The 72,089-nt window shown below is 31.8% G+C and overlaps 2 protein-coding genes across 6 annotated transcripts; both read right to left on the bottom strand.

Annotated features, from left to right (window-relative positions):
• Positions 1-24,634: 24,634 nt before the first annotated feature.
• On the bottom strand, positions 24,635-25,478 carry LOC129311963 (E3 ubiquitin-protein ligase RHA2A-like). Its single transcript, XM_054954482.1, has one exon. The coding sequence runs from the start codon at positions 25,388-25,390 to the stop codon at positions 24,896-24,898; it is 495 nt and encodes a 164-aa protein (XP_054810457.1). The 5' UTR covers positions 25,391-25,478; the 3' UTR covers positions 24,635-24,895.
• Positions 25,479-44,069: 18,591 nt separating this feature from the next.
• LOC129311241 (2-oxoglutarate and iron-dependent oxygenase domain-containing protein CP2-like) lies at positions 44,070-66,230 on the bottom strand. Of its 5 annotated transcripts, XM_054953384.1 has the most exons (11): positions 65,729-66,230; positions 64,762-64,809; positions 64,280-64,456; positions 64,035-64,185; positions 63,847-63,933; positions 63,062-63,186; positions 62,353-62,471; positions 61,956-62,067; positions 53,924-54,059; positions 49,533-50,843; positions 44,070-44,207 (listed from the first exon to the last, which is right to left on the bottom strand). In XM_054953384.1, exons 1-11 carry the CDS (start codon positions 66,032-66,034, stop codon positions 44,161-44,163), a joined length of 2,619 nt encoding a protein of 872 aa, XP_054809359.1. In that variant the 5' UTR covers positions 66,035-66,230; the 3' UTR covers positions 44,070-44,160. The 5 variants fall into 5 exon arrangements, with proteins under 5 accessions (XP_054809359.1, XP_054809361.1, XP_054809360.1 ...); XM_054953386.1 differs by lacking the exons at positions 44,070-44,207; positions 49,533-50,843 and adding an exon at positions 52,377-52,438; XM_054953385.1 differs by lacking the exons at positions 44,070-44,207; positions 49,533-50,843 and adding an exon at positions 53,262-53,350.
• Between the last annotated feature and the right edge of the window lie 5,859 nt (positions 66,231-72,089).

The raw sequence follows: 72,089 nt of genomic DNA, 5'->3' as shown, positions 1-72,089 counted from the left end.
CGATCTCTACCAATTCAATAATGATCAACTCATCACATCTCTCATCTATCATAGACTCTCTCCTTCCATCTTGCCCTCTCCCCCTTTCTTATTGGGTTGTTGCGCTTAAGCTTTAGGTTTCTTTGTGCCTTAATGATTATTTTGTTTCATTTTGCCTTTGATGTTTGAATATTTTGCTAATTTAATGTTTTCGTTTCTTCAACCTTTGATTTCTTCAAATTCTAAATGCTTTGCAATAGTGGCTTGCTGAATATCTCCCTTTTTGAATGCTTTGCATTATTTGAATGTTTTGTTGATTTTATGCATTTAAAGTCTATAACTTGAATAGGTCAACCGAACCAAACTGTTATAATTTGGTCTGATTAACCATTTTGGTTTGATTCGATCCAATCTTTTTATGCAATTCGGTTGATTGATTTTGAAAAATTTGGCACCAAGCCAATCAAAACGAATTGATGCTTACCCCAACCCCTGGTCTCTGAGTCTCTCATATTCTTGCAACTTCTTCATGGGATTCTATCACATAATATTATAATCAATTATGTGAAAGAATAGTTAAGAAAAATGTGTAATGAGTTATATTATATTCCCTCCATTTCAATTTATAACAAATTTTTAAAACTGATTTAATTTTCCAAAATATTAAATACTTTAACAAAAATAATATTTTATTAATTATACTTGTTTTAATATTGTCTTTTTTGTTATATTCTTTTGCTTTTTATTTAATATTTCACAAATAAGGTTATATTAAATGAAAGGAATTTTCTTAAAAATTTATATTTGCATTTTAAAGAAGTAAGGTTGTAAAGTGTAATTAATGAATTTTATTATTATTAGTATATATAATTTATCAAAAAATATTTTATAAATTAGAACGGAAAGAATATATTAATGATATATTTTTAGAATAATTTGTAATAATTTTATTTATTACAAATGATTTGAACATAAATCAGACTTCTTCTCTGCCTCGTCTTGTACTGGTGAGAATGTAGGTTGTGCAAATTAAACAGGTGGTGAAAGCGCAACAAACAGAAGAAAAGTTGACCACATTGGTTAGTTGTAGAATGGTGCACCTGCAAAAGCACACAACTAAAGTGTCTTTTTCTTCAACAATTGCACTCACAAACAAACATTATTAATTGTATTGCCTTTTGACATTAATCATGCCCAATCACATGACCATCGCCACTATCTTTATATGACTATGTCTATTGCAAACTTTGTTTGTGTTAAAATATAAATTTTGCTCCAAACCTAATTATTAGGCTAAAAATACAATTTATGACCCAAGTCACGTTTCAAGCTTCTAGAAAGAGAAAAGTTGTAGGAAGACTTGGTCAGCCAACATGTCACTTTAGAAATGAACGAAATTGAGGAAACTTGGAGAAAATTATAACTAATGGCTTTAAAAAAAGGAGCATGGAGTCATAAAAAAAAAAAAACTATCACCTTTTACCTATAAAAGAAGGAAGCCACAACCTAACAAATCTCCAACATCTTTCCAATTTCAATCAAATCAACAATATTCAAATAAATTCAACACTTAGGTTGATCAAATCTGACACTTTTTCCCTCAGTAAATTAGATATAGTTCCCTCAGAGTAACATGCATTCAGTAAAGAGCAATAAGTTTTTCACATCCAATGAAGCGATAGCTCCTACCAAAATGGTAGCATCACTATTGCAACATTTTTCTTTTATTAATTCATCTTATTTTTTCTATCATTTCTTTAACATTGTTATTAATGTCATGTCTGCTCTCACTATGTAATTATTCCATTTTTCTCCTTCTTTATTTCCTCATTTTCTTTATTTTTAACCACTTGCGCTTTCGGAAAATTGTAGCAAAAGATTTCAGAAATTCACTATTTGGTTTAGAAATTAGGTATATTATACTGCACCGATTGAGGCCAAGCTTTTCTGGCATGCTTGCGCAAACAGTATTTATTAATTTTCTTTTCAAATATACTCTTTATAATCACAATCATCTAGGATAAGTACGGTATCCTTCTATTTTAAAATATTTGCCACTTTGAAATTTTACTTTTCTTAAAAAAATAATTGCTGAATTTTAATAAGTATTAGTTATTTTTGTACAATTTTTCTATTTAGTAATAACAATAGTCATTCTCATATGTCTAACTATCTTATATATTCACCACATGTATTAGTGGCCTTAACTTCACTATATGCAACCTAAGCTAAGCTTTCTTAAACTATACACATTATATGACAGATGTTTTTGAAACACATATAATAAATTTGACATTAGAAGTAGAGGTTTAAGATTTTAATGTAGAGTGTCTTAAAATGTTATGATAATTTTTAGTAAAATAAATATTTTCGAGTAATTTCAACCACTTTTCTTTGCTAATTGTTGAATATGAGTTAATGTACTTTTAAAACTTCTCCATTGAATATATCATAAATTATAGGTTTACCAAACTTTGAATAAGACATGGGCACATATATATAGCTATGTATAGAAGCCCTTGTTCCAATGCCATGCAACTAATAAGGTCTCGCCGGTCCAAATTCTTAATAATCTTTTTTAGCTATAGAAACTCAATGTAGTAAAATTATTAATTATTAATTATACATTTTATAAGCTTTTAAATGGATAACTAGTCAACAAATTCAAAGTCAATTATTATAAAAAAATACCAGCATATGTTTTAAAAAGTTAGGGAGAATCTCATCTATGGCCCTAAAGAGAGAAAAAATTGCAGTTAGGGCCTAATATATTCTAAAATTATTTTGCACGCCTAAGGATCCTTTTTGCAAATATGTATTAGGGAGAAAAGATACAATTGGCCTTAGTGAGAAAAAGGCAATAAGTGCAAGTTTAGATTTTTATAATTACATGTTCATGAATTTAGAACTCTAAATTTACATAGTAACAAGTAATTGTCCATTGAAACTAAAATTTTTATTAGAGTTGATATGTTTGTATTGGCTAACTTGATAAATTTACAACTTAAACTTTGAATATTCACAAGAACATGTTTATTCATTTATAAGTCGAAGTTCAAAATTCATGAATTTATATATTTAAAACTAAGATTTATTGTTATCGTTAGTTTATATTTTACAATTACATGTTCACTAATTTATAATTTTAGGTTCATATATTAACAAATAATTTTCATTGATAGTGAAATTCTTTCATCATAACATTAATTTCATATTTTTACAATTAGATATTCATAAAATCTCAATTTTAGGTTCACATATAGTATGTAATTATCTATTGATAGTACACTTAAAGTTATTTCTTTTTCACTAAGGCAATTTTATTTTATTTTCCTTAAAACTTATTAGTAAAACGGGCTTTTAGGCTTGTAGAATAATTTTAAAATATATTGGGCCCTAATTATAATTTTTTCCTTTGAGGGTCCTACATGAGATTGTTCCTAAAAAATATATCGGCAAAATAATATAAGAATCGAAAGAAGCTTTTAAAGTTGCAAAGAAATACCCTTCCAATTTTATTTATAAGACTTTGTAGTTTCTAAAATTTTTTAGTTTGTTTTATTAAATACAAGACACTTCTGGGAGTTTGGATAAATTGAATTTACTTCTTTATATTCATGGCAAAACTTATATTGTAGCAAACTAATATGAATTGGATTTAGTAAAAAGAACTAGTCTTTTATAATATGATGAATTAAGATTCATATTTTTGCTAGAAGAAATACCGACATTTAGTATCTGACCATATCTGAAATAGGATTGCTTCCACTAGAAAAATACTTGCGAACAATATATATATATATATATATATATATCACAGAAGCACATTGGGCTTACATGTATATGACTCAATCTGAGAACAAATAAAATTGAAAAATAATACACATGATCAAGAAAATATCAATCTAGACTAACCAATCAAAACTGTAATCACACACCAATACATTAATATCTCTCACACTCTTCCTCAAGTTGAAATTGAAAAGATTCAAGGTATCAAACTTGACTAACATTTTCTCATGATTGGTTTTTCTGAAAGCTTTCCGCTGAAGATTTTCTTGTTCTCCAAATGAAATGTGCTTCAAAGTAATTAAACCTTCTTGTAGCTTTCTCCTTATAAAGTGGCAATCAATCTCTATTGTGCTTTATTTTTTCATGAAACACAGGGCTGGAAGCAATTTGAATTGCTACCTTGCCATCGCACAAACACTGTAACATGTGTTATATATCTAATTTTCAAATCTTTTAATAACAAAGCCGTTAACGATATGATTTTTGAAACTACACTTCTTATTAAAGCCATGTAAACAATGCTTTGTTTTTTTGACTTCCAAGCTATTAGTGCTCCAACCAGTTTTACAAGGTATCCAATTACAGACCTTTAGGATTCAAAGCATGTACCCCAATCTAAATCACAGTAGCTTCCTAACTTTGTCCCTCCTATAATATGTAAAAAATATCCCTCCACCTAGGTCTTTTTTGAGGTATTTCACAATGTTCATTGTAACCCTAGATTTTCTTGGGTTGCTTATAAACTGACTCACTGCTTGTATCACATAACTGATGTTAGGACAAGTTACAATTACATATAAGAGTTTCATAATTAATCTCTTTTATCTAGTTGGATTTCACGTGTAATGTCTCTCTTACATTACCAAAACACCTGACAAACAGTCAACCTATTATGGTAATTAGGGGTTGATTAACCACAATGATAGTTTATTATGATAGAAAGGAATAAAGTCATATTTGATATAAAAACTTTGAAAGATTCGGATCCCAAATTAAAATAAATGTTTTCAAGATTGTTTGAACTCAAATATTATAAAAATCATAGTATTAATACAATCAGAAGCATGAAAAACAAACCACACAACAAGTTGACATATCAAAACAAGGGCAAAAAAATCATTTTACACTAAACTAGTATGTTTGCCGCATCGCAGTACGCATCCGCCATGGTCAATGACACAAAGAACATTTGCTGCAGTGAAATGCATCATGCGCTGTGATCGGTACTCCCTGTGACATGTGCCAAGAGTATAATTGAGCTCATTAGTCATCCAAAAATACCCTTCACTCAATTAACATGCCAATTTACAAGTTGACCCTTCATTATCTAATAAATCTGGAATTACAATTTCTGGGATGTTACACCATGGTGTTTCATCTCTCTCTCCCCCTTTCTAACTTCACTCCACAATTTTAATCCTTGATTTATTGGCACATTTCTTGGTTTAGTAGCACTTAACCCAACACTTGCAATCAAATTTAAAAGATGCTTCCGTGATTTAATGCTAATTATTTGTCACATCCAGCTATCTCTATTTGAAGGAAATGCCTAGTATACATAGATCTTTCGTTTTAAAATTCTTCTGCAAATATTCTTTTGGATCTCTAATTTTTGTTTTTTGTGTTCCAGTGATGACTAAATCATCAACATAGGCTAATACTATCACCACATTATCCCCTTGTTGTTTAGTGAAAAGAGAGTAGTCATGTTTGCTTTGTGTAAACCTCTAATTAACACATAACATCTTGGTATTCCATTATCCAGTAGCTTGTTTAACTCCATAAACCCATAAGTCCTTAGATTATATTATAATGAATTTGGATTGGGTGAGTGGCCTAAAAATACTTACTCAATGAGTGTTTTAATTATAGTTATTAGATTTTATCACTATTTAAAATTATCAAGATATATTTCCTTTCAAAGATTCAAAATAATCACTATGTCTAGAACACTTCTTACTTATATGACAAAAATTTGAGTAATCCTCTTCAAAAATTTGAGATTTAATACTTTCTGAGTATTATATGATAAATTTTTTATAGCTATTCAATTACATTAAATTATTATTGTTGTACTACATGAGATGCTCATTAAATGAGTGGACTTTAACCAATCACTGAAATCAAATTTGATTATAACTAGGGTCAGATACCATGTTGGGATTGTGGGTAAAATTGACTATTACTTCCTTATTAATGTATGGAAAAACTAGAAAACAAGAGCACACTGGGCTTACTTATGCATGCATAGCCTGGTCTATGTAAAACAAATAAAACAGAAAACAAACAAGCCTTAAGAATGTGATTGTTTTGTAAGCAGTATTACCAGTGGATCTCTACATTGGCAGGGTCGGGCGGGTTTCATCACCCAACCTAATGCAATAATTCAGGCATTGGGCCGTCCAAAAGTTCAGGCTAGGTTTGGCCCAATCCGAAACTAATTTTTAAAAATAAGAAAATAATTTGTTATTTTGAATCAACAAAAATATAATTAAAATTATTTATATTTCTTATAAAACTAATTCTAGAATTAAAATTAATAATTTTTAAAGTGTTATATGCTCGACAATCATTTATGATTTTTACCTGATATAAACTTCTAAAGCGAGAAAAATCAGTTTAAAATTTTTAAAAAGTTTATAAAAATTTAAAATTATAAAAAATATATATAATAATCATAAAAATAATATAATAATAAAAAATCCTAGAAAATGATAATAAAAATAATGAATTTTTACACGAAATTATATATACAATTAAAAAAATGTAATATAATCAGTAAGTATAACTTTTATTGTACACATGACATGTGTCCTTCTATTAGAACAGTCTCATCTCATGTATTATATTTTATATAATGCACATAATTTTGTTGAATTTTAGTTTTGATGATAGTAAAAGTTAGAAAATATTTTGTTTTATGGATTAAATTCTCTAGAAAAGATGAAGAGTATATATGCTTACTTTTGTAAAATTTTTTACGAAAGCCTTTTCCTGTAAGTAATACCAGTACTAGTCTCTCAATTCTCTATCTATTGCACTTAGAATGTGTGTGATTACTAGAATTTCTTTGTCACTACTGGTACTGTTGTCTTAACCTTGAAATTTTCCTGACTGTCCTTAGTACCGGAAGTATTTTCTCAATCGACACCTAGAAGTATTTTTTCAATACCTGAACTACTTTGGTTTTAGTACCCTTACTAGTAGGTTATTACCAATATTGAGATACTTAAATTAGTTTTCATCTATTTTGATTAATATCGGAACTAATGCATTGTTACTAATATTGAGGTGATCAGATAGAATTTCAGTATTATTGAAACAATATCGATACTAATAAGTTAATATCGGTACTATCCAAGGCTTTATACTGGTACTGGTGTATTTCTACCCTTATTTTCAAGTATCATATGATATACCCATACTAAATACTGCTCCTGGTACTCCTTGTCATTCTTTCAAATTACTACAGGTACTAAAAGGTTAATTAATTAGTACCCAAACTTATGAACTATTTTCAAAAAGCTGCACAATGAGAATACCATACCAATTGGTTACTTCTGGTATAATATCCAAATTTTAATTTGAGGGTTAGATTAATTAATTAAGAGATTTAAATAGTTAATTATAATATTTAGAGGTTAATTATAGAATTTGGATGGCCTGTTGGGCCAATTGGACCTCATATGAGGTTTAAAATAGGATTTAGAGAATTATTAGGCTATTATAGGCCCAAATTAATGGGCTTAAGTTACGTTGCCCGTTTTAGGCCATTCACCATGATAGATGATGCAATGTACTGCAATGAATGTTGTGAGATTTTAAATCTCAAATTTGTTACATGAAAGAGTAGTTTAAAGGAGAGTTTGAGCGAGAATTCAAGAGATAAGAGTGATGCTATGCTAGGGTTTTATATTGGAGGCATTTTAGAGCGTTTTGAAGCTTCTAAATCATTAGATAAGTCTCTTTTTTCCTTCTTCTATCTCTCTGTGTCTTTTTCTGGTTTTGGTGATTGGAATAGATGGTATTTAAACTTAGGGCCAAGTTCTAGCCATTCCTATGACTCTAATGAAGTCTATGGGTATTAATAAATGCTTTTAATCTTGGTCATGGTGGTTAATAGCATTAAATGCAATTTATGAGGGATTTAAGATCAACCCTCATACTAAGTAAGTTAGTTTAAGTTAATGAAGTTGGTAACCATTATTCATTAAACTTAATGAGAGTTTAAATAACTCAATGGAAGTAAGTTTTGGGGTTAGTTATATTTAATCATACTTAGTGAAGGTATTAAACCTTTATCATGATTAAGGGTTTATTAATGATGATTAGTCATTAATATTATTTTTAGATTATTGATTGTTGTGACTGTTTTTGGAGCCTATGTTGGTGGAAAGCTCTCTTAGGAAATCCAAAGTTACACTCTTGGGATGATAAACCTAAAAGTTGAGGTAACTAAAAATTTAAGTATAGTATATCATTATGCTTGTTAGTTATGATTTTATTAGTATTAGTTATGGTTTGGCATTAGCAGTGAAAGCATGAAGAAATATTTGTTGCCTTTACTCTTGATGTTTAAGATATGAAGTGTGTCTCTTGATGTTGAGTTTTTGTTGGTGAACACATATGTATGCTTGTTACTTGATTATGCGATTATGAAGTGTTGGGCTTGTATTGGCCATGTATAGGTTATGTAATCATGAGGTTATACGGTGTTTCAGTTATGATGATGTATGTGTTGGGAATAGCATGCAAGTTCTTGGGTTTGTGAAAGCATTGAGTTAATGATATATACATGTGAGAATGCCTTTGCATATGTGTAAATAGACTTACATGATTATGATGGGTGGGAGTTTATCTTAGAGTAGTAGAGGATATTATAGGAAAATCTATGTGATGTAGCTTTCATTGAGTTCGCTAATAATAGTTGGCAAATTATTTTATATATATGCTTACTATTGCGATCAACATTCAGAATGATAGTGTGGGTCGGGCACTTATGATATCTCAAAATTGAAGTAGGGGGAATCCTTAGTTTGGGAATGAGTGTAAAAATCTTTGGCCAAGTAACCTTTCACAATAGGAGAGCGGAGCTAATCTAGTTACACATGTTAGATCTATTTAAATTAGTAGTCTATAGATTTGGTCAGATGATATTAAAAATGGTATAAGGTGGTTGCATTGAGATTATGAAATGTTGATACATTTTAATAAGTACATGATTTTCCTTCTTGATATTTGAGCTTGCTTGTGTTGATGCCACACTATTATATGCTTTAATTAAATTGCTTGGTTACTAAGATTATGAAATATCACTCTCATTTGTTTACATCTTTCCAAGAGATGATAAGATGAAAGGCAACGAGAAGCCTTTGAGACCAAGAACTATAGATCCATGTAGTAATGTTTTTAGTCATCTTTGTTTTGTAATGAATTTATATATTTGTCAATTCTAGGTCGTGTTGAGAAGATTATAGATCATTTGCATATAAGCCCTATTTGTTGACTTGAGCATTTTTGTGTTAGGTCTTCATGTTTTTGAGCAAAGGCCCATCTTGCAAATGTGTTGTTAATGAATGAATGATTTTCATTTTAGCTATGTTTATACAATGCTATATTATGTTTGTATATGCTCGGATTCTTAGTTTGTATGTGGTGAGAATGATAGCTTAGAGGGGAGACACTTGTATGATACTTGAAGCAAAAAAGATTATTTAGCATCTAGTGTTCTAGGATTCTTTTTTTTTTTTATCGGAGTGAGATGAAACTAAGGGCCATTAGATAGTTTAGCAACTTATATGAGTGTGGGCACTTGGATCTTCTTAATTAGAGGTTTAAACAATTAATTAGGTGATTCAAAAGTTTAATTTTCTTGTTGTCTAATCTATGCTAACTAAGGTTATGCACCGTGATGGATGTGGCCATTGGCTATAGCACAATGGTCCCTATATCACATGCCAAGGTAGACTTGTTATTTTGTAATTGACAATGGTGAATTGAGTTGTCAATCGCGGTGGAAGGTGGTCTAACCATAACAGATGTACTAGTTATGCTATGTGACATTTTTGTCCCTGTCTTTACCTGTTCTCATTGGTAAATCTTTCACCATGTTTCTACAAACTTTCATACTCTCATAATGACTGTTTTTCAAGGTTTTTATTTTGATGTGCACTTCTAAATAATTTCAAGATCCCATTATTTCTAAACGCTTACAAAGACTAATGCCTTAATTTATTTCTAGCCAAGGTTGATTCTTAGTCTATTTATTTGTTAATTATCAAATTAGTGAATGGTTAATATTGATAACCCAAAAACATTGCACCAATCATGGTAGATGGCATGGTTTTTTTTAATAAAGAAGGAGAGTAGTTTCTCTATATTTTTTAGGGTATATTTTAACTTCTCAATTATGCCATATATCATGATTAGTGGGCTATTTTCTTTTTTAAAAAAAAATAAAAAATCACTCTCTCAAATAATTCTGCAAACCATCGTTAGATAAATAATAATTATTTAAATAAATTAATTATTTAACCTAATTTCGGGGCCTTTTCTCACTTGACCCTTTTCATTAAGGGTGTAACTCAATCTAACATCTTATACTCACATTGGATGGATTCTTTCTCTAGTTCATACTAAGTGCTTTACCATGACTCATGTAAAACAACTCTTATTAATTTGCTCTTGCATTGATATTGTGCCTAAGATGTTCTAGATTTACTTATATACATATTTTTCATTGCTAATCTAATTTCTCTTGAGTCAACTTAAAACTTAGATGGCTTTTGTTGTATGTATAGTGTCTACATTTATAAAATCAACAAAATGATATTATAAGAGAAATGTCTTAAACACCAGTATAGGCGTGTGTATTTCAAGTAATCTTCTTTTTGCCCATATATCATTTTGATAGGAAACAATCACTTTTGAAGCAAATCACCTTTATAATGCATCTATCATAATTATAAATTGTAGGGTTAAATAGCATTTTTACCCCATAGTTATTTACTTAGGACCTTTTGATATCTTGAACTTACATGGGATGCAATTTTCTCCTTCAACATATGAAAATGGTATGCTAGACATACTACCATTAAAAAATTAACTTTGATTGTTAGTTGATCAAAAAATTAATGTAAGTAAAAAAATAACATTTATATGCTGTTATTTATATGTAAATTAGGGAAATTGATTTATATTAATTTTTTTATAAGGTGCTTATGTATGATTTTATAGGTCATTTTCTATAATTTTTTAGGTTCTTTTCAATAATTTTTATGTCAATTAATAGTCAAAGTTAATTTCTTTAATGGCAAGGTGCTCAACACACAATTTTTAAATAATAAAGGAAAAATTACACCACATAAAAGTTTAGGGTATCAGATGTTCCTGAGCGGATGGTTAAGTGGAAAAAATTTCCTCTAACCCTAAGATATATGCTAAGATTGCAAACATTGTGACATATCTCCATAAAAATGTCAAAATTAAAAAAATCAATGAAAGGATTTTTCCTTTATAGGACTTAAAAGGAAATGAAGTAGTGATATATTTACTAGCTTACTAATTGCCATATTTTAAGAGTATGTGGTATGGATTGCATGCTACAATGTCACTTTTATAGTGTAAGAGCGTATATCATTTTGAATTTTTTATTAACATAGTATAGACTTAAGTCTTGACACACAAATATTTAAATCTAAATTCTTTTACTCAACACATCTCGTGAGAAATCAATGTTGAAAAATTTGATGTCTGCTTACATGTATCATAGATGTGGAAATTCATGATTCAATCCACATATATTCATGGACCTCATCTTGACTTACTCTACTTTCATGTTGAACAACATATAGTTTGTGTTTTTTTTTCTATTATATCAACACTTTTTATTGCCTAACAAGTGTATACAAATGTCCCATCTTTGCCTACTCCTCTTGAGTGCTAAAGGTAGTTACTCATATGAGAAAGTCAACATTGTCAACTTGTGTGACGCCTTAGACATAGTATATTTTCACATACACACACATGACAATAATTAAAAATACTCTTAATTAAGATGATCAAATATATTAGTATATCAAGTTTGTTTCTTCACATTCTACACATCTTAAAGGAATATGTTATTATACACTTTGTGGATGTGTATTGTACATCAACAACTTTTTATACTATATACTCCCTTACAAAATTTTACTCGATATCTACATGTTTTGTTTTGTTGTGATACTTGGAAATTTTGGTATAGATTATGGTTGCAATGTTGTCATAATAAAGCACTACCATACTTGTACTTTCATTTCCAATTTTAAGATATGTGTTTTAAAAATCTTTTCAACTATATAGCCTTTTATACTATAATAGTTCATGCTACCAATTAACTTTTATAGAGTATAGGGTAATGCATGTATGCTTTTTGCCACTCCCACTCCAACCTATAACCTCATTATTCAACAAGAAAGTACAACTTGAATTAAATATCTCATCTTTATCTCTGTCCAAATTTGCATTGGAATATGTGTATATTGCTTCCTTAATAATTTAGTACATAATCAACTATGCCTTTTAAGTAACTTAAAATTCTCTTGATGACTTTCCAGTGTTTCTCATTGGGGTTAGACTAGTAGGGACTCAAGTCCTAATCTTGTAATAACTCCCACGTATATGTATCTAGTTATAGATAATGTACAGAACAGAAAAATGGTACAAGCCTAGGAAAACCTTTTTGCTTGATGCCAATGAAAGTTTCTGGAGTACAAAAATGTACATTTGGTATTGATAAATCCATACTTGAGCCACACATTGATCTAGGATTATGCAAGCTAACTAAGGATGGATTCACAATAGATGGCAAAGTTATTTTCAGAGAGAAGGAGAGTACCAGCAGAGTTTTTTGTTTTTTGAGCATATATTGTAACTTCTTAGATATCCCATATATCATGATCAAATAATGGGTAGTTATTTGTTTTTGAAAAAAAAAAAAAAACTGGTCTCCAAATAATTTTGATAATTTATATAATTATTTAACTCAATTTTGACCTTTGCTCACTTGGCCCAATTGATTAAGGGTGCAACTTAATTCAACATTAATAAATCGATCTCCCAATTTTCACAATTAAGCTTATGGAATAAAGCCTCAACAATTTATTATTTATTTACAACTAATTTTTTTTAGAATAAAACTTTCAAGGTTTACGATTGAGTCAATATGTCTAACTGTCTAGGGGAATTTTCATCCATTTGTTTGATTATCCTTTTTCCTTCATTGTAATTTCATAATTTTACAGTCCTTTAGTGTTATATTTTCTATGGTCCTTCTACATCATTTTCTTTTACTAGTTTGATAGGGGCACGTTATCATTCTTATTGGTTTTAACTTTTTAAGTATCGCTTGAAAGATCTTGGATTGGGTAGATAATTAAATTAGTTTGGTATTCATTTGGAATTATATTATCAATATATCACAATAAAAATGTTATAGGCCTGAAGTTTTATTATTCACAACATGTTAACCTTGCCTTGGCAAAAAAAAAAAAAAAAAACTTAATAGTATGTCTCATTTTAAACTAATACAAATGCCCGAGCTTACGATTTAGGAAGCACACTGCACACAACACCCTCTAATTCAACTTTTAATTTAAGAGATGGCCTATGATAAAACTATATTTACTCACTTTTGATATTATATTACAATGTAATACAATATATTTAAATTAAAATTGTTAAAAAATTATAAATTCCTTTAAAATTAAGTTTGCGTGATTACTTATCCTTATCATTCAATAAAAAATTATATAAAATTATTAACATTTGATTGCGACATTTCAAATAATATACACACACACAGACACGGCTCTCTGCTTCAACTTCTGTCATCATTACTTGTTAAACTTGAAAACTTCACGTTAAAATTAGGCTTATATACATCTTCAAATATATATATATATATATATATAGATAAGAAATATAAACTAATTAGATAGACTTGATTAGCCTTGTGATGTAGTAATCATTAGATATTTTTAACTTATAACCCTAACTTATATAAAATAATTAGATCAAATTTACTTCTATATACATCTAATAGGAGAAATCCGCTCTTTAATATAAAATTGGGGTTTTAACGGGGGAGGGGCAAAAAAACTCTAATAGGTGGTTCCATCGCATGAATCATATTTTAATGCAATGCAAATGCACAAAAAGTGGCTATCCCAGGTTAATAGAGTTGTGAGATTTAACTTATTGGGATATCTATATTTTGATATAAAATTTATGGGAAGTTATACTATTTATTACTCATAAATTATACAGTTATTAAGAATATTCTAAAGACATATTACTATTTATTATGTCATTATTAAGAGATATTATTTGTCATTATTAAGAGATATAATTTGATAAAATATTATTGTAAATAGTCATTATTAAGTTATTTTTTCCTCCTTGTATATATTGTAATCATCACAATAGAAATAGACATGACATTTTTCAATCTTTTCTAGTCTCTCTCTTATCTCTAATAGATTTCATATATGACTTATCTCGAACTCTATACAAAGTATATGATAGCATGACACAAAGTAGAGATGGTTGGGATAATCTTTGTATTTATGAAATTTATAAGTTTGATGAAAACTCTTTGATTAACCAGTGATAAGAACTTGTGAGTTGTAGAAACGTGAAAGCAAAGAAGCGTGAGATAAGTATGAATGATGATGGGATAGTTAAAAATAGATAAAATTAAAAGGCTAAAGGGAAAACTTACCCCAAAACATTTTCTCCATGTATGCCTGTTTCCTTACCTTTTTGTTAAAATAACATGGTATTGAAAACCAGACCGGACCGGCCGGGTCAACCCGAAAACTGGTGAACCGGTCCCCTGTCCGGTCTGGGTTTGCACTTAACCCTGGTGAGGGAGTGAACCGGTGTAACTCGGTCAACCGGGTTCAACCCGGTATAACCCGGATAACCCGGTGGGTTGACTGGGTTAACCGGGTTAATATTTTTTCAGACTTTTACCCCAAAACAACGTCGTTTTTGATTTTTTTTTCATTTTTAATTTTTCAGAGCTCTGAGTTCGGAAAAAAATAATAAAAAAAAGTAAAATTGAAGTTAAAAAATAAAAAATTAGAGAAAGAGCATGCTAAGTCCAAAAATATAGTATTTTATTATTGTTAGACTTTTGAGTGGTTGGATTTGGTTGAATGTTTTTATAATTAATGTCTTTTTATTTAAATTGTATTATTTTAATCATGACCGGTTTGCCACCGGTTCAACCCCCGGTTCAACCCTGATTGAACCACTAACTCGTGACCCAGTGCCATGACCGGTTTAATGACCGGTCCGGTTTTACGTACCTTGTAAAATAATATCACTTTTAAACTTTAAAAAATAATACAATGTCACTTTATTCTAATTTCAGAATATTGTTGATCGTTAAATCACCTATAGTTTGACCAATAAATTTACATGTGGCAAAGTAAGGATGTGACCCACACTCCACCTGTCACCTCCTCCTCCTCCGTTTCCATTTCTCATGTCCCCGCGTTGATCATGGTGGTTCTACCATGACTGGTCAACCTCTCTACAGTGATTACTACCTAGGCAGCAGCGGCAAGTGAATGATGGGGTGGTTTCTCTGTATCATATGAAACAGTGGTTGCGAGTAAAAAAAAAATCCACATGAATTCCACCTTTTGTACCACTTAGCATATGTATCTTGCCATGTGTGATTTTATTGGTCAACACAGCTTATTTAATGATCAACTTGCATATAGGTTAACAGTGGGGTGATATTACACTCTTTAAGAGTTGACGGATAATGTTATTACAACAAAAAGTTCAAGATGTCAAGCATAGTTAGCCAAAAAGTTTTCAAGAATTTTTTTTTGCTAGGAGCTAGCGGCCATTGTTTTTAAATTAATAAAGATGCAAGAGTATTCATGAAATTTTTTAATGAGAGCATCGTTTCCTGAGCCATCCACATGGCTTAAAGTCCATGAACTTAAAGATCAAAAATATCCAACAACTCTTCTTGCCTCGACACCTCCAACAACTCATCTTGCAACTCAACATTAAGCTGCTCCATATATGGGTTTTAGTAGCGTGATTTCATCAGCGATGCAGTTGATGGCAAATGAAAAATTCTTTCTATGGGTTTGCTTAAAGAGGAAGGTGGGTTTGGGTTGAAGGATTTGAAGGTGATGATGAATGATTCTATGTTGTGTAAGGTAGGTAGGAAGTGTGCAACAGAAAATTAGTGCAATTTTGGACTGATAAATGGTTGAAGAATTAAGGAAAAAATTTTCTTTGATGTGCACAACTTTTGGTATTGTGTCATTTGACACTTGATAGTACTCAATTTTTTTACGTCTTATTTCACTTTCAAAACAATTTCGTACAAGAGACTAATAGTTAATTACCTTTTGGATTGACATCGTTTACAGTAGTTCATTCTCTAAATTTCTCTAAATTGAAAAGTGTCCCAATCCTCTAAACCCGCCTGGAGACAAATATATCCTTTGTTAGCGACCTTCCTTTGACGGCAACTTCTAAAATCAGCATGCAAGATTTTAGGACTACAAAAAATATCAAATCAATTCTAATATTTGGTCAAAATTTTGAAAGTGGCCTACATACAAAAAAAAAAATCAAATGTTTTGTTAGGGAAGCTACATGGAATTGTCTGTAGACCAATTTCATAACTGATGAAAGACATACACCATCACAAAGAACTTGCACCTTTGGTTATAACTCTCTTGATTCATCAATTCATATTTTATAAGATTGCAAGGAAGCATGAGAGGTTTGGCTAAAACTAGTCAAACCTTTTAAACTAAATACTTTCTTCTCTTTTTTGATGTAAGATTGAATAGCTTGTAATGTAAGGAATGAGATAGAGAACCTAAACACAAGAAAAATTCCTTGATAGAAGCTATTTATATATGTCTACTGGAATATATGGAAAGTAAAATGCAAGATGATTTATTTTGAAGAGGACAATCATGACAAATATATTGCCTTTTCTAGCACCTAATAAATAATCAATGAAATAAGTGCCTGTTTGTTTATGCTTCAAAATTGATTTTTTTCGAGCGCAATCGATTATTAGAAGAAAATTACCTAAACACCATAAAATAAAATAATTAATTTTTTTGATTAAAATTGATCTTTTTTGAAGCTAGCGATTTGAGCTTTTGGAAAAAGTTGATCAAAAAATGTTAGGGAAAATTGCAAAGAAAAGATAAAAAAATTATAAAAAAAGCACAAAATTTAATAAAAATAAAACCAAACTTCTTCTCTTCTCTTTTTTTTTTCTTAGTAAATTTAAACTTTGGATCTTTAAAAAAGTTATTAGCATAAGTTTTTGTTAATCATCATTCTCCACTTAGCACTTACTATAAAACTAATTCAAATAAAATATTAATTAAAAAATTTAATTTAATTTAATTTAAAATTTAAGGTCATTATAAAGATTGTTGCAAAGGTCTACAGAGAGAAAATGATTTTGTGTCATTTGTTACATTACTTTATTTTTTATGTTGCTAAAATTTTAAGACAATGCTTCACATCTTTGTTAGATAAAACTCATATCCATGATGTCATTAGAGATCAATTTGTATATTATCATCTTCATTAGTTATTGTAAAATTAATGTTTGGTATTTAAGAATTAAATCTTTCTCTTTTATTAAATTTATTTTAACTAAGATATATTAAATTACTTATTTACGTAAATTTAAATGTTAATATTAATATAATTTAAATTTTTAAATTAATTAGATATGTAATTTAAATGATATATTTTACTTCTTAAATAAAATATAACAACTTTAATAATATTAGTTACAAATTTATTAATCATTTAATTTTGAAAGACAATGTCCTTTATAATAATTTATACAACTAAAATTGATTATGAATAAATTATCTAAACATCTTTAATTATGTTAAAATTAATTTGAGAAAAACTATAACCAAACAGATTGTCTTATAACATAATTAATTATGATTAAAATCTACCATCTAATCAATTATTTTCATAATGTATTATACTCAACTAAAATCCAAACGGGCACTAAAGCTTCAATCAAGAATGATTATTGTAAATAACGGCAAACTTAGATTTGAAGCTAAATGAAATTCTCTGAAAGTAGGGTAGGTTAGACTTGATATTGATAGTTCAATAAGTTCCAAATATGCTCCATACTTGATGACTATTAAAAATAGAAGACAAAAAAAAAATAGTTGGAGAATAATAACTTTCTAGTAAATAAACATATATTTGACAATTATAAGTAAATAACCATCAAATATATAATATTTGTATATTTGACCCTTCTTTACATGTAATTTTTAAATATAAGCTTGATATACTTGATAGTTTTCTACAACCAAGCATCAATTATATTATGTTAAAAATAATATTTTTTAAAAAATTTTATATTTGATGTTTGTTATGAAAAAAACTGTCAAATATTGAAGCCATGTACTTGATAGTTATCTCTTAACAAGCATCAAATATATAATACTTGATGGTTGTTACAAAATAACTATCAATAGAGTTGAGAATAAAGGTCGAACCTCAAGGGTTGGGCCTGAAGGTCTTGTTTAAATAAGGGTTCATGCTTTGAAAATTTATTTATTTTTTGAATAACCAACTTGAGGGTTTGTTTTTAATAAGCCCTGTGAAAAAAGGCTCAGGCCCAAACAGCCCTTTAAACCTTGATAAGCTAGATTATCTTACATACATTCATACATATATTTGACTGATAATGATACAACTTGGCTAATATTTATTGTACGTGATGAAGAAGAAATTGTAAAGATAATTGACATTAAATCTCCACCTTCATCTTCAACAAGTAAAACTACATATGAGGGATCTAATATTTTATTTTTAGATGATGATGAGGAGAATTTAGATTTACATTGATGAAAAATTTAATTTTCATCTTAAATTTAAAATTTTAAATCTTTGTTAAATTTTATGTTGAATCTTATGTGAGACATTAATTTATTTTATGTTCAATTTTAGAATATTCTATTTAAATTAAAATGTTAGATTTTTTTTTGGAAGGAGGGCTTAAAGGCCCGAGCCTCAAAATTAGGTCAAATTTTGGATAACTGAGCTTTAAGGCTGGGCCCATAAGGGTTGAATCTATCTTGATACTCACTTCTAGCCATCAAATATCATGTTTTGAAATCAGTTTCAAGAGCCAAATTGTTCTTGAAACTTATTCTAACACAATTTGAAAATGTATTTTTGGCTATCTAACCACAATTTCGCTTTGTTTTGAGGTTGGATTTGTGATTTTTTTAGCTATTTGCTCATTGTAAAGCTCATTCTTCTCTTCATCTTTCCTCTCATAGCCTCCCTTATTCATTTTCGGTGTGCTTTCATCCCTTGAGGTTGGTTCTTTGATTTTTCCATCATTTATCCTTCTTTTGAGTTTATAGATTATAGTTTTTGTTTTATTTATGGCAAACAATTGTTTGAAATTTAATTTTTGCTGATCCATGACTGTTCCTCATTAGTATGGGTATTCTTGATTTTGTTGTTAACTGATTTTAGGTATTTTAGGTTTTGATTTTATGAGTTAAGAAATTTCACTAATAAATTTTTAGTTAATTTAAATATTTTCATTGTTAATTGTCGGATGCATTCTTTTCTATTGGTGTTTGCTATTGTTATGTGGCCTGAGTTGATGCTATTCATGCTATGTATTCTTGAATGTAGTTAAATATGTATCGTTTTGCTTATGTGTTGACTAGAGTTGAATATTTAAGATTAAAATTTAGAATGAAGAGAGGACATAAGACTCAGGAAATGTCCAATTTTAAATTGTTATATTGTTAAAAAATTTTAATATGTAAGACTTGTTTGAGTTGTTATATGATTGTTGTTGCTGTTATTGTATTTGTTAGATTAATGAAAAGGGTATAAAGACTGCAAAATTCTCATTTTTAAGTCGTTATACTACTAATTTTTTTTCAATAGCTAATATTAAACATTAGCTAGTTACTAGTTTTAAACAAGATTAAAAGGAAATGTGCAAATATATGGTTAGTAACTCATTGAATGATTGATGCTTTGTATCTAACTCACCCAATTTGTAAGAGTAGTCAAAGTCATTAATCACATTTCTTTCTTGATCTTTTTAAGAATTATGGATAAAGAATGAATGTTTGCTAATCATTTATCCAAAGAACATTAGAATGGGGTGGCGGACTTCATTAAGTTTGCAATTAAACATGCAGAGGACCTTGTTAGGATTGTTTGCCCATGATTAAAGTGTGGCCTTGTGAAGCAGGTTAGTCCAGATACTTGTGAAGAACACTTAGTGATTAATGGGATGGATTAAATTTACAAGTATTGGATAATGCATAGTGAGATAATGGATGATATTGGTTGTAGCCAGGAACATAGTGAAAGCTGTGTATTACCTCCAAATATTTTGACATATGTACATTTGAGGAAGATTGTCTTGAATAGATGGCCAAAGTGATTAAAGAGGACCTTGAGGATGTCCAGAAATGTTTGAGAAGTTGGAAAGTGATGTGAAGACACTGGTGTATGTTAGCTGTAGTGAATCAAAGTTGTTAACATTGTTAAAATTATACAACATAATGGCAAAACATGGATGGTGTGATGCAAGCTTCACTGAGTTGCTTAGATATTTAAAAGTAAAATTACTTCCCAAAAAGAATGAGCTTCCTTTCCAAACATATGATGCAAAACAAGTATTGCGATCAATTGGGATGAGTTATGAAAAGACACATGCATGTCCTAATAATTTCCTTTTATTTTGGAATGAATATGCATCATTAATTGAGTGTTCGAAGTGTAATGCCTTACGCTACAAGCAGAACAGATTGAGTCCAGTGAAAACACTATGGTATTTTCTAATTGTGCCTAGATTTATATGCATGTATAGCAGTGCAGAAGTATCAAAATACTTGGTGCAAAAAACCCCTTTTACAAGGTGCCTAGTGCTCTTTGAAAAAATAGTTCAGGGATAAAATTGCCTCACTTAGCAATATAGGGTATCTAGTGCTCCTTAAGAAAAAGTTTAAGGGTAAAAATGTATCTTGATCCTTAAAATTTTTTATTCAATTCCTAAGAAAACTAGGGAAAGGCTACCACGATAGAAAGGAAATTTTTTGAATATCATTGGGAGGGCTACTCTTATTCTTAAAAAGATTTCTAAATGAAGTGTGTAGTAAGTTTCCTGTGGGAAGATTACAAATTAAAAAAAAATTGCATCTTATTCTTGAAAGAAGTTGTTATCTAGGAAAGTGTACTCTAGAGATTTAGGCATGAAGGATCTTAGAAAGCATAATGAAACTTATATATTATGAAGCTGTGTTGGTAGATTATTACACAATATCAAAAGTTATGGGACCAAGCCCTCAGAGAAAAATACAAGTGTGGGAATGGAGTGATTCCAATTGTGACAAAAAAAAAAAAAAGAATTCCTCTTTAACTTGGAGAAGTATTTATCCTGCTTGGGAGAAATTCAAAGATGATCTGGGCATCAAAAAGATCCTGACGAGAAGCACTTTGTTATGGGTTGATGTGTGGTCTAATTTGAACAAAAAGCATCCTTGTTGTGGTTCCCAATTTGCTAGGGCTTATTTATCTTGATGATAAGGTGACCGATTACATTCTTTCATCAAGAGATTGGGATATGTCTAAATTGAATACTTTATTTCCTGCAAATGTGGTTAATGCTCTGACTCATATAAGCTTAGATTTAGCACGAGTAAGAAAGTTTTTTTTTATATAGAAACACTTAAAGGATGGTCAATTTTCTATCATGTTTGCATATGATATTTTAATTGCAGGCGCACCAAGACAATCAACCTTCAATTAAAGATCTATATGGTGATTAGAGGTCCTTGAAAAGATGAAATTCTTCCTATGGTTGATGGCACATGAAGTTGTCCATACATATTTTCATCAAAGGAGGGGATTCATGTAGTCAAGTATATGCCCTCAATGATGTGCTAATGTAGAGGATGAGATTCACCTACTTAAAGATTGCAAGGAGGCCGAGAGCAAGTGGAGATAGCTTGTATATATCTCAAAGATATTGGATTGAATTCAATAAGGAAAACCTGTTACAATGGCTAAACTAGAATTTGAGCAACAATCTAGGCAATCAACAAACGCACCAAGTAAGCTGGAAGATCCTTTTTACATACACATGTTGGGATATTTGGACGTCAAGATGCAGTGCCATTTTCAATAATGAAGAGTGCAACCAATGAACTAATGTTGAAAGTACAATTTTATTTAGAGTAATCTAGGATAGAAAAATGCTGAGCTTTGCTACTTACTTAAGGCAGGGTGTGCCAACTAGTGTTTATCAAGACGCCGATGATGATGAAGAACTTGTGAGATTAGAGGTAGCGGGGCATATGGTTGTAAAAGGTAACAAAATCAATGCTATTGTATTGAGAAGATAGATGAATGATGTTAAGATGGGTGTTTTCACCAAGGCGAGAAATTCTCCAAGCAAATTTGCAATCTTGCATCCTATTTGTGAAGGACTTTAAAGATGTTGAAATGAAGGTTATAAAAAAATTGAGATAAATTTTCATTGTGCTGATAGTTATAATCTTCTTAGTAGGAACTCTTTGACACTATTATCGAATAGCACCAAAATTAATAAAAATTAGATTTTATAGTAAAGTACAGTCGTCTTCCTAACAGTTAATATAGTAACTATTTAAATTATGATTATAAAAAGATAAATAATGAGGGGTTTTTATGATGAAATTAAAACTAAATTAGAACTAAATAAATAGAGAAAATTCAATTAAGAAAATTATCAAATACAAGCAGTACAATCAATCACAACATAATCTCCTAAATTTAATCTTCCTTATCCACAAAATAAATTAATTTTATTTAACTTCATTATTCTGGTTTCATTATATATTTCTCAATTTATCATTCAAGAATTAAACAATAAATTAAGTTATAGATTAACTGAAATCTCTTTCAACCCATAACCTAACAACTATTCTAAATTAGCCACATCAGAAACAAAGCATGGATAATGACCCAAGCCAGACTAAATTACTCTTACGATACTATATCAATTGATTATAGCAAGCAAAACCTCAGATCAAATTTATAACTCAAATCATGCAATAAAATTACTTTAATCAACAATAGTAATTAAAGTATAAGATTCAGAGGTAGAGAGAAGAAGAGTAAATTAAAATAAAGCTAAAATAAAATCTTCCTTAAATATTAAAAACTTTAATTAAAATTTAAGATCGTGATTTGTGATTGATCATAATAAAAATTTGGCTCTTCATAAAACTAAAAATCAAACAGTATAAGATGAGAAAGTAACAAGCCATCGATGAAAAATTGAAGGAAAAAAAAAGATGAAGAGCGATCTGTCACGGCCTTGGAACTCCCTTCCCTTGAACCGTGCCGGCCTTAGCTTGATCCCTCTCTTGATCTTTGCTAAGTCAGTCGAATCCCACAAGTAGACAAAGAGGCTAAGAGAGCTAGATGCACAAGTAGAGAGTAGAGAGTTTGAGTGAATGAACTTTGAGAGCTTTTACACTATGCTTGAGTGAGTTACAAATGAGGGGTGAGGGGGTATTTATAGGCCTCCCCCTTTCTCTAGAAAATTCTCACCTCCTTAATGGGCGATTGGGATTGATTCGATTTAACGGTGTACATTTTATCTCTAGATAATTCTATAGAAATATCTACAAGGAATATCTTGATATTTACAAGGAGACTACTAGAATGTACAAGAGTAAGATATTCCTAAAATGATCTGGATGTTTTAAGTGCTTTCTACACTACTTTAGAGATATCTAGGTCTTTCGAGGTCATACCAACATATTCTAGAAGAGACCCCGAGGTTTTTTGATTGTCCTGATTATCTTAATCTCATGAGAATTCTATCTTTATCACATATCGCTCTTGTGTGCGCCTCTACCATTCACTCCCAATTTTTATTGTCTTTCGTAAAAGTCGTGCCACCGGTGCGTGCTATTTCCTTCCTTCAAAATATATAATATATAACATATAAGGTGATGTGCGCGTCTCCTTCTATAAATAAAACGCGTCTCCTTCTATAAATAAAACTTAATAATTTAATAAAATAATAAAACTTTTTTAAATAATCTTAATTAAAAAATATACTAAAAAATCCAAAAGAAATATCAATAAAAGTTTAAAGATTTTTTTCTTACTTGATCTTCAAGCATGCCTCTATTCTTCTCATCCAAAATATTCTCTATTAATATTTTTCAAATTGAATTTCAAAAATCTGCACAAATAAGATAAAATTAAATGGCAATTATACAAAAATATTAAAGATATCATTTATATTTTAAAACTACAGATTTAGCTAGTTAAAATTTTAAAACTGCATATTGGCTAATAAAATCAAATAATATTTAATTAAATTTAATTAGCCTCAAATAAATATCTAAAAGTCTAAATGAAAAGGATAAAAATATATAAAATTATTATTTATCACTCTTCTCGTGATCCTCCGCTTCATAAGCTTATCTTGGATGTTACAAAGCTTTTTTTCAAAGATTGGAATGCCTCTGTTTAATTATTCTTGTAATGACTTTAGTTTCTTTGTTAATGATGTTATTAGGTTAGGTTTATGTAGTTCTAATTTTTTTAGAATCTCTTCCCATCAATTCACTAAAAATTCAGGTAGATTGTGACAGGTAGTGACCCCAGCTAGGTTTGTATTTTCTATACAATTTTTTTTTTTTGGCTTTGATAGAACTTTCATCCAAAAAATTGCATTGTTCTTCGTGCAACGTAATATCCAGCCTTCATTCATCAACTAAATTAAAGGGTCTAACATATATTTACAACACCTGAAAAAAGACGCTCAAGCGTAGCCCTTTGAAAACACTTTTTTTTTTTTTTTTACATTATATAAATAATCTATTAAATTATAAAAAATAAAAATTATCATCCACGCTGTAAAATCCCAAAAGAAATAAAAAAGGAAAAAGGGGAAATTTTGGGACCATCGAAGACTGGAAGCTGGGTTTATCATCGAGCAGCACTATTATCATCTTCATCGACAAGAGACATAACTGTGTGGATACGAAACGACGTCGTATCACTCCAAAGAAAACCAGGATAAGACTTGGCTACCAACTCGCCGCTCTGTGAGGGCCACGCGCTCATCAGAGACGAGCGTCGATCGACAGAGAGGGCAGTTAAACTTGAGCTGGTGAAGCCAAGCATCGAAGCAGCGTCTATGGAAGGCGTGGTGGCAAGGCAGCCTCCGAACCTGGTCGCCCTCCTTGTACTTGCTCCGGCACACCACACACATGGAGGAGGCCGCAATCTCGTGGTCGTCGTCGGGAACATCATAGTTCGCATGGAGCTGGTCGGAAAGTACAACAAGGCTGGCGAAACCAGATCCGACGGTGGCGAGGAGGGCATCGTCGACGATGGGCGGTCTGTGGGCATGGAATCTGTCGAAGCCGAGAGAGTGGAGGAAGGCGAGAAGGATGGAGCGGAGATAATTGAAGCCGGCGGCGAGGTGGAGGAGAAGGAGGAGGGGAATGGAATCGGAAGAGACGTCGTGGAGGTGGTTCTGCAATCCCATCTTGTTGAGATTGTGAGTATATGGCGAGAGAAGAAGCGATCGTGGAAAGGGGCTATAAAGGTGGGTGGGTGAGAGAGAGAGAGAAGGAAAGTGTAGTGTAAATAAAGAGAAGGATGAATTACGTGGCTGTGATGTATGAAATAAGTAATAATGGAGGTGTGCGTGTGAGGTAAGCTCATTACCAGAATCACTCGATCTACCAATTATGATAATGACTACATTTTATTTAATTAATCTTATTTTAGTTGATAAGGACACAGTTCATATATGGGCTTGAATTTTGCTTTTAACCTCAAAATCTCACTGGTCCTGGTAATTTTGTCAAAAAATTTAGTAATGTATATAATAAATATATAAATGCGTTTTGTAAGATGAGACGAGCAGTGTTACAGTTTTATATTTAATCACAAACGTATGCTTATCACTTATATCAAAATAATTTAAATTTAATCTGTGATCATATTATGTAAGACTATTACACATCTAATAAGCGACCCCATGAATTTTTTTGAAAATAAATTTATATGTAAATGTATACTATCAACTGGTAATTAACTTTTAATTGCAAAAAGTTAGATGAGTTGAATCTTCCAAGTTCATCTAGATAGGGCATGTCTTTTAAGTTTTAAAAATACTTATGGAAATATTCACAAATTATTTACGAATAAAATCGCTGCATCAATGTAGTGACACATCTAGAACATAACTCCTGGGAGGAGTAGATGAAAAGATTCATGGAACTGGGGGGCTAACATTAGATTTTTCATTTTTTTTCCAAGTAAAAAAGGAAAAAAAATTATCAAAAATATTCACATGGGGACAAGCACCCCCAGTTCCATCCCTCCGTTAAGTTCGAATTTTGAACCGATAACCTTTAGAATTATGAATCAAATGCTTACTAACTGAGCCAATTTTTGTTAGTATTAATTGACAATATTTGATAATATTGACTTTGATGTTTTGAAAATTGTGTGTAATTCACCTAAATTTAATATCAAGAAAAAATCATGCTCCCTCCATCTCTATTTTAAGATGTCCTATAAAAAAAAATTCTTTGATTTTTAACATAAGATGCTATTTGTTAAAAATCTCATTGGTCCTGGTAAATTTTAAAATTTTTTAGTAATGTAGCGTTTTGTAAGATGAGACAAGCGGTGTTACGGTTTTATATTAATCACAAACGCGTGCTTATCACTTATATAAAAATAATTTAAATTAAATCACCGATCATATTATGTAAGACTATTACACATCTAATAAGTGACCCCATGAATTTTTTTGAAAATAAATTTATATGTAAATGTATACTATCAATTGATAATTAACTTCTAATTAAAAAAATTAGATGAGTTAAATCTCCAAAGTTCATCAAGATAGAATATGTCTTCAGGTTTAAAAAATACTTATAGAAATACTCACAAATTATTTACAAATAAAATCCTCCCATCAATATAGCGACACATCCCTAACATAACTCCTGGAAGGGCTACATGAAAAGATTCATGGAATTGGGGGACTAACATTAGATGTTTTATTTTTTTTCCAAAGAAAAAGGAAAAATCAAAAAGAATATTCACATGTGGGCAAACATCCCCAGACTCATCCATCCATCGATGGTTGAGTTCAAATTTTGAACCTATAACCTTTAAAATTAAGAATCAAATGCTTATTAACTGAGCCAATTTTTGTTAGTATTAATTGACAATATTTGATAATATTGAGTATTGACTTTGATGTTTGAAAAATTGTGTGCAATCCACTAAATTTAATATCAAGAAAAAATCATGCTCCCTCCATCTCTATTATAAGATGCCCTAATTAAAAAAAAATTCTTTAATTCCTAATATAATACTTTCTCTATTAAAAAATATAAAGTTTTTTTTAATTGAATCTCTTCTCTCGATAATGCAGTTAATTGTTTTCAAATTAACACTATCTTTTTATATTTATTCCTATTTGATATAGTGTTTCACTTTAAAATAAATATAAAATGATTTATTTATTAAGTCACTTTTGAAAAAAGCACATCAATTATACTTTAAAATACTAAAAATATTTTATATTTTTTAATATCAAATCCTTCAAAAAATGCCTTACAATTTTTAAATGAAGGAGTACTTGATAAGGTATTAATTACACTTTTTTTAATGTTACCCTTTTGTAAACTCATTAACTATGAGAGAGAATGTAATGTAAATTTAAAAAAATTTAAATGGGGGTACAATTGAAATTTTATTTTATTTTCAGATAAAATTAATAATATAATATATTTGCTTAGTTTTGATGAAATTGTGGAAAGTATTTTATAATAAAGACAAGAGGGAGTATAATCAATATAGTGTGTAAAGAACTCAATACTCTATTAGCAAGTTCTTGAAATCTAAGTTTCATAAAAAAAAGTTAATACATTAGAAAAGCTATCTCTAATTGAAGTCTGTCTTAGCTTTAATAATTACTCATTAATTAGTAATACTCCATTTTATCTCAAGTCTCAACTATAGGTTACCATTACATATCCTATAAATATTAAGGGAAAAAGTTAAAACAATTAAACTTATCAAATTTGTCACGAATTAATATTATTTTCTAAAAATAACTTCCATTTGATAATTAAAATCTATCATTAAAATTAACAATCATTAATTGCATTGAATAAATTTTCTCTTCTTTTAAAATTTGAAATTAATGGAAGAGTAGTTATTGAAGGGCATTATTGAAACAAAGTATTTAATAATTTAAACATTTGGATAAAGATATGTTTGGTTGAAGGGAGTTGGACCTTCCCTCCCCCTCATTTGGTCGGAAAATTTGAAAGGGAGGGGAGCCCTTTATTTTGGCTCCTCCAAATTAGAGTTTTTTTAGAGGGGAGCCAAAATTTATGACTAATTTACCCTTATATCTATGTTAATATTCCATAAATGCCAGTGATAAATGATGATCATGCTTCAATTTGATCCTTGCTGAACTTGTCTCGTAGTGTATCTTTCAATTGTCATCAAACCTGTCTCTCTATTGAACCTCTATTATTTCCATAAAGTGTCATCTTTTTCGAACCCATTTGAAATACTTATTTGTTGGAATATTGTGTCATGGTGGAGACCATTGTCAATCAATTACCTAAGGGAATAACTTGTCTCACAATATTGCTCGATGACATAGCTAAGCTTCTTTTATATTGTCTTCCATAGCCTGCGAAAAGAAGATTGCTAAAGGCCAATACTTCATAAAAGTACCGACTTGGGGCTGTGGGTATCAAGAACCATGATATAAATTATTTTACTGTGAACACGAATCTCCTAATATTATTTCATTATATATTTAAAGGAGTTAAAAATTACTGTTGTTATTACATTATCTAAACAAGAAAGAACTGAAAAAAATAAAAGCTAACAAACAAGAATATAATAATAAATTAATTATTACGTTCCCTCTCTTCCTAAATCAAACAAATAATTATTAAAAAACCCTCCACTCCTAAATCAAACAAATAATTACTAAAAGCTCCTTCCCTCTCTCCCCTCCTTCTCCCTCCAACAAAACCAAATAACATAACATAAAACCTATTCCCTTCCCTCCTTTCAAACCAAATACAACCTAAGTGACTTGTAATTTGAAATAACTGATGATATTTTTTAAATACTCTTTGAACCTAAATGCATGCCTTGATCAAGGTGAACTTTTACGATTCAACTATCATGAACTTTTCTAATTACAAAAAAAAAAAAGAAGAAAAAGAAGAAGAAGGAATAATTGGTGGCACTGTTATCAAACACTGAATAGTTCGTGGCAAAAAATTTAAGCATGTTTTGTCTTCTTATATTACATGAACGTTAAGAATAAATTATATTGTTCATATTTTTGGATATTATCACTTATGAAAAAAACTTTACATTTCATATTGATGGTTGATATTTATTTATTTTTTAAATAAAATTTTAAATATAAACAGAATTACAGAAGGCAACACTAGATTGATTCCCCTATTTCCCAAAGGGCAAAGTGCAGGAGGATGACCTAAGGGACCTGAATTCTATGTGCGAGCTTGCTTTGAGCTGTAGTAAATTGTCACAGTCACAAGTTTTATTTTTTATTTTTACTTATAAATTTATAATACACACATTGGATTCAGAAAAGTTATTATTAATTTTTTTTTTTGCCAACGAAAAAAAGTTTGTTTCTGAAAAAGGAAAAAAATATATGCTATCTACTCTTTGCCTCTATGATTCCCCGCTTTATTTCGTTTCTTGGTTTTTGTTTTCTAGCAATGCTTTGCTTTGAACAGCATGTGGGTTGGAAAGTTGACATTCCAATATTTTTAAATATATAATATTATTAAAATATTTAATTAGTTTTTTCTCTTGAATATTTTATCAGCGTAATTATAAATTATATCATTATACTCCGTCCATTTAAAAATATAAAATATTTTTTACCGAATCTCACCTTCAATAAAGTAATTATCTACTTTTAAACTAATCATATCTTTTTATATTTACTTCTATTAAACATCCTATAATAAATATAAAGTCACTATCAATAGGAGTACTTTTGAAAAAAATGTAATGATTACACCTCGAAAGACTAAAAATATTTTATATTTTTAAATATCTAACTTTTTAAAAAATATTTTATATTTTTAAATGGAAGGAGTATATCTTATAATATATATAGTTATTAAAAAAAACTCCAAAATCAACAACTATTTTTCAAGTGATTACAAGAGATTTCAATTTTTCACTTAAGAGGGTTCCCTGATGCTGTGCTTGGCACAAGAGAAAAGTAAAGGGAAGGAAAAAAAAAAGAGAAAAAATGACATTTTCTCTTACTTGGCTAAGAAGAGAAAAATGATGAGAGAGAAAATTGAGGAAAAAAAATAGCATGTGGGACTGATTTATTTTTGTATTCAATTTTTTCTCTAAATATGGAGAGATTTTGGAAGGAAAATTTAATTTTTAAATTTATCCTTGAATCTTTTCATTTCTTGCCTGATGTCTCTATTCATTTTTATCATAATTTCCCCTCCACTTTAAAACTTAGCTTATTATATATTTAATAATTTAAGAAATAAATATTAAATTTGGACAAAATAATTTTTTTGCTAGCATCGGATAAAAGAATTTACAAGTTTTTTTATTTAATCAATAATATACAATAAAAATGTATAGTTAATGTGTTAAAATATTAAATTTTATTATATATAACTATTTTTTACAAAAAAAATAAATTTATCATTATACATATAAAATTAACAATTTCTTCTCCTTCTCATTTTCTCTCACTCAATCAAGTATAAGAATAGTTGGCAAAAAAAAAAAAAATCAAGTACAAGAATAAAAAATTATATGCCTCCACTTTTTTTCTCCATTTTCTCACCTCACATTTTTTCTTTTTCTTATTTTTTCTTGTAAGCCAAGCACAACGTAAAGGCCTTTTATTGAATCACTTTTTTCATCTAAAACAATTAAGTAGATACTTTTATTAAAAAATATTTAATTATACCGTTTGTTTTCTTGAGATATGCTAAACAGTTCAAAAATTGTGCGTACATTTCTAAAATAATAATTACTAGAAGCAACTTTATTGTATTAATCCATGTTCCTGACGATGATACACTAATAATCATATTTTCAGTAAATTAAATAACTTAATTGGAAGGGTTTATTTTTTATCCCCCATATATATGTGGAGGAAAATTTGTCTCTGTACTAAATCTAAAATCAGAGGATATTTTTGTTCCGAGAAAATTTAAAAAAAATTATTGAATGTGTATCAATGTGTGAATTGACAAGTAGTGATAGTTAGCTAGACTACTCAGTAGACATACACAGACCAGAATTTTCGAAATTGCCCAAATGGATAATATCGTGTATTTGTTTTGATATTCTCGTTTTTTTCCTTCTCAACTAGATATTTTTCAATTCAAGAACAGACAATGATTTAAAATATAATACATATTTGTTTACATTAAATGTTTTCTCAAAGTGGTTTGGAAAAATTAAATGAATGAGGAATTACACATACAATACTCAATAAAATGCGAGAGAAAGATTGAAAAAATAAAAGGAAATTACATGAAACCCGAAAAATGCTTTTTTATAAGTTTTAATTGATATTTTTAATTTTTAGGCCTTTTGATTAGAACTCTTCACTCAGAAAAACAATCAAAGAATTTTTTTAATCAAAAAATGATGTTATATAATTTATTAAAATATATTTATTTGTAATTTTTTTTTCATTACACATATAAACATTTGATATTAAAAAAATTAACATATTACTAGTACAGATAATGTTACTACTCATACTAATATATCTTGTGTAAATCTTAAAAAAAGTGACATGCTTACAAGAGTACTCTCTGAAAGAGTAAATACAACTATGAAGCTTAAAATGGAGCAGGTGAGAGCGCTATATATATATATATATATATATATTATAAAAAAGTTTAGGTGAATTGAAATCTAATGGCTCATTAAAGTCAGGTATACCTTTACGTTAAAGAATATTTACAGAGGTATTTACAAATTATCTATTAATAAAATCTTTATATCTATAATGAAATTTAATCTCTTGACTTTATAGATGAGAGCGTTGAATGTAAATAAATAAGAGCTTAGGATTTCAACCCTCTGGAGCAATCAATTTCTATAACATACCATTGTCAAAGAGATTGATATTCATAGGTTGTGAAAAAATAGATAATAGAACTAAATTCTAGTCGTTGGGAATGAAATATAGATGTTGCTCTAAAAAGGTAGTCATTGGAATATCATATTTCTTGTACTAACAAAAATTAATCGGTTAATTTGAAGGTTAATCCATTAATTTAGTTGAAGGTTCAAAAGCTTAGTTTTTAGATGAATTTTAAACTCTGATTACTCAAAACAAAAGATGAATTATGAAATCTGATGGCCCGTTTGTTTTCTATTTTTTAATTGTTTTTTATTTTTGAAAACAATCTTTTTTTCTGAAAACTTGTTAGAAAAAGTGTTTTTAATTTAATTGTTTTCAAAATTATTTTCATTTTTATTTTTAAAGTAAAAAATAGAAATAACTTCAATTTGTTTTTATTTTATTTTTTATTCAAAATAGATTACATTTGATCATTTAATTTGATCAATTTCTTATTATAAATTATCACCATTAACTACTAACAATAATTACTATCAACATATATTTTAATTTTAATTTTTTTTTAAATCAACATAACCAAACAAATTTTTATTATGTTTTGTTTTATCTTCATGCTAGGAATCCTAAGTAGTGTTCTTTGTCTTGTTTCTGACTCTTGTTTTTTCTTTCTGTTTCGCCTGAATTACAATCTTGTGCATATTTGGTTTTTGCAATAATATTAGTTTCTGTTTGGCCCAAAAAAAAAACAGAAAATTGCATCCAAAGACCTGTAAAAAGTGTTATTTGTGGATAAAAACTAATAATAAGTTATCATTAATCCAAAAAAAAAGTATATGTTTTATTTTGATAATAATTTATTTCATATTAGTTCTTGTTTGTGAATAACATTTTTCATAAGTGTTTGGATATGATTTTCCAATATATATATATATATGCAAGTTTCTTCTTATATCACTTCAAGTCGATAATTTAATTCGCATAATAGTATTTAATTTATAATCTTGCAAAACAAAATCATTCTAATATATTTTTATCATCATCAGAACATGAGATAATCAATAAACCCATTAACCCAGTGTTGTGCTGGTTATTATGCACCTATATCCCCAATAATACTATATTCATAATTTTAATTAATTTCTTTTAAGAATACAGCAATTGAGCATGAAAAGTATAATTCTTTAAAAAATATTTAATTTTTATGTATTCTAGAAATCTAGAAATCGAATACCACAATTTGGTAAGTTGCGGTGAGGAAAAAGAAACATTGCATTAAATTAATACCAACGCTGTACTTGCGTATGCGCCCACAATACTTCACCACGTGCATGTTAATGTGAATGATATGAAATCATGTGTGTTGTGTAAACAAGTGATGTAACTGTTTGGGGACACGCAATAAGAATTCAGGACAGTACCCAAAAAAAGAATAAAAAGAATAAAAATTCAGGACCTAATTGGACAAGTAATGTCAAATAAGAAATTTTTGGGTTATTTAGCAATTCGCTCCAAATTATAAGTCCATAAATATCTAAAATTCTAAACTTATTTTTTATATAATATTTTTTTTTAATATTTAAAAATGGTGTAATGTAGTCTCTAAATTACTGTTAATAAAAGTTAACTTTAATAATTAATTGATCATAAAATGATAGAAAAAAGATATTAAAAATCATAAAAAATGATTAAAAAAATTTTCTTGGCCTTTTTAAAATTTTTAAATCCTTTTCTTTAGTAACTTTATTGGTCATTTTCGGTCAACTCATGATCAAAATTAATTATAAGAAATAAATTTAGAGTCTTAGCTATTTTTGGATTTATAGTTAAGGGGTTAGATTTTTCATTAACCCAATTTTTAATTATGAAAACTTCTAAACATTGAAAACAGGGATGAATCTAGATTCATCACAGGGCCATGATTGAAATTTTATCTAAATGTGGAGGTCATAGCGGAACTTTTATCCAAATGTGGGGGGTTAATAATGATTTTTATATTTTTTATAAACAAAATTATACTTATTTTAAAAAAAAATTGGGGGTCTCACTAATTGAAAATTTGATTAATAAAAGTTGGAATCTAAGTAGTACTGACCAGATACCATTGTTTATTATTTATTATTTATTATTTATTATTTGTAAATAATAATATAATTTTCATATCTTATATGGATGGTATGATATGGTCCCAAATGCATAAGAACATGTCCACAGGGAAAGGGACACTTTTACGCAGAGGGCCTCAATCTTTATCTTTTTTTATTCATTATATTATATTATTATGAAAATATACCCTCCATATGCTCTCTTTAACTGAAGCTCAAGCATACGCACCAAATTTCCCGAATCATCAACTCCTTTTTCTTAAAATTTCCCGAATCATCAACTCCTTTTTCTTTTTGAAATATATATATATATATATATATATAAAACAAGAAATTTATGTCTAGCTAATAACTCTTCAACTCACACTTCGGTTTTTTTTTCGCTTTCCCGTTTTTACCATGAATATGTATATGTGAACATGCACACTATTTATTTTGGTAGAATGACAATAAAGTCTTAAGATTTTTTGAAAAATGAGGAGCAATTATTGATTTACAAACATGAATTCTAATTGTAAATTGTGACTTATATTTAGAATTTAAATATTTTATTTGCAATTAAAATTTTTAAATTTGTAATTATTTAAATTGGTATTTGCAAATTATTTGTTAGAAAAATTTATTTGAGGCTTAATTATCATCAATGTTTTGGAACTTAATATTTTTCTTCCATTTATTTTTTTTCTTTTATAGTAATTAGGGTTAAATGGCAAAAATGTCCTAAATTTTTTTTTCAACGATGCCTTACATTCTAAGCTTTTTTAGAGTATTTTTATCTTGAAAATTTAAAAAGAGAGTATTTCACTCTATCATTAAATATGGAAAATGTCAACCATTAATTGAAATTTAATCAAAATAATTTATGATTTTAATCTTCTTCATTTCTCTGTTTTTTGGTCTTTGTTTTCATTCATTAAAAAAAAAAGTTAAACAATTCATTAGAGAATAAATCAGAGACCAAACACAAAAGAAGGAAGAAAAAATATAAAAATATTCTTAGTCAAACTTCATTTTAATGGTCAAGGTTTTCAATTTTTAATTATGGGATGAAAATTATTTCTTTTTTAAACTTTTAGAACAAAAATATTTTTAAAAAATTTAAAATACTAAATGTTGGTGAAAAAAAAGTTTTATGACATTTTTTTTTCCTTTAACCCTACTAATTAAGATAGCCATTTAAATTTTTCATACAATGTTGGGGATTAAAGTGTGCGTAGAATATGAAGGGGCTATAACATGTCATCGGAGATGGTCTTTCTCTAATATTTTTTTAAAAAATAGAGTTAATTGATTAATGCTTAATTATTGATATTAATAAAAACAAGAGTGCGGTTTCATTAAAAAAAAAAAAGAGTGCGTCATATGTGTTCAGTAATTTGCACGGAGTTCAAATTCAAAATTAATTATATTGTTTATATTTTATAAATATTGCAGCTTCATATAAATTAATGCCACCATCGTATTGATCATTAATTCATTATCCCATATTGGATTTGAATTTCAGGTGACATGGTAAAAATCGGATGTAGGGTACGTAGGCAACACTGATATGGGTATGTATATCAGATGCGATATAATATGATACAAATACGCACACATATCAATATTTTAAGAGATTAATACCAGCATCTTGATTTTTAAACAATTATTTATAAAATAATATAAAGATATTTATACCAATCAATAAACTGTTATTTTTGTTTTTTTATTAATATTAGTTTTCTTATTTTTATTTTTCATTGAACTGGATTAACTGCTTCTATGAATTAATTTCTACACAGTATATATCTATCTTGCTCAATGAATTTATGAGCAGATTAATATGATTTTATGAGCTAGAAATATAAAAATTATAAATTTAAAAAGTTAACTGCATGTTTAATTGAGTTTTATTTAATTCAAGTTTATAAACAAGTTGACACGATTTTATAAAATAAAAATTTAAAAATAATAAATTTATAAAGACAACTTAAGAGTTTAACAATAATGAATGTATATCAATATGATACAATATGATATGCTAAATATGATAATTTTAAAATTTTAGGATACAAATACAAATACATACATACATTTGAAGAAATGAATACCAGCATCTTAATTTTAAACAATTATTTGTAAAGTAATATAAAGATATTTATACCAATCAATTAAACTACTTTTTTTTTTCCTCTTAAATTTTCTTGGTCATACAAATTTTAATATATTATATGTCTCATGAAATACAAAACGGGTATCATATTAAATATGTATCAAATATGTGTATGTTCATTATTATTATTATTATTATTATTATTATTATTATTATTTGTTTAGAATGTAGTGTGAATAGAGGTTCAGATTTAAATCCGCACGCATAGAAAATTTCTAGTATAAATAGCACATGAAATTTGAGTATTTGACATCAACCTAACATGGAAACAGCAAGGAAATTAATCATGCTAAATGGTTTTCAAGAACGTGTCTGTGTTGTAGAAAATTATAAGCTTGTTTTTTATTAAAATTATAATAAATAATAAAATCAACTGAGTAAGACGTGGACGGGGCATGTGGTTTCATAAGCGGAGGGTATTTGGGCGGTGGACGATTAAGACAAGGGAAGGAAGGACCCATTGTCATCACTTTACGAAATCTCTTGGTAGGTCGGCCAGATCTCTGTAATTGGATATTCTTTTCTTTTAATTAAGTTTATAAATAGTAATAACTAACTAATTAATTAATTAAAAACATAAATTCAATTAACTTAGCCTATCATTAATTAATTAAAGTCTACATCTTCGAATCTCTGCCGTACAATGAGATCCGCGTATCCAACCGAGTGACCGGCCACACTACTGGTGGCCTTAAACACGCCTTTCTCAAACGTCATTTCCATGACTATCGCTCTCAACTCTCACTCAGCTTCTCAGGTCAATCCACTCACACACGCGAACAATTTTGCAATTCAATAATAATTTATTAAAATGTGGTATACTGCCAAGAAATTTTGTTTTTAATTGAACATTAAATATAAATACTTCTCTGAATTAATATTTAAATCTTAATTTAGTGAAAGAATACTCCTTTTTGCTGGACTTAAATCATTTTAGTAGAAATTTTATTTTTTTTTTATAGAAGAAACTTTAATTTTTCATGTAAGATATTTTAACTTAAAACACCTTTTGCATAGATAAGCAGAAAAAACTTTGGTTAAAAAGAAAAGGGAAAAAAAAAAAAAAAAAAACAGAGAGAAGCAATAGTTAGAAATTGACTAAAACGATTGACCAAAAGATGTTGATTTTATCAATACTGGTTGAGTCAAGTGTAAGATATTCAATTTTCTTCAAAAAAAGGTGAATAGTCCAAACCTTGTGATTTTTTTTTAAATCTTTTAAGAAAGCGAAGCTCCAGTTGAATTATACAATACTTAAATATGACAAGAAAGTATCATATCCCAAATAAATAAATAAAAACTATCATTTTTTATTGGTGAGAAATATATATTATGTATGTATAGATGAATGCTATAGATGAAAACTTCTTTCATATTTAAAAAAGAAAAAGAAAACGAAAGAAAATGAAGTGATGGTCCCTATTGATAATAACTCATTTAAAGTTCTATATGTTTTTAAGAGAGATATCACCAATTAGATATAACAATACTCAAATTCAACTCGGTTAGCTATTAATAAAAGAAATATTTATAAAAGAGTCGAAAATTGTTAAAAAACATAGCAATATATTTTACCAAAAAAATAGCAATATATACTCACTTACCTTTGTTTTTTATTTTTTATTTTTTAACAAAACTTCAGATTCATACAAAAAATTTTATTTTGAAAATTTTCGGTTTAACATAACTCATTGTATGTGTGAATGAGAAATTTGGAACATTTGGAATAGAAACAAATTATGTTAAGAGATTTATTTTTAAGTAAACTCCATAATACTCAAATGTAATTGAGGAATACCATGTTGTTATATTTTAGGGTGGAAAACAGGGTAGAATTTCAATAAAGACCCTTCAACAATATTTATTTCAATTCAAAGTTCTTAAATTTTTGAAATCTCATTGTAGTCCAAGAATATTGATTTGATATTAAATTTTTGGTACAATTTCTAAAATCCAAAACTCATTTTTAATATTATATTTTCCTTCAATATTTAAAAACAGTGCAATGTCACTCTTATAGTTAACAAAAGATAACTTTCACTCGTAATAGTTGACCTAAAAAATAACATAAAATGACTCACAAATTGCAAACAAGTATCCATTTCAGGCTGAGCTGTGGGGTGCTTTAACAAAGGTTGGAGCTTTGTTGGAAGGGTGGATTCCATCGGGTTGTACTTGAGATTGATTTGAGGGTTTTGCTGCAGCAGATTGAAGCTGTCACGGGGGGTAGGGAGGGCTGTAGACTTGCAAGAAGGGTTGTTGAGTGCAGATGGAGGGATTGGGAAACGAAGATGAGGTATGTTCCCCAAGAAAGTAATCAGTGTGCTGATAGTTTGGCAAGTTGCAGTCTGGACTTGGCTTTGGAGATTCATGTGTGGGCAGACACGTTGCCACGAGTTCAGCTACTGTTTTTTTGCTAACAGCTGTGGATTTCTTATTGAACGTGGTCGAGGGTTTGTTTTTGTTTTTTGTTTTGTGCTATAGGCCTCTATTTGTACCCCAAAAAAAAGTTAATTTTAACAACCTCGAAAATCATATAAAATGACCCAAAAATTGTAAATAAGTATCATATAAAAAAATTTACATTTCTTGATCATTTTCTATGATATGAAGTCCTTTTGTGTAATTTTTTGTCATCCTTGTATGCAATTTTTTAATTAACTAACAATTAAAATTAACATTAATTAATAATAGGGATAATATTGCATAATTTTTAAATATTGAAGAGGAGTATTTTATTAAAAATATGTTTAGAGTCTCAAATAATTCAAGGCTTATAGTTTGAAGGCGAAAATATCATGTAACCTTATTTTAAGTTTCAATGTTCTAAACATTATTTAATGATTTTCTAGATTTTGTTTTTTTTTTAAAAATATTTGGGTTGGGTGAAGATGGAAAGCAGCTTCATGTACAAGACGGGGAAGCTTGTGAAAGTCAGTCAAACTAAAAGAGGGACAAAATTTTTAGGCTTGATGAAGACTTTAGGAACAATGACAATGACTTAACGCAATGGTTGCTTTCAAAGTGGTCAGCAAAATAGTGAAGTGGCATGATTGAGCGCGAGATATTGATTATGAAATTGGAAAATATTGGTGTGCTCGCACTGAGTTAAGAACAATTGACAGCAACTATATATATATATATGTATTTTCTCTTTGGAAGATTCAAGAAAAGTTAGGGACGCCTATTAGCACAATTAAGGGATATAGCTTATTTTATTAATGAGTTTAAACATAACAAACTACCAACTACATAATTTAAAATTGGGGTAAACATACTATAAAGGGTTTAATTTTTTCCTTGGTAATATTTCTTAAATCTTAGTGTACAGAGGCAATGATAAGTGGAGTTTGTCTGGTAAAACTTTTGATGGTGTTCACCTTAAGTACATTTCACTCTCCATTTATCTGTAAAAGAACAATATGATCCTTTTCAATATTTTCCCCCTTCTCTCTATTTTTCCCTTCCTTTTTGTAAAGCCACAATTCCATGTTCATTAATAGAAAATTATTTGATTTAATTTTAATTAATTAAAAATTATAAAATATTTAGATATATTATAAAAAAATTGGTTATCTATAAAAATATTTAACTTTTCATAACCAAGAGTTAGAGTCAGCAATTTAAGTCAAGCTTAATGAGTTAGCTTGAAAAATCTTAGAATTGGGTTTGGAAATTTAAAAATTTTCTTTATTTCAAGTTATTTTGGCCGTCTGAATAAGCTCAAACTAAAATAAGTTTAACTTGAATACTTGAATTCTTTTTTATTATTAATAAAACACAGTTAACTTCTACTTTGGCTTTCACTTAATGCTCACAAACCGTCTCTCAAACTACTAGTTCACACATGTTGCACTCTTAAGTAAAGTTTTAATGCTTTACTAATGGTCCTTTCTGAATATTTTTCAAAAATATTACAGAAAAATAAACAAAAGAGGTTGCTTCTATTGAATCTTGATTTTGATGATTATAAAATAGGAAAAACTTTGTTTAACAGAGAAATTTAATAGCAATTATGAATAACTGGACTTATACGCATTAATCTCTAACTCTTATTTCTTTTAAGTCTTTTTATCCGTATTACTTTGCTTATACTGGTATGAGTATGAACTTTCTTAATTTCTAAGCCTTGATTTCTTGTATTTTTTGGTGGGAGAAGTATTTGACTTTGCCCAGAATCTTTTAAGGCTTATTTTGTCACAAACCTTGTTCCTTGAGATGTATCTCAATTGGATTTAAACTCTCTTTCTTAGTTGTTTTATAACACTAAAACTTCTCTACACTTGGAAGATTTTTTGCTATTAATACCAATACTGTTTAGCTAATACCAATAATGAGCTCCCTACACCCTTTGATTATCACTTATACTTGTACTACTTTATTGCTTCTCATATTGTCTCTTATACCAGTACTCATGTTTCTAATATCGATATCAAGCGTTGTTACCTTAGTTATCCTTTTATACCAGTACTAAAATTCTTAGTACTAATATGAGTACTTCTGCTTTATTCTTCTTTCCTAAACTTGTGAGCCTTGGGCCTGTTTGGTATGAAGAAATGATAGAGTGGGACTAGTATTGGTAATGAATAATGCCAAGTTTTTATGTTTGATAGGTGAGAATGAAAAATTTAATGTCAAGTCCAATCCCATCTAGGTGGGACTACCCAATACCACCTCTTTCTTGGTATTGAAAAATCAATCTCAGGATTGAAATTTTCCAAACCAAATTGATCCTTACTCCATCCCCTCCCTTGTCTCTAACTTTGTTGACGATGCTGTCCTCCACCCTTATCAACAACACTGTCCTTCACCCTTGTCGACAACGCTGTGCCAGCAACACCATCCTCCCCCCTTGCTAGTGATGCTGTGCTAGCAACACCATCATCCACCCATGGCAACCACCTTCAGTCATTGTCGTCGCATCTCAGATCCTCAATCTGGTAAGCCCTTCTAGAATGACACCCACTTTTTTAGCTTGTTGGAATAATAATCATTCAAGTCTTTAACTTTCATGTTTTGGGTTAAAGCAATTTCATTTAGATCAGTGGAAGATCGAAAAAATATAAGGGAGCGAGTGCGACTCAATTTACTATGAAAGTCTCCTCTTCGTCTTCTTTCACTTCCACTACTTTTGTTGCTAAATTTGAGAAGTGCATGAAAGGGGGGTGATTCCTTGTATTCCTTCCTTGAATATCTGAACGCTAGGGTGGAAGATGGCACTATTGCAAAACTGTCGTGCTCTTTGTGGGGAAGGTGGGTGATTGTGTTAGATGAGTGAGTTATAATTTTTTTTTATTCTAAGGGTATTATAGTCTTCTTATAGTTTATATTTAATTATAAACTAAAATAAAAGAAAGTATTTCCTAAAAATATTACTCATCAAACATAATTTTAAAATCCCATTCTCACTACCAATCTCAATCCCAATTCTAATCCCAATCTCTTTAAATTAAAGTTTACATACCAAACAAGGCCTTTGAGTCTAACTTATTTCCTAGTTTTTTTGTATTATGCTGGCCTTATTACCTTTCTAGAAACCATCTAAACACAATCTTGGATAGAATCAAACACTTATCAAATCTCTTACTCTTTTTTATACTCGTATTGCATTTGGCTCTATTGGTATTAACTTACCTACCTTTTGTCAAAGTATTAAATGCATATAGTCTTTATTTTCTTTACTTATTGTGAGCATGCAACTCCATCGAAAAGTACTATGCCATTGCCTTATTTTTGAAGAAGCTCAGAGGAAAAGAAGAGTCTAACGGATCATTAATCATATCCAACTATAAATAGACACATTTATAGTTATTGCACAAACTTACCCATTCAATTTCTTACCAACCTTCTATGATCATATTCTTTGTATTTAAACTTCATTGATTGTACATCCAATTTTAGAGAAAGTTTTTAATAGTAGTTGTTTATTTTTAAACATATTTTGTTTATCCTTATTTTTACTACTTGAAATTGAGTACTTAAGTTTAGGGAGCTTAAGAGGGTTAATTTATTATCTTTGTAAGGGGGAATAAATCAAATGTGCAGTTTGGGATTGTACTGAGGCAATCAAGAGCCTGGATTAATCTTGGTAGAGTAAATGGATACAATCTTTAGTGTGACTTGTGTGGTGAACTTCGTCATTACCTCTAATTAAATTCTATTAACTGACAACCCTTTATTTTAAGGATCAACCTAGGCTTCTAGCGATAATTAACTTAAACAGATTAACCTTGAAAATGGATCCTAGAAATTAGTTGAAAATCTTTTGAAAGTATTTTCTTAAGGAAACATATTGTAGAAATATGTAGAAACACGAAACACTAGAAAGAGCATTGCAAAGAAATAGAATAAGACCAAAGCAGTTATTCAAACTAGACTATCCATGTCTGCTGTGATTGAAAGTTCATCAGCCGCAACTAATGCTACAATACCTATCCGTCGCAGCATGTGGTATAGAGACTCTTTTTGTAACACTTGCCTTGAGTGTTATCCAAAAATCACATAATTCAAACAAACAAAGTGTGGTTAAGGAGTTGATCCTCTAACCAACTTAAGAAATAAATCATTTAAAACCTTAAAAATAATTATAGGTTCTACCTATAGCGCACGGAAGCAAGTTAGACGAAAATGGAATAAAAAGATGCTGTCATGACAGTAATTTATTGCTGTCATGACAGCCCTCCTGGGCCAACTTCCAGGAGGCGGTGTTCCGTCATTCGACCTCCGATTGAAGTGATTTTAAAGCTCACACGTCACATTCAAAGGGTACTATAAGTGTACCAAATTTCAAAAAGATCCAACGGTCGGATTAAAAATTAGACATGTTAAAAGATTGACTATTTTTGCTGTCATGACAGCTAAAAAGCTGTCATGACAGCACTTCCGGACCAACTTCCGGAGTGCACCATTTCATCATCTGACCTCCGATCGGAGTGATTCCAAAGCCCACATGTCACTTTTAAAGAATACTATTAGCATACTAAATTTTGAAAAGATCCAACGGACGGATTGAATTTTGTGCAGGTTACAAAATCAATACTGTAGCTGTCATGACAGCAATTTAATGCTGTCATGACAGCACCTCCAGACCAAATTCCGGAGTGCGTCGTTTCTCCGTCCGATATCCGATCGACGTGATTCCAAAGCCCACACGAAGCTTATAAAAGGTTTTACTTGTGACCCAAATTTTAGAGAAATCCAACGGTCGGATTAAGATTTGGACACCCGGATGCAAAAGTGCAGCTTTTTGGTAAAAACCATTTTCAAAATTGTCCAAATCCCATCCTAATGGTCACAAACCTGTGGAAACACTTTGGACACGTCAAATAAGATTAAAAACACTTGATAGAACATTCAAATGATGGAAAACCCCCATACATCAAAATTTGACCACCCGGGTGCCATTTCCTAAAATGGACCCTAAACCCCCAAAATGCACAAATCATACAAGAGTGGTCACAAATCAATCCAAATACCATGTATTTATATAAATACATATGCTAAACATTTTCACTTGGCTCAGAGCTCCTTGTGGGGCCCACGCACCCACTCTCTCTATCCAAGCTGTATGTTTTCCCATAGCACACCATTTGCAATGCAACCACTTTGCATTTGCTTATAAAATCACATATATATCAAAATAAAGATCTGCTTGTAATAGAAACTTGGTCTACTAAGTAAATCCATCAAAACCACACACCATAACCAAGTTTCCTAGCCACAAGTCTGCAAACAGACAAAAATTCATACACAAGCACACAATCCACACATATTCACACACACACACATAATCATATCCTACTGGCACCCTAATCTTAAATACATTACAATATATTTGCTCAAAAGAAAGGGGTTGCAGTTCTTTACAAATCACAAGCAAACCCCTAGCTTTGCTCTTTTCCCCGTCCACCACTGGATCCTTCGCCTGGACCTAGAATATTGAAAAGAAAGGGGTGAGACAACCACAGTCTCAGTAACAGTGAAATCTATATTGATTATTACAAAGTAAGCCATAATTAAATAAATGAATAATAAATTCAACATAGTATATAATTTAGCCATTTAAAATGCATGAATGCATGACCTAGGCCGGTATGGCCTTTCATGACCAACAGAATGCCCCCTGGCACTCTTTAACTCGCAGGTAAACCTTATACCTACTTGTACCTCCACAGGCACAAAACATAATCTAAGGCATGATCTAATCCACCGAACCGCCTATGCCCCTTCGACGTGAATCCTGAGCAGTCAAAGCTAACTCCCTCCCAGAGCCAGCCCGACTTACTCTCCATGTGAGGGCTACCTTGGCCTAGGCACTCAACCTCACACTTCATATGTCGGATTCCCTCCCCCACTGAGAGGTGTCGAACACTCAATACACTAACCACTTTAGTGCACTGAGCCCACAATACGTAAGACAACACTGAGTACTGACAGTGTGCCATAGAATATCAAAAATCCACACCTTCTCATTGGTGAACTCCCACCGAGATCATGCCTTTTACTCTTGTCTACCTTTCCTGAGTATTGACCATTCAACACTCTAAAGTAGTATAATATTTATAAATCTCATTTCCATAAAAACATTGTTATTAAACAATTAGAAAACATATTTGCACTATAATCAAAGTAGTACCCCATAACCCCTTATAAAGCACATTTAATCTTTTAAAACATGTAATGCATGATAACTAGTAATATTTATTCAAAAATAGCTAAAACAAAGTAATAAGAAATATAAATTCCCCTGTTACCTCAACCCTTTGGTACTAAAAGGGTTCCCCTTGTACAAAATAGGGCTCGGCTTGTTCCTTACTTCTCAATAAGTTCCACCAACAATTTTCTACAACATATAAGTGATCCACATCACTTATCATGACAAATAGTATTAATGAAGACTATAACTTATACCACACAACTTAGGTCAATGAGTCATAATCCACCCTAATGGTCCATATATTAAACCAACCATTCACATAGTATCACTTAACCACCAAAACCATTTATTAGCCATCACTAGGCTAATTTTCAATTTATATAATTTTTTTAATCAATTAAAAACCTTTACTTAGTGCCACCAACTTTCACCATTAGCCCTTATAATGAAAACCAAACCTTAATTTAAATCTTATTGGGCTCAAATAGCAAAATTATAACTAAATCAATAGGCTTAAACCATTGAGGAGCAAAAACCCAATTTCTCAAGGTTTATTTTGTGCCCAAAACACCTCTTTTCATCCAATTATTCACTCAAAACATTAGATCACTATATAGAAACTCAAAACATGCTCCCTAGAATCCAAAGAAACAAAAGCTTACAAGAATAAAGCCTTTGGGATCAAAATCCAAAAATTTCCTCTTCCAAAAATTGAAGAAAATCAAGAGAAAGAGAAGAGGATTGAAGTAGGGAGTTTACCTATCGTGTAGCCGAGCTCGCAACGGTCGCAAAGACTCCTAGATCCAAGCCTAACTCCCTCCCTTTCTCTTCTCTTCTTCCTCTCTCTCTCTCTCCCGTTTGTGCGTTTGCTTCCTTTCTCATTTTCTCTGCGTTTCTGCATCAGTTTGCTCCTTAAAATGCTGGTCAAAAACTTTGGGGAAAATTACAAGAAAGGGCCCAACATTTTTTATTATTGCACAAAAGCCCGGGTCAACTTTGGTAATTTTTCCCATAGTTAAAAATCAAATAAAACCAAACTTTTGCTTAGTAAAATTCGAACTCTGGGCCTCTATTAAATTATTCTAAATTTTAATTTAATTATAGATATTTTATTTTATTTTTGTTTATTTTTTTTAATAAATTTGAGTCTTAAAATTTTTAGGATGTTACATTCTCCCCTCCTTTAAAAAGGATTTTGTCCCCAAAATCCAAGCTAATACATGAACCAAAGAGATAAACATACCTAGGGAAACAACTGTGGATATTCCTTCCTCATTTGATCCTCAGTCTCCCAGGTTGCATCTCCCGGAGCTGTCCCTTTCCAAATCACTTTTACCAACCGGATTGTTTTATTTCTGAGTTGCTTATCCTTAGCATCCACAATACGATCTGGTTCAGTCCGGTAGGTTAAATTCTCTTGAATTTCAACCTCCTCAGGTTCTATCACATGCGACGGGTCTGGCTGGTACTTCTTCAATTGTGACACATGAAACACGTTGTGTAGACCCGCTAACTGAGGCGGTAATGCCAACTGATAAGCCACCGGCCCAACTTTCTTCAAAACCTCAAAAGGACCCATATATCGAGGAGATAACTTTTTAGCCCGAATTGAGCGTCCAACGCCTGTCAATGGGGAAACTTTGAGGAAGACATGATCCCCAATCTCAAAAGACAAGTCCTTACGACGATTATCTGCATAACTTTTCTGTCTACTCTGTGCTGTAAGAAGTTTTTGTTGGATCAATTTGATTTTCTCTGTGGTCTCATCTACCACATCCGGTCCCATCATTGTCCTCTCACTCAACTCATACCAACAAAGAGGCGATCTGCATCGTCTTCCATACAATGCTTCATAAGGAGCCATTTGAATACTGGCATGATAACTGTTATTATAAGCAAACTCTGCCAGAGGTAAATGCTTATCCCAGCTTCCCTGAAGCTCTAGGGCACATGACCTCAACATATCCTCTAATGTCTGGATCGTCCGCTCAGTTTGTCCATCCGTTTGTGGATGATAAGACGTACTAAATTTCAGATCTGTACCCATAGCCCTTTGCATAGCTTGCCATAAATTCGATGTAAACCGAGGATCACGGTCTGAAACAATATCCCTCGGTACCCCATGTAGTCGCACAATCTCCTTAATGTAGATCTCAGCATACCTATCAACCGTATAGGTGGTCTTGACCGGTAAGAAATGTGCTGACTTAGTCAAACGATCTACAATTACCCAGATAGAGTCAAAACTAGCCTGGGTCCTCGGCAAACCAGATACAAAATCCATTGAAATACTCTCCCATTTCCATTTAGGAATCTCCAAAGGCTGTAATAACCCCGATGGCTTTTGGTGCTCTATTTTGACCTTCTGACAGGTCAAACACTTACTAACATACTCTGTGACATCCTTTTTCATGCCTGGCCACCACCAATGACGCTGCATGTCATGATACATCTTAGTAGCACCGGGATGAAGGGTGTAGCTACTTCGATGTGCCTCATCCAACAATTTCTTCCGAATAGACTCATTGTTAGGAATACACACCCTATCCTTGAAAACCACATACCCATCATCACTAAACCAATAGTCCATTATCTCACCATTCTCGATGTCTTGACTTATTTTTGACAAAATCGGATCTTGAAGCTGAGCATCTCGTATCTCTTTCCAAAATTCATTAGAAATAACCATAGTATTAAGACCATTCAAAGAGAACTTAGTCATACCCAAAAAAATTTCAACCAAAGATTCCATCAATCTATGCTCCCGAACCATTAAATAGGCTACATGTAAGGTCTTGCGACTAAGAGCATCTGCTACCACATTTGCTTTCCCCGGATGATACTTAAATTCAAAATTATAATCTTTAAGAAACTCCATCCAACGTCTCTGTCTCATATTCAGCTCTTTTTGATCCACCAGGTACTTGAGACTTTTATGGTCGCTCATGACCCTGAACTCTGTTCCATAAAGATAATGACGCCAGATCTTTAACGCAAAGACCACCGCAGCCAACTCGAGATCATGTGTTGGATAATTCTCCTCATGCGGTCTAAGTTGTCTAGATGCATATGCCACTGCTCTCTCATCTTGCATTAGAACACAACCAAGACCCTTATGAGAGGCATCAGTATACACATCATAGGGCTTTTGAGGATCCGAAATCACCAATACTGGAGCTGTTGTTAACCTTTCTTTCAACTCAAGAAAAGCTGTCTCGCACTTATCATCCCAGATAAATGGCCTATCCTTCCTTGTGAGTCTAGTCAAAGGCATAGAAATCTGAGAGAAACCTTTGATAAAACGCCGGTAGTAACCTGCTAATCCCAGAAAACTACGGATCTCAGTTATCGATTTTGGTCTCTCCCATTGCATGACTGCTTCAACTTTATATGGATCAACTGCAATACCATTTGCCGACACGATATGTCCCAAGAACCTAACCTCTCTCATCCAAAACTCGCACTTACTGAGCTTGGCATATAGCTTATGATCTCGCAGAAACCTTAGGACAGTCCTCAAGTGTCTGGCATGCTGCTCCTCATCTTTAGAGTAGATCAGTATATCGTCAATAAAAACTACCACAAACTGATCCAAGAAAGGTCGAAAAATGCGGTTCATATAGTCCATGAAAACCGCAGGCGCATTAGTCAGCCCGAATGGCATAACCAAAAACTCATAATGACCATATCGAGTCCTGAAAGCAGTCTTTGCCACATCCTTCTCACTAACTCTTAGCTGATGGTACCCTGAACGTAAATCAATTTTAGAGAAAATCGTGGCACCAACCAACTGATCTAAGAGATCATCGATGCGAGGCAGTGGGTACTTGTTCTTCACCGTAACCTTATTCAACTGCCTGTAATCGATACACAATCTTAAACTACCATCCTTCTTCTTCACAAATAAGACAGGAGATCCCCAAGGAGAAACACTAGGTCTAATAAATCCCTTATCTAACAGCTCCTCAAGTTGCTTCTTCAACTCAGCTAACTCTGAAGGAGCCATTCTATAGGGAGCCTTTGAAATTGGCTGAGTCCCCGGTACCAAGTCAATTGAGAATTCAACCTCACGTTCTGGAGGTAATCCTGATACATCCTCAGAAAACACCTCTGGGAACTCCCTAACAACCTCAATTTCATCCACTATACCTGTCTCAGACCCTTGGGTAGCGAGCACTACCACGTAAGCCTCACATCCCTGCTCAATCAACCTTTCAACTTGTAAAGAAGAAAGAAAACAAGAATGACCAGGGTATTCTTTGATCACCTCCGGTACTTCTACCAAAGTCACTGTCTTAGCCACACAATCTAAGACAGCACCATAAGCTGTCAACCAATCCATACCAATAATTAAATCAATCCCTTGCATAGGTAATTTGATCATATTCACCCAAGTCGATCGCCCATTAAAAGTCATCTTAGTCCTACACACCACACTGGATCGACCAACTAAACCAGAAGTAGAGGAAACTTCTATATCATGGGGCAACTGGTCAACAGGCATAGCCATTCTATCTAAGCGCTCGGCAGAAATAAAAGAATGCGTCGCACCACAATCAAACAAAGCTTCTAAATCGAGGCCACAGATAGAAACCATACCAGTGATTAGATTCGATGACTTCCTAGCCTCCTCCTGAGATACTGTATACACTCTACCAGGAATCACGTTCCTCCGGTCCGAGCTCTCATGTAAATCAGGGCAGTCACGGATCAAATGGCCTAACTTTCCACACTTGTAACAAGCAAAGCAGCGACCAAAATGAACCCTACCACATCTATTGCAAGGTGACCTCGCTGTGCTTAGAATTGGGGCTTGACTGGTCTGTGAAGAACGTGCTGGAGCATTCCCAGAGAAACGAGAACCCCCAGATCTCATATTACCACCCCGATTACCTTGAAATCTTGAACCCCTATTTAAATTTCGATTACCAGAAGCAGAAGAAGACCCGATTCTAAAGGAGCCACTAGAAGAAGAACCAGAGCTAAAACCCATTCTCTTGGATACACCACCAGTAGGAGCTAACCCAAAAGAAAATCGACCTCGTGTATCCCTACTCCGGCTACTCTCTGTGTCTCGGCCTCGACGAGCGGCAATCCTCAGACGATTGCACATCTCATCATATGTCGCCTCGCCCAACAAAGATAGCTGCTGGCGGTATTCTGGCCTCATCTTTTCTAATAACCTCTTTGCTTTCCACTTGCTATCATTAGAAGCCTTCAGATATGTTGAGAACTTAGACAGCTGATTGAATTTTCTTATAAAAGTCTCCTCGTCTAAGTCCCCCTGCTGAAATGCATGAAACTCTGCCTCTTTCTCATCTCTGAAAGCTGGCGGAAAGTGAAAATCATAAAATCTTTCTTTAAATTCATCCCAAGACATAGATCTTCCATCTGTGGGCTTAACAGAATCCCACCAATGCTTGGCTTCACCAACAAGCTGCATCGTAGCCAAGATAACCTTCTGCTCAGATGTACACCTCACAACAGTAAATAACTGCTCCATCCGATCCAACCACTCTTCAGCTTTCCCATCAAGCATACTACCATCATATGTAGTCGGATTAGAGCGAGAGAATTCCTTCCAAGGTTCAGATATGTCATCCTCTCGATTATTAACAACTGGTGCATGAGCTCCCATAGTACTAGAAGATCCCTGCCCAGCACTTAGGTCAACATGCTGATCTGGAACAGTATGACTTCTAAGATTTTGCTGTATATCCACCATAACTTCAAGCAGCCTAGCCATGACTGCATCTGTCCCCTGTGGTGGTGGTGGAGGTGGAGGCGGAGGTGGAGGCGGAGGAGGTAGAGGTGGTGGTCGTTCCTCATTCCTCGATCTACCCCTTCCCCTTCGAGCCATATTAGAACTGAAAGGTGTACGGCTACAAGCGTACGGACCTTTCTCCCCTCCTAAAGGAACAAGCCAGAGAAAGAAAAACCATATTAGTCCAGGTTAGTGGTAGAAGGGAAAGAGCATAAAAGTAATGTATTTAAGGTGCCAAGTAGGAAAAAGGAATCATAAACCTAAAACTGATACCAAATGTAACACTTGCCTTGAGTGTTATCCAAAAATCACATAATTCAAACAAACTAAGTGTGGTTAAGGAGTTGATCCTCTAACCAACTTAAGAAATAAATCATTTAAAACCTTAAAAATAATTATAGGTTCTACCTATAGCGCACGGAAGCAAGTTAGACGAAAATGGAATAAAAAGATGCTGTCATGACAGTAATTTATTGCTGTCATGACAGCCCTCCTGGGCCAACTTCCAGGAGGCGGTGTTCCGTCATTCGACCTCCGATTGAAGTGATTTTAAAGCTCACACGTCACATTCAAAGGGTACTATAAGTGTACCAAATTTCAAAAAGATCCAACGGTCGGATTAAAAATTAGACATGTTAAAAGATTGACTATTTTTGCTGTCATGACAGCTAAAAAGCTGTCATGACAGCACTTCCGGACCAACTTCCGGAGTGCACCATTTCATCATCTGACCTCCGATCGGAGTGATTCCAAAGCCCACATGTCACTTTTAAAGAATACTATTAGCATACTAAATTTTGAAAAGATCCAACGGACGGATTGAATTTTGTGCAGGTTACAAAATCAACACTGTAGCTGTCATGACAGCAATTTAATGCTGTCATGACAGCACCTCCAGACCAAATTCCGGAGTGCGTCGTTTCTCCGTCCGATATCCGATCGACGTGATTCCAAAGCCCACACGAAGCTTATAAAAGGTTTTACTTGTGACCCAAATTTTAGAGAAATCCAACGGTCGGATTAAGATTTGGACACCCGGATGCAAAAGTGCAGCTTTTTGGTAAAAACCATTTTCAAAATTGTCCAAATCCCATCCTAATGGTCACAAACCTGTGGAAACACTTTGGACACGTCAAATAAGATTAAAAACACTTGATAGAACATTCAAATGATGGAAAACCCCCATACATCAAAATTTGACCACCCGGGTGCCATTTCCTAAAATGGACCCTAAACCCCCAAAATGCACAAATCATACAAGAGTGGTCACAAATCAATCCAAATACCATGTATTTATATAAATACATATGCTAAACATTTTCACTTGGCTCAGAGCTCCTTGTGGGGCCCACGCACCCACTCTCTCTATCCAAGCTGTATGTTTTCCCATAGCACACCATTTGCAATGCAACCACTTTGCATTTGCTTATAAAATCACATATATATCAAAATAAAGATCTGCTTGTAATAGAAACTTGGTCTACTAAGTAAATCCATCAAAACCACACACCATAACCAAGTTTCCTAGCCACAAGTCTGCAAACAGACAAAAATTCATACACAAGCACACAATCCACACATATTCACACACACACACATAATCATATCCTACTGGCACCCTAATCTTAAATACATTACAATATATTTGCTCAAAAGAAAGGGGTTGCAGTTCTTTACAAATCACAAGCAAACCCCTAGCTTTGCTCTTTTCCCCGTCCACCACTGGATCCTTCGCCTGGACCTAGAATATTGAAAAGAAAGGGGTGAGACAACCACAGTCTCAGTAACAGTGAAATCTATATTGATTATTACAAAGTAAGCCATAATTAAATAAATGAATAATAAATTCAACATAGTATATAATTTAGCCATTTAAAATGCATGAATGCATGACCTAGGCCGGTATGGCCTTTCATGACCAACAGAATGCCCCCTGGCACTCTTTAACTCGCAGGTAAACCTTATACCTACTTGTACCTCCACAGGCACAAAACATAATCTAAGGCATGATCTAATCCACCGAACCGCCTATGCCCCTTCGACGTGAATCCTGAGCAGTCAAAGCTAACTCCCTCCCAGAGCCAGCCCGACTTACTCTCCATGTGAGGGCTACCTTGGCCTAGGCACTCAACCTCACACTTCATATGTCGGATTCCCTCCCCCACTGAGAGGTGTCGAACACTCAATACACTAACCACTTTAGTGCACTGAGCCCACAATACGTAAGACAACACTGAGTACTGACAGTGTGCCATAGAATATCAAAAATCCACACCTTCTCATTGGTGAACTCCCACCGAGATCATGCCTTTTACTCTTGTCTACCTTTCCTGAGTATTGACCATTCAACACTCTAAAGTAGTATAATATTTATAAATCTCATTTCCATAAAAACATTGTTATTAAACAATTAGAAAACATATTTGCACTATAATCAAAGTAGTACCCCATAACCCCTTATAAAGCACATTTAATCTTTTAAAACATGTAATGCATGATAACTAGTAATATTTATTCAAAAATAGCTAAAACAAAGTAATAAGAAATATAAATTCCCCTGTTACCTCAACCCTTTGGTACTAAAAGGGTTCCCCTTGTACAAAATAGGGCTCGGCTTGTTCCTTACTTCTCAATAAGTTCCACCAACAATTTTCTACAACATATAAGTGATCCACATCACTTATCATGACAAATAGTATTAATGAAGACTATAACTTATACCACACAACTTAGGTCAATGAGTCATAATCCACCCTAATGGTCCATATATTAAACCAACCATTCACATAGTATCACTTAACCACCAAAACCATTTATTAGCCATCACTAGGCTAATTTTCAATTTATATAATTTTTTTAATCAATTAAAAACCTTTACTTAGTGCCACCAACTTTCACCATTAGCCCTTATAATGAAAACCAAACCTTAATTTAAATCTTATTGGGCTCAAATAGCAAAATTATAACTAAATCAATAGGCTTAAACCATTGAGGAGCAAAAACCCAATTTCTCAAGGTTTATTTTGTGCCCAAAACACCTCTTTTCATCCAATTATTCACTCAAAACATTAGATCACTATATAGAAACTCAAAACATGCTCCCTAGAATCCAAAGAAACAAAAGCTTACAAGAATAAAGCCTTTGGGATCAAAATCCAAAAATTTCCTCTTCCAAAAATTGAAGAAAATCAAGAGAAAGAGAAGAGGATTGAAGTAGGGAGTTTACCTATCGTGTAGCCGAGCTCGCAACGGTCGCAAAGACTCCTAGATCCAAGCCTAACTCCCTCCCTTTCTCTTCTCTTCTTCCTCTCTCTCTCTCTCCCGTTTGTGCGTTTGCTTCCTTTCTCATTTTCTCTGCGTTTCTGCATCAGTTTGCTCCTTAAAATGCTGGTCAAAAACTTTGGGGAAAATTACAAGAAAGGGCCCAACATTTTTTATTATTGCACAAAAGCCCGGGTCAACTTTGGTAATTTTTCCCATAGTTAAAAATCAAATAAAACCAAACTTTTGCTTAGTAAAATTCGAACTCTGGGCCTCTATTAAATTATTCTAAATTTTAATTTAATTATAGATATTTTATTTTATTTTTGTTTATTTTTTTTTAATAAATTTGAGTCTTAAAATTTTTAGGATGTTACACTTTTGTTGTGGCTAAAGGCCCTGTTTATCGTGACTAACCACAAAAAACTCATTTGCCATGGCTAATTCTACCATTTGTTATGGCACACTTGCATTGAAAACATAGATTACAACATGCACGAAATAAAATTTCTATGTACCTAATTACTTGCTCGAACCTCTAATTAAAGCTAAACATGCACTCACATGCAAATAAAATAATAATCTAACCAATGGTACCAATTTGCATATAATTTGGTATCACATGAGGATCTTGAAACACCAAGTGCCAAGATGAGCATTTATGCTTCATGCACATGTACAAGTGTCCCCCCTCTCAAACCAACTTAACCAAGCAAAACAATAACTGCTTATTCATCTATAGCAGTCATATTTGTTGATTTGTTATAATCTAAACAAGTATAACACATCATACAGTAACATATTTGCATGGTAATTCACATGCAAATGATCTATAGCTAAACATATATAGTAATCCTATATTAGCAATATAATTATGTTTAATTACACATATAAGGCTACTAAATATTACAATGCTATATTCTAGTGCTTGGCTTTAAAGGCTTTCCGTTTTCTCTTCTCCTTCTCATGTCTTGGAAAACTTTAAACAAGGAGAATGAAGTTTACAATCTCAATCACCCATAATCTAATTAATTAATTAATTAATTTAATTGTTAACTTAAATTTCAAGATGTTACAACTTGGGGATTAGATGTAAGTTTGAGTGGTTGGAACTGAACCACGATAAATGCTTGTGTAAGCTTTTCTTCCTTTTTTTTAACATACATTGGTGATATTGTTCCTATCTTATCTTTTTAACCTTGCATTATTTGTCAAATTTTTATTAATCGCAATTTACCCTTCTCTTGGGCAATTTTACAACTTTGTATGTTTTTGTTTTGGATTAAGGTACAATTTTATCTTTATACTTATTTTCAAAGAGCGCTGGGCACCCTAAACTCTTAAGTAGGTAATTTTTTCCTTGAATTATTTTTTTAGTGGAGCAAAATTGGCCCTCTATTAGTTAGACGTTAGTTCTCTTGTTTTGTGTTAATGTGTCATGACGTGGCCTCTATTACCTTTTGACTTGGCATCCTATATGTAAGCTTTGACCCTATGACATGGCATCCTTATTTTTTCAACCAATAACGTGGCATGAATGGAAGTGAAGCATGCTCTTTCCCTCCCTAATCGACTCTGGATCATCCACTTCTTTGTCCAACTCTTCCTTCTCCTACAACCCTTAGGCCATGTTTGGTATACCAGAATTGTGAGAAAGGAAATGGAATCAGACATGAAATTGTCTAGCTGACTTGTTTGGTATACCGAAATTGCTTTCTTGAAGGAATTTGATCCATCAAAATTGATAGAATTCAATTCTATTGTAGAGACCATGGAATCCACCAATTCAATATGGAATTGGCTTATATGTCATTAAAAAATAAACTAAAGGGTATTTTGTGCTTTAAAAGTATATTCTTTATTTTTTTATTGTTAAATTTTCTATTAAAAGAATAAAATAAAGGGTATTTTGATTTTTTTATTTTAAATACATATACTTATTAAAATTATATCATAATTTCATTTTCATACCAAACACACTTTTAAAACTCAATTCAATTCTGATTCTGATTTCAATTCCAATTTCAATTTCAATTTCAATTCTATTAAAAACTCTTCTATCATACCAAACAAGGCCTTAAAGTATTTGTGACAACCTCGACAGAATTAAAGGCCCTTAATGCATTGAAGAAAACCAAATTTCCTAGGAAGAAGATGATGCCATCATAACGGCTCAAACCTAGTAATGTAAGAGAGAACGACACATGAAGCAAATGAACCAGAGGGTTAGAGTTGAAGAGAGAACAACAGATGAGAGTGCAGGGGACCTATAAAACATTCTCACTCCACTAGACATAATTAACAAATAAAACTCATGGTAATCAAGGGATTAGCTCAAAAAGTGATCACCAAGGTTTAATCCAAAAGTCAGAGATCCCAAGTTTTCTAAATAACAATGAGTTTAAATTAATCAAAATTCTTCATATTAGAGTAAAAATAAGTTTCGGAAGCATGAGATACCTCACAAGAAGTCAAAAATGGTTGAAAAACAAAACATATGCTGTGACATAGGGCAATGCGCCGAGGCTCATGCACACTGTGCCGTAGTGTATTGCTCTTTATGCCACAAGCCATGGCTCAAGCACCATGCACCGCGGCATGTTGCATGAAATTTCTATTGACTCTGTTATCATTTGACAGCAAAATTAGGGAGCTTTTGACTTGCCCCAATTCTTTATCCGACGTTTGAATGACTTGATCTAGGTGCTTACAAAAAGCTCTCTACATGAGCTAGCTAATGCCATGGATTTTACTTCTAAAACATGTCACACTAGAAAGTTGGAACCCAAATACATTTTAAATCACTTTTCAATACTTTTACACAAAATGGGTGTCTAAAACCCTCAAAAAGTGCCAAAAGATTTTTTAACACCTGAACCATATTCGATGGACCTAGAACTATCAGTATAACACGTCACAAGCACTGAAATATCAGTATAATAAAAATTCACTCCTCAACCCCATTTTACTAAAAAAATAAAGGGGGAGGTGATTTGTCATTAAATTGTTCAAAACATGTTCAAATCATTATTTCTACACTTGTACTAGTATTTTGGATTTATAAATTATATATATATATATATAGCAACATACACAAGGACTAAGGGCCCAAAATACAAATCTAAAATTTCCAATAACAAAATAGTGTAAGTAAGATGGCATGCATTCTAGAATTGACAAATCATATACTATTACACAATTAAATCTAAACTAGAGGCATATAGTAAAAATATGCTAATTCCCTGCCTCTTTAGCCTTCTCCCTCTCAATACTAGAACTAGAGCCTAAAAAATATTAAATGAAAAGTGTGAGTTTAGCTACTCAATAATTAGGGTTAAACCCACCTTATGCAGTTATATGTTAATTATAAACCAAATACATGCATAAGGAAATCAAGTATGTAAAACATACTAGCATATATCATATCTTATCATTTATCATTAAATAACATCTTTAACTCTCATAACTAGGTGTATTGTCACATATTCTCAGATATGTGACATGACCCATTATTCACATGACTTGCTACCACTAAACGTGTGTGACACGTCATAATTACTTAGGCAATGATCAACCAACCTTATATCCTCTTTATTTTCTCAGACCAAAACTGTGGGTTATAACACTGATTAGGGCTTTGTTCGTGTGATTGGACTATCCAAACTCACCAATCGTAAGGTGCGACCTAGCCAAAGATCACAAGACTTACTCTCGGACCATGGCTTTCCCCATTCTCGAATCCTTGAGATGTCTCATACCCTAAGCTATTCTCCTTATTCAATTGGTGGAGATAGCTAGGTTCTAGTCCCTTGACAAATTATAGGATGGTTCCTCGACAAACTGTGGGACAAGGCTATACCCCCATGCACCAGAGGGTAGCCTAAATACCATATGAATTCTTCTCTACTCCCAATCCCTAGGCAAACTCCCGTTACCGATCATGCCATAATCAATACTCACTTCTTTTCACTTTTTTACTTTTGTATACTCATTGTTACACCAACTATATTGGGCTCACGACCATGCACTACCTAAGTGTATATTCTCATCATTTCCTCAAAAGTCATTTCATCATTAACACACAAATACCTCTACACACCATCACATTTATTTTTCAAAAGCATAAGCATATTCATAGTTAAAATTCTCTTAACTTTACATTTTGCATTTTCAAGCCAAAAATAGCTTTTCATGCACTAATTGAAACTAATATATAGTTTTTACTTTAAAAATCAATCCCATGCATGTAACATTCAAAATTCACATTTAACAACCAACTAACAATCAATTAACATATAAATACCCAAAATAGAGTTTCCCTTAGTTACCTCAAACCTTTGAGAGGTCAAAGGTTTGTCCCTTAATCAACTATCTTTCAAGCTTGAATTTTCCAATCTAATAGGTGACCAAAAACTAAAACTATAATTAACTAAGTTGAATTCTATCAACATAACCAACTCAAACATTTAAGCTCTCAATCTCTACTTCTAAACTGTCCAACATTTACTTTACAAGAGGTGAAGCCTAATCATTGGGTTTAATAATTACCTTTAGCCCCCAATAGCATTAATGAGCCATTAAATTCCCATTAATGGCATTACAAACTTCCAACCACCCATAATAAATAAGATTTTTTGGATATTAATGGTGCCCAACAACCCAAGATGCCAAAACTCATTATACTTAGTTTTAGATATTCTAATCTACCCCCATTAACTTTATTTGAGTCAACAAATTCGGACCCATAACCTATATGGATTGAAATTCTACTTTCACCATCAAATCCTAACCATAAACTCATAAATGTGGAAGAAATGGGGAGATTAATGAGTATGATATTTACCTTGGATATTTATAGCCTTTAAAATACTCTCAATGTCATCCACAAGTAAACCCTAGTAAAGCATTGGCGTGCCACTCCGTTTCTTCTCTTTTCTTTCTCCCTATTTCTGTCTCATTTCATGTCTGATAAATTATAGAAAATGGCCATACACCATGACGAATACACAATGTACCGCGGTGCATGGCACAGAGAGGTCCTCCCTTCACTCAAAAATGTTTGTGCACTATGGCAGATGATCTACACGTCGCGGCATGTGGCACAACAATATTGACTCTTCCTTTTCTTCTCCTTTGATGCCCGGGTAGTTCACCTCAATACCGGTCCCACAACTAGGCTGAAATATCATCAAATATGATTATTAGACCTCCTTGACCATACATCACTTCAAGTTACTTAATTACCCTAAAATTTTTAATTAATCAGGGAATTAAAACTCGAGATGTTACAACATATTCATGATAGAGGGTTCAGATTGTGCGATTTGCATCCTCCACTGCCTATTGGTTTAGGTTCCAATGAAGAAAAGGATGACGATAGGGAGTTGATTGGTCCACCAAGACCTCCCCCTGGTTTGAATAGGGGTGTGTCAAGTTTTGAGGATGATTTAGTCAAAGACAAGGTGTGAAACTTGAAAGTTTAAATTTGAAAGCAATGATTGAAGTGAGCTTATAACCCTCATGGCAAGTGTTCTCTAAATCTTTATGAAAAAATATTATACACCTTCAATCATTCAACCCATTTAAACCCATTTAGAAAGAATTACTCATAAATTTAGGCATATTGGGGATCAATCATTAAACCTATTCAAATTGCACCAAGAGCTTAGCTTAAGCAAAAATTTAAATACAAATTCACAAGTAGAGCAAGAAGGTAGAAGCACTCGATGGACGATGAGAGGCAGAAGCACAAGCCTAAAGCAAAGATGAGTGAAGCATGCAAGCACAATGAGAACGCGAATGGTGAGCAGGATGAGAACACAAATGGGCAATGACAAGTGCAAGCGAGAACGTGAATGAGGAGTGAAAGGTTGTGAGCACTAGCTAACCTGGGTAGCAATTTGATCTTGAAGTCAGAGACTCGAATTGGCAAGAGGAGAAGTAGAAAAAAGGGATGAGAGTTTCAGGGAGCAAAAGTTAAGTTAAAATCATACCTAGGCCCCATAGTTGCCATATCATCATATAATTGTTGGATTTCACAGTTGCTTAATAGAAGGACAATTTTAGATCTCAAAAAAAAAAAAAAAAAACTTCAAAAGGATCTCAAAAATAACTCAGAGAAAAAATTATCTCACTTAAAATTATAAAGTGTCAAGCGTTCTTAAAATAAGAACAAAGGCAAATTTAGACATTAACCCTTTTATTGTTACTCCTTCAATGTTTGGTCTCATTTTAGTAAGGATAGGAAAAGAAATGTGGTTATTTGCTATAAAAATTTTAATTTTTTAAGATAAAAATCAAAATTTGCTTAAAAAATGAAAACGTAAAATAATATAATATTAATAATCCATACATTCAAACCAAACTGAATAAGTCTAAAAGCTTGAGGTATTAGAACTAAGCTTGACTATAAAAGCTTTTTTTTTTTAATTCAATTATTTCAAACTCGATCTGATTTAGCTGGTCAAATCAACTCGCCTTGCTTAAATTATTAGCTCTACATAGAGTCTTGACTTTCTCAAAAAAAGTGAGTACTATGTTTATTAGTTTGTTAAAAAATAAATCAAAATGGTTACCCAAAAAAAAATACTTGAACTTTTTCTTTGCTTCCAATTAGATCATCCAAACAAATTACTATTAACGCTCATTTTGGTCTTCATTATAAAAACACTTTCTAAAAGAAATTCTTAGTCCTTAATATAAGTTAAAGAATTATTAATTAACATTTTTCAATTTCATCCTTGTTACAAAACATTAAAATAATTTAATTCTATTTTAATATTTCTGTATAACTTCACATATTATGTTTCTTTCTCTTTTCTTCCAAAACTAAGTTTCCTACGCATGAGAGTGCAACATAATTGGGGGAAAAAAAATCTTTATTTTTAAATCCACACTCTTTAACAAGGGCAAAGTTAGAATATTTTAAAATTTTAAGATAGACTTAATAAATTACTTATCTTTCCTTAGTTCTAGTAAATTGGTTAAAAGTGATTTATAATAAAAATTGGACGGTATTTATGATTGCCCTCAACTGAAAAAAGTAAAATCACCTTTGTATTTATTTTGAAACTACAGTCACATTGGCAATCGCAGATCCTCTATTCCCTTATCATCTTTTTCCCTCTACTTCCCAGTGATAAATTCATAACTATTGATATCGCTACAATAAATGAATCTATTTTGGCTATAGATTTGATGAAGGGTTACAATTGAAGAAATCAATGGAAAAAATGGTAAAGAAATGGAGAAGTTCCAAGTCCCACGTCCGCAGCCCATTTGTTGTAGCGAAATTCAAAAAGAGGAGCCACCAAGGCAAATTAAAAAAAAAAAAAAAATTGAAAGGGGCTATATAGAAAAACAACATTGATCGACCATCCTTTGTACAGTCCAATTACAAAAGACCAACATCATGATGCTCAGCTTATAAACCCTAAGAATGGAGGGGGAATTGGCTTTTGCTTCCCAGGAGTTTACTCAAGAAACAAGCCTATTTTGTTTCAAGACCTTGAGTCCTCTCTGATCACAAAATAAATGTAGCAGAAGACATCCAGAAAGAGAGCGACACAAATAAAAAAAAATGATTATGATTAAGACCCACATCATAATTGGGTACAAGGCCCACCACTCTAATCTTTACTATTCTCTTTGCGGATGCATCATCTACATTTTGTGAAAGTAAAGGATTTGAGCCGTTCATTTTAACATGTACCTCAGGTGGTCTATAGACCACTAACCCCGGACACCCTTTACTGTATCACCATAATTTTTTTTTAAAAAAAGAAAAAAGTAGGGAGAGGGGAAAAAAAAACTACACCAAAGAGCTGACATTTGGTTGATCAGCAAATCTAGAAACATGAAATGGATAGAGTTCACGAGATGGATTTAACTTCCCTCCAGTAATTCCTGGACAGTGATGACGACACACCCTGAATAAGTATATCATGATAGAACAAGATTTACTGTAATGCTTTTCATTCCTGATGAATGACTGTTACCTGTTTGGTGGCAGCAATTGAGAGGCGTTCTCTCTCTTTTTTCTTGCGCCGGCATTCTCCACACCAGCTAGAAAAATCTTTTAGATATTTCTTCATCTCTCTAAAAATCGAACTACAAGAACAAAGTGGTTGCACATTTGAGCAAACAGATCTTTTTTTTTTATTTTGGGTATAAAACGGTCATCATATAGGAACTCAGACTGAGGACCAAAGGAGGGAAGGCTATCTTAAGAACCCAATAAAGAATGTCAGTTTCTCGAGATTCCACCCACAAAAAAAAAAGAAAAAACCAGCTGAAAAATGACAAAAATTTCAGAGACATGTGAAAAATTGCAAATTCAGCGAGGCAACAAACAAGATTGTTTGCAACAAGGATTAACAAGTTCAACGGAAATACCTTCTACACCATATGATTAAATTGATTCGCTGTCCAGATGTTGTAGCTCGAGCACCATGCCGGTGACGACCATTATGAAATACTGCACGCCCAGGAACATGGCAATAATCATAGATTTCCTGCAAGGATTTCATCGGTGGGGATCATTGTTATAAGATTTAGCAAGATTTGCTTGATATCGTATTATAATGTTGTTATGCCATTCAACATTGAGTATGAATTACAATCAATTGACAGTCCAACAATCTAAAACATGCATTAATAGATTCATGTACTAGGGAAAAAAGGGCAAATCAGAATGAGCTTGGGGTTACCCTATTGCATATAACATCCTCCCGCAATATCACTATCATATATTTTAGTTTTATCCCGGCATATACAACAATCTGAAGATCCATCTTTCACATCAACCTTGTCTCCTGAGAGAAAAGTCCTCAAATTTCTTTTCTTACCATTCTTCAAACGTTGAATCACTGTAAATGAACTCTTATTTAAAGTTCAGGACATAGTCGAATACTTGTTTCCCTACATTTAAATCACCAGCCCACAGGGGGAAGGGGGTACAGGATACACAGCGGCACAATCAATGGATAGTCATTGCTATTTTCCTACTTTAAAATGGAATTCATGCACAAAGACGTGCAAAGAATCTTGTAACTTAATCTAAATTAACAAGCCAAAAGAACTTTGTCTATAACAGTAAGCATACCTCTGGTTGGGTCTCTGTGTTCACATGTTCATCACAACGGACACCCCGAAAGAACAGTTCTCCACCTGAAAATTGTTTTCCCAAGCAAATATTCAGAGTGACTTCTGAATCATCCACATGGAAGCCTGCAAAAACAAAGCTCCTCAGATTTCAACAGAAAGCCTGTAATGCTACACAAGATTGCTATCCAACCCAACTACAAAAGATATGACACAGTTAAGTAAAAATACAGATTTACGGCATAAGATTCAAATGCAAGCAATAAGAAGAGAAAATGTGCTTCGTATAGAACTAAATCTATAAGGGGAAAAAATGTTTTCATATGATTGTAACTTAGGCAAAAATATTCAACCTTCCCTCCAATAACAGAAGAGACACATTTAGATTTAAGGGCAGCCATGCCTACTGCTCATATAACTTGAGTATCATAAAAGTTGGAGTACATTTAGATTATTCAGGTCATATTACAGCAACAAAAGAGCTTCTGACTATTAATTGTTGTTTTCAGACAATCGTGCTGAGTCTTCTGTTAGTGCGTTTTATTTTTCTTTTCACTTGTTATAGTAAAAAGAGAAAAACACAAATACAAAATTACAGGTATTTGGATATAGCTCTAACATACAAATAGAATTAAGAGCATCACTAAAAGAAAATTAATAGGAAACACAGAAAAATAGATCAAATCCCTAAGCACCCCATTAGACATTGAAAAAAAATAATTGCAATTCCAGATACATGGAAACAGCAAAGTCACAAAACTACAGAGATACATCTAAAAATCCTACCAAGCTCAACATCCCTATGCATTCCATATTCCACAACAAAACCATGATGAGAGTCCAGCGAAGATCCACCAACTCTAGCAAAGAAAACTACAATGTTTTCAGACAGAAAAAGTGAGATTGTGCCACAATAATAATTACTTTTCCAGTCACAAATTACTATTAAAATCTCATGGAGAAAGATTTGCCACCTCGAGCTAGTGGAATAATGTAATCATTCATTAATTTGTCAAGCATGGTTTCCATGCCAAGATCATCGAGCACAGCACCATATCGGTTCATTGTGTTAGGTCGCATGATTCTGAATTTGGTCTCATGGACCCATCTCTCAAAATGATCCACCTAAGGAATTAGAACCTGATAAGAAAACATAAAAAACTAATACATAAAGCATAAAACCATATGCATATTAAAAGGTCAGAAAAGAAAGTAATACCTCAGATACCAACATTTCACAAAATTGTGGCTGAAGCATTTCAAATGTATAAATTCCTGCAGATGGTTCAGCTATTACACTTCTAAAACTCTCTTCTGTATTATCTCTAATTGCTTTGAGGAATGACGGTGTAAAAAAGTTTTCAGCATGCATAGTATATATCTCCTTATGCAGCGGCTACAAACAGAAGTGAACAATTGATAAGGACAACAATGATTGGTGCTTCTATGCTACATGCAGAAAAGGAGACAAGGGAATGGCTCTCCAACTGGCATTTACTATTTTATCTTGCATTATTTCCCAAATCAAATATAAAACAGTTACATATACATGCTGCCTCCACTTCAGAAAACAGAGAGAGCTTATCCAATGGACGCATCTCTCTCAATTTTGGATATAAAAACATAAAATGAAACAATTAAGACTGTCAATTTAAAAACAAATGCTCAAAACTGAAAGTTTCCATGGATTAGAAAACTTACTGGATAATTCAATATGATCTTTTGCTTGTATTCCTTGTGCCTTTGAATCTAATCAACCCAAACAATTAAAAAAATACTTAATGAAAAATTCTGGGCCAAAGCCAAAATATGAGAAGGTTGTGTTCATCATAGGCATCATGCAGTCATACTAAGCAAGACACCCATTCTGACCAAGGTAAAAACATAATAGGGTAGGGTATAATTTCTTTAGGTTAACAACTACATTAGCTTAATAATAACTAATTTCATTTACCATTTGTCAGCTGATAACATTTTCAGTCAGTTTTTGAATGAGTAAGTGAAACGAAATCTTGAATTTATCATTTCTAAAGATTGCTCTTTCCATGGTGTAACAAACAGGCACTCCTTATCGCCTGAAGGCAAACTTAGGTACAGTTAGACAGGCTATAAGAATGTTTGAGCTTCTATACAATCCTTAATAAACAAAGTAGATATATCGTTTATATAAAAGATACAAGCAAGAGCTCTCAAAAGACAAAGGAAATCCAAATTGAAAATCAGACAGCCATTGCTCTCATAATATTAGTGGGCCTGTCTAAAAGCAAGAAGGACTTGAGAATGTTTCTCAATGCGACAGCATGCGGACACATGAATATCAATGCCACTGTTAGTATCTTGTCAACAATCGGGAGTATAAGCATATAAATTAGTCGCCATCTCAGCCTATCAAACAGGACAAAGATCACTACCTTCCAATTCCATACAGAGAAGGGTTATTTCAATTCTCTAACAGGCTTCTAAGTCAAGCAAAAAATGCAACACTCTGTAATCAAGACTCAAGCAACACATTTGCCTTTCTCACTAACAGTCCATGCCCTTGAACCATAATGCTTCGGGGTAGTATCAAATAGTTTCACAAAAATGAATAAAGCAAGGCTTTCCGTGGCATTCAGGATATGGTTCTTCCCCTTCACTATCAAGGTAAAACCCCAACACTCATACGTACCCGAGTGCGTTCACTCTCTGGCAAATACCGGAATAGGATGTTCTTCATGTACTGGACCTTGGCGTCACGTGGTGCATTCAGCATGTGAGGAGGCAAATACTGCTCTAGGGAGCTGAAGAGTAGAGGGCTGAATTCCAATTGTAGGTCATCATAACTCTCGGGCTTGTGATCGGTTTTGGGACTCGCACAGAGCTTACGCGAATCAGATAGTGAGGCAAAACTAGTAGGGTTTATAAAGTTGTCTCCCTTGCCATCACTGGTAGCGCGAGGTTGGTTTCTTCGGTCCCAGGAACCATTTTGAGACATGGTTTCTGAAAGAAGCTGAGAAATGATGGCCTGGAGAGAGAGAAAGGCTATGGGAGCATCAATAAGGGAAAGGATTGAATCTTTGAAGACGAACAAGATAAAATTGGGAAGGGACGAGGTAGGCTCAGGCTCTGGCTTAGCTAGGGTTGAACTCACAGGTCCGGTTCATGTGGATTTCGTTGTAGTTCCACGGAGGAAGAGAGGATAGGACCAAGGCTGGTACTTGTTCGATGATACGGTGGGCCCTTTCACACGTGGAAGTTCCTTATGCTGTAATGAGTAATGAATAGTGGAGATGTGATGGGATTCTTTTTTTTTAAATGAAAAATTAATCATTTAATTTTTATGGTTTTAATTTTATCATTCAATTCTTAAATTTTGACTTATTGTAATTACAGTTTGAAATAAGGGTTAGACTTGAAGGGTCAAGTCTACAACTTTATTTAAATAAGGATTCGGGCTTGAAAAATGAGAGAATTTTAGGGTAATTGAGCTTTTGGGCCTGACCCTAATAAGCTTTGAAAAAAAAAATATGGCCTAAGTGAGCCTCCAAACCTTGTTATCTTTTTTTTTTATTTTGCAACCTATGTAAAAATTATGCGTAAAGGAAAAATTTAAAGCTTAAACTTTTCTAATTTTTTATCTCTTGACTCTTACTCTCTCAGCCTCTTGTTTAGATCAAAACTCTCATTCTTTTAACCTAAAGATTGAAAATTTCACAGTCACTCATCTCTCCTGTTGATCATCATTTATCTCTACCTCACTTGGCATCTTTGCTTTCCCATTAGCTGTTGGTCATCCTTGTCTCGTCTTTAATCTTTGCCTTATTCAGAGTCACTCAACTCTCCCTCCCGCATCTGCTTGCCCTGTCACCCTTCATGCCTTTCATGATTTGCTTTTCACTGGCATTGCTTTCTTGCTATGGGTATTAGGCGACTGATACTTTAATCTCTAACTGTCTTATATAGGTGTTCTGATTCTTACTAAGTTTAACCAAAATAATTATTTTTTTGCCAACCAAAGTAATTACCTTGATTTGTCTTATGTTTAATTTTAAAATATCCTAATTAAATTATAATATTGATTTCTTATTTTTTATAATTGGGCTTATGAGCCTGGCCCTAAGCCCTTTCACATAAGGGTCAGGCCTTAGGATTTGAAGGAATTTTGAAAAATTGGGCTTCAGAGCATAAGCTCTTAAGGATTGGGCCCGCCCTTTTTCCAACTCTAGTTGTAACTTAATCTTTAAAATTTTAACGTGATTATAACTCAATCCTAAAAGGACAAATTAACTCTCTCACTATAGTTTTAACCAAAATAATAAAGTACTTCTAAAATGACAATTAAGTCCCAAATAGGCTAATTAGTTCAAGTTAGGTCTTGAGTAATTCTAAAATGCCAACCAAGCCACATGCTTTTTTTCCTCACAAATTTGAGTTATAAAAGAAATAACTAAAATACCTTTAAAGTTAAATATATTATTAATTTTTAGCATATAACATCAGCTGAATATTTTCCTCCCAAACAAAGCTCCTTCTCGCCATTGTTGAGTCTTACTTGTAAGTGTGTGTTTGGATTAGTGTAATAATCAATATTTTAAGTTAAAAACTTGATTATTCAAAAAAATTACCCAAACACCAATTTTTATGGATAATCGATTTTATCCAAAAAAATAATTTTTTTCATAAGTTGTGGAGGAAAGCTTCTGTGTTTGTGTTTGAATGAAGAGAATAAGACCAAAAAGCATATGAAAATTTTACAAGAAAGGCTCAAGGAAAAAATTATAAAAAAAGCATAAAATTTAATAAAAATAAAACCAGACTCTCTTCTTTTCTCTTTTTTTAAATAAAATTTAAACTTTGGATCCTGAAGAAAGTTTTTTTTTCACACTAAGTTCCTATCATTCACCACCCTTTACTTAGCACTTACTATAGAACTAATTTAAATAAAATATTAATTGGTAGAGGAAAACTCATTTTGAAAAGTAATGTCTTTTATGGTAATTTATATAGCTAAAATTAATTTTGACTAAATTATCCAAACATCTTCAATTTTGTTAAAATTAATTTTAAAAAAACAGTATCCAAATATATTACGTTATAACTTAATCAATTATGATTAAAATCAATCATTTAATTAATTATTTTCACAATCAATTATACTTAACTGAAATCCAAATGGACCCTAAGTAGAGGAGAGACAAGTTGAAGAAAACCTAACTAAAAATGAAGTTGCACATGAAAGGGGTGGACTTGTCGTCACTGTTGACTCATGTAAGCTCTAATTCTAAAATTAGGTTTGGTTGGTGCATTTTAAGACATAGGTTTTTTTTAGGTAAACGAAAAGACGTAAAAATGATAGCCTATATATAGGTTTTTATAGTTTTTTCTTGCAAAATCACACTCGTGAACAAAAAGAAAGGTTTTTGTATTTTACAGTTCTAAAGATTTGGAATGAAGATTCCACATTTTATAACTAAAAGTGTAAGAATTTATCATTGATTGTCTATATTTTAAGATGGTACAATATCACTAATGCAAAAAATAATTTCTTTATTAGTCATATATTATATTTTATTTTGATATTGTTGGTTGATGCTAATGGGTATGATGAAAAGTAATTGTATAATGAAAAAATGATCAGAGATAGAATGTCTCTTGAAGGGCTAGTTAGATTAATTCATCAGGCATGAATTGTGATTTAAATGAAATAAGTTGAAGTACACAATAAAGTTTGGTTATAATGCATTTTTAGACCTTAAAGATGATAAAGGAATAAATCAATTAATCAAGTTGAATGATAATTTTGCTCATGTATACATCATTAAGAGGTGATAGCAAAGTACCAAGGCAACAAGAAACCTAATTGATTTGAATTTTTTTAACAGTTACTTAAATGTAACTATTATGCTAATATAAGTATAAATGGTAGTAATAAATATGATTTGAATGGTAGGATGTTCGATTAGGAATTCACATGCTATACTAGAGCTTGAAGTCCTACCATATGCAATACAAAGTATCCTAACACCAATGTTAAAGCCCAATGCAATAAAATGGAAGAATTTGCTAGTAGGATCTAGGAAGATTTTTGCTAGTGCTAATGATTGTAGACAAGCAATCTACAAGTATAGTGTTGCACACAAGTTTTAATATAAATTTTTGAAGAACAATATAGATAAAATAATTGGAAAATGCAAAACAAAAATATGTCAATGGAAGATAACAATATATTCATTAAGAAAGTCAATGCTCTTGCTTCGTGTAACAACTTTCAAGAATGAACACGTACATTCTACCTAAGAAGACCTTGAAATTTCTCACAATACAAGGTCTATACTAACATCATCTATAATTAATGATGTAGTAAGGTCTAATGTGGAAAAAGCTCCCAATGAAATTAAAGCTAATATATATAGAGACTATGGCTTAGGTCTAACTTATTGTCGAGTCTTAAAAGTGAAGGATAGGGTATTGATAGAAATAAATGGGCTTCCTAACCAATCATATATACTTATTCCTTAGTTGTGTAATAGACTAATAAAGACTGATGTAGACATTATAGCAAAATAGGTAGCCTTTGAGGACAATAAATGTAAATGATTATTTATTGCATATAATTGTTCCATCAAACGATTCTTACTTGGGACTAGACTTATTTTATATGTGAATGGTTGTTACCTCAGTGGTCCTTATTGATGTACTTTATTGGCAGTTTCAACATATGATGTTGATAATGACTTGTTTCCATTAGCCTTTATAATAGTTCATGGTGAAACTTTTGATGATTGGACTTGCTTTCTATGAAGTATTAAAGATATTAATGGTTAGCCATAGATAAATATTGTGTCTAATAGAAATAATGCTATTATTGGTGCTATTAGAGCCATATTTGGTGGCAATAGATATACAAAGTGCTACTAACATATAAAGGAGAATTTTATCTTTGAGTTTAATAAAATCTATGGAAGAATGTGAAGGAATAGCATGGAAGAGGTGTAACATCTTAGAATTCAAAACTTAGAAAATCTAAGTGCTTGAGAAGGGTAAATTAGTAAAAATTAAGTAATTTATGGATTAATGATGTTTTTGAATGAATAATGTAGTTTTTGGATTGTTAGATAGCCTTGAAAGAGGGCTAGGTAAGAGTTAGAGCACATTAAGGCATAGAGTGAGGCTCAAATCATTTTGAACCCTATTGTGTCCTCTGCCCTAGCAGACACACCATACACACGATAGATGTACAAAAATATACACATATCAGTTCATAAAACGAGTAGAAAATAAGAAGGGAAAAGAAAGAAAGTATGAGAGGTGACGAAGAAGGCTCTTAAGTCTGTTAGGGCTTGATTCTTGGAGCATTTTGGAGGTATTTAAAACTTGCTACTTCCTTGGGTAAGCTTCCTCTCCTTCTTCCCTCTTTTTTATACCAATTTTGATAGACTTGAGTGTGGTTGGGGCTTGGTTTCATGTTTCTTTGGGTTTAGACTGAACCCATTGGCTTAATTTAGATCTTGGGAGTTAAATCAAGCTTATAAGCCTAGGTTTATAGATTTTATAGTGATTTAAAAATTATGGTTAGTGTTTGGACGAACCCTAAGTAAAAATTTAAAAGTTTTTGAACAATATGGGTAAAGGATCAGTGTCATTAGTGTGTTTAGGTGTTAAATGAAATTAGTGGAGTGTTTTGAAAGTGTTAATGTTGTTAAAATAGGATTTTGGGTTCTAGCAAATACTTAAAATTTAGTGATTAAAGAGTTTAATTAGAGTGATAATTGATTATTAGCATACAATCGTGTATATTCAATATTATTTAGGTGTTAATACACGAGTGGACCTTATAGAGAAAATATTAGACTAGGGTAACCCTTTTTGTGACAAAGGGTTGAGGTAACTAAATAATTCACTCTATCTGATTAAGTGCTTAATTGTTTATAAGTAAATAGTTAATTTTGCATACATGTGTTTAAAAGTATTGCATATTGTGAAATGAGGATTTTGTGTATGGAAAATGACTTTTAAAATAATAAATTTATGAAAGTATTATTATATGAGAAATTTATGGTTTGGGTGCAAGTATGTGATTTGGATAAAAAGAGTAAGCATGATCATGATAGGAGATAGGAGTTCACTTGTAAGAAGGAGTACTAGAAGTTCATATGGCATTTATCTCCTTAGTGCCTAATAAGGTACGGTGTTGGAAATTATCTCCTTAGTGCTTATATAGGGTTAGATATTTGCACACCTTAGCATCAATGTGATGTAGTGTTGGAGTAATGACACCCCAATCGTGTGCGATAGGGGAAAATCATAGTTTGAAAGTGAGATAGGACTCCTTTAGTCGATTGATTTTACTACTAAAGGTGTGCTTGAGCCAATGTGTATGTGCACTTAGTCTAATAAAGCCTTTAGTTTTAGTTAAGGTACTATAGAGACTTGGATGGTAGAATGATCATATTAGAATGTGAAAATAACTTGTGGATATAAAATACTTATGCCCGAATATGCTAAATAGTGTTTTTACAAAATAAGCTTTACTTATTTACAGTTGTGCATATTAATTGGTAGTTGTGAGTTGTTTTGTTACTGAGATATTTATCTCACCCGGTGATTATAGTTTATATATGAAGGCTCTGATAGGGACAAAGGGAAGAAAGGGGCTACTGAGTTTTGAAGAGCTAGTTTGTATAGCTCTTTTCTTTCTATCTCAGGAATTGTAATGAATAATTTATGAATTTTATGCCAACTTAAGATTTTATGCATATTTTGGGTCACTTGCACTAATATATGTGATTTGTGGCTATCCTAGCTTAGGATATTGTGGATTGTAATGAAATCTTTGTTAGAAGTTGAGATACTAGTGCAAGTAATGTTTTTGTGATGTTTACATGTGTGGATGACCAAAAGTTGCTATGTGAAATTATATTATCACCCCTTTTAAATTGCTGTGAATTTGGGGTTTTGATGGCTAAATTATGTACGGAGTTCTATTATTGTATGATTGGTTTTACTAGGTTGTATGTGGTCCATTTGAGTTAGTCTAAGTGGTTCTAAGG

This window comes from Prosopis cineraria, unplaced genomic scaffold (assembly GCF_029017545.1).
Source record: "Prosopis cineraria cultivar Desert tree isolate PC_DT_omini unplaced genomic scaffold, ASM2901754v1 PC5, whole genome shotgun sequence".
In the NCBI taxonomy this organism is placed as follows: domain Eukaryota; kingdom Viridiplantae; phylum Streptophyta; class Magnoliopsida; order Fabales; family Fabaceae; genus Prosopis; species Prosopis cineraria.
Note: the sequence above shows the minus strand (reverse complement) of the source record. Positions and strands in the feature narration are given on the sequence as shown.

What these genes read in the sequence shown, in the direction of transcription:
- LOC129311963 (XM_054954482.1), bottom strand. Translation starts at nt 25,390, where the DNA reads ATGGGATTGCAGAACCACCTCCACGACGTCTCTTCCGATTCCATTCCC.
- LOC129311241 (XM_054953384.1), bottom strand. Translation starts at nt 66,034, where the DNA reads ATGTCTCAAAATGGTTCCTGGGACCGAAGAAACCAACCTCGCGCTACC. An exon ending in CAATTGCTGCCACCAAACAG is followed by an intron (nt 54,060 to 61,955) that starts GTAACAGTCATT and finishes AAACTGATGCAG; the next exon opens with AAACGCAGAGAAAATGAGAA. An exon ending in CGAGCTCGGCTACACGATAG is followed by an intron (nt 50,844 to 53,923) that starts GTAAACTCCCTA and finishes TTGTTCCTTTAG; the next exon opens with GAGGGGAGAAAGGTCCGTAC.